This window comes from Enoplosus armatus, chromosome 19, assembly GCF_043641665.1.
Source record: "Enoplosus armatus isolate fEnoArm2 chromosome 19, fEnoArm2.hap1, whole genome shotgun sequence".
NCBI lineage: Eukaryota > Metazoa > Chordata > Actinopteri > Centrarchiformes > Enoplosidae > Enoplosus > Enoplosus armatus.
Window position 1 is genome coordinate 10095891 of NC_092198.1, and position 71596 is coordinate 10167486.

Sequence of the window (71596 nt, forward strand, 5' to 3'; positions counted from 1 at the left end):
AAGCCTCACCCAGACTTAAACTAAATGACATTAGCCAAAGTATGAGAATCTAATTTGACCACTTTAACCTTGAATTTGACTTACGGCCATGAGAATATGTTGGTTTTTCAGACTCGTTTGGTACTGAAGGTGTTAAAATTAGATGTGATGTGTGTCTGAGAAAGTCATTTATATGCGAGTTCCTTTATTTTGTGCATTTATTTATTGTCAAATTCAGGTGCCAGGGTCTGTATGTGTAAAAAGAAAAGAAAGAGAGTGCGTATGTATTGCACTGTTGTGTGTGTGTGTGTGTGTGTGTGTGTGTGTGTGAGAGAGAGACAGAGCTCCTTGCAGTATACCGCAGAGCTAGTCTGTAAAAAAAAAAGGGCCGCTTGGCTGTTCCTATTGAACTTGACCTGCGGGCCAGATCAATGTGTGTGTGTGTGTGTGTGTGTGTGTGTGTGTGTGTGTGTGTGTGTGTATGTGTGTAGGTGCCACGGGCGTGAGCGCGCGCTGCCAGATCAATGTGTCTTCGTGTGCCACGGAATGAGAGAGCACACTGATTACCCAGGGGTGGCGGGAGGGAGGGGAGGCGGAGGAGGAGGAGTGGGTTAGGGGGGTGCAACAGGGAGGTGGGAGGGATGAGAGGATGGAGGAGGAGGATGATGATACAGAGGGGAAGGAGGCTAGGGGAGGGAGGGGGTGATGAGATTGAGCGGAGGACAGAGCTGAGACCAGGATCAGGAGAGAAGCTCAGCTCATTTCATTTTCATTTTCCCTTCATTTCACTGCGAGCCGAGCCGTGCGCCGGAGCATTCCACATGGATGGGGTGCCAAAATGTAGATCCGCAGCCAGATGGCATAGATCAGTCAGGAAATAGCAACACAATCTGAATGGAATAGTATGGTTGGGGGTCAGTGATCCATGCGCTTTTCTTTCCTTCATCCTTTTTTTCCCTCCCCTTTTTCTCTCTTGTCTGTAAAGCACCTGAACATTCATGAACCCCAAACTCACACGGCCAGAGTGATGTGCCTCTAGTTTACACGGTAGCCATAAAACCTCGCCAGCCTCAAGGCCAATGACTATCTCTTTATGTGTGTATCACGTTTGCTGTCTGTGTCCTCGCCCGTGTGTTTTGGCTTGTTTTTTTTTTTTTATATTTTCATCGTTAAGAGTATGAAGGACTGTGGCCTAATCCTCAACACCGCGGGGGCTCCTCTCATCCCTCTCGCTCAGTGTAGTTCTCGTCACTAGCAGTTCTGTTTGCAAACCCCTGCCTGTGTCCAATCAGCACGTAGCCAGTGTAAAGTGTATCTGTGTGTGTGGAAGAGAGAGAGAGAGAGAGAGAGAGAGAGAGAGAGAGAGAGAGAAGGGGTTTTGAGTGGAGGTGGGAGGCGTTCTACCTTCTTTTTGAAGGGCTATATTTCATCTGTGATGTATTTTGTATCTAGAGGCCATGAGAATTGTACCCCACACCCCAAATGTATAAGAATGTAATGGTGTATGCATTTTTTGTGTGACTTTGCACGAAGGAGCATGCGTTTAATTAAAGGTGCTGCATGAATGACAATAGAGAACGTTCAAGTACAACATTGCGGAGGGTGAGACAGTTATTTTCCTGAGCTAGATCTGCGCCAGCTATAGTAGGTGCCACAGTTTTTCAACTAAATTGAGCTTTGACTTCCAAATATGCTGTCCTTCAATGCCATTCCAGCATTGACAAGTAGTGAAAGGTTTATGGCACTTTTACAGTAGAGAAGGATGGAGGACAGGTTGTTGAATTCTTGTTGGGTAGTGAAGTAACTCCATCCTTTATTCTAACAGGGAATCCTGTAAAAATACCTCAAGCTTGGAAGAAAACTATCAGAGAGGATGTGGTAACATTTACATTGTGGTTGTTTAATTCTAATGTGGTACATAGCATCTAGTTAGCTGCTTTGTAGGATGGGTAAAGCTAAAACAGGTTTGTAACAATTTACTGTTTTTCCTCTTATTTGTCTTATTTGAATTGAGGGTGTAGGGATGGAGGGCGTCATATGTTGTACAGATTGTGAAGCCCTCTGTGGCAAGTTTGTGATTTGTGAAATTGGGCTACATAAATAAGTAAAAGAAAGACAAAGACAGAACATTGTACATACAAGTGTATGTGAGTACTCACACTTGTGTAGGTCTGATGTTTATATTTTAATAGAGCCTCACTGGGTGATGTTGCGCTATAAAAAAAAAATGAAGATGAAGTTCACAAAATCGTGATTGCAATCATGTTTTGTGCAGCCCACTTGAAATGGCATCAGTCCTATACGCAAATAAGCAAATGCTGAGGGCTAAATGCTGCCAGGCTAATCAAAAATATGACTTATGACTGGAACACTGACAGAAGACTTTTTTGACTTTATGGAGGATGAAAATGTAACTGTGCATTTGAAAAAACACTGTTATCACTGTGGCTTGTTGCTTACTGCAACTGTAGCTAGTCTTCCACATGTGTGCATGTGAGTGTGTGTATGCGACCTCAGGACACACACACACACACACACACACACACACACACACACACGCACACACACACATGCATGTTCCCCTCCCTCTAACCCCTGTCTGTGCAGGTCTACCTCAGGAGGAAATTGAATTGGAGAGTTGACCCTACCCGACACATTGATTTTTATTGAAACATGAGCCATCAATACTGAAATTGCTTTTGATTCCGTGTGTTTGTTTCCCTGGTGAGCGGTACAACCTGGATTTGTTGTCATTTCAGTCATTTTCTTGTCATAATTTGTGTCGTGGCACACTTATTTGAAAAGAACTCCCACACCTCGTAAATGACTAGAGAAACCATTTCGGTTTATACAAATCAATATCAGATATTTACTAAATAGAATTGGCTTGAGTTCCAGTGATGAAGCCATTATGCTGAAAGGAAAAACAAATGAAATTCGACTTCCATCAAATGACTTAATCGAGATCATATTAATGGGCCATTTGTAACTATGTCATTACTTCATATTAAATATCCAAACAGATTTCAAAGTTTCAAAGTTAATTCTTGAACTTGTAGACAGCAGTTGACCAAAGAATTCAAGGTCTATTTAATAGCTATTCTGGAGTTTTCAATCATATCACATGATCTTCATCAGACGATGTTCAGTGTCATGAGAATTGTAGATGTTTTGATCTCTATTTCTTCTGAGCTTTTATCTTAAAGTGCTCAGGAAAAAAGCTAAAAATGTGAACATCTATGACACAAATCCATCTGCTGATGAAGAACGTGCGATATAACTGAATGCTCGAGAATATTTACTAAATGGACCACAGGGGGTAGACTGTTTTGTCATCAAATTCAAGCAAATGTTCTGACATTGTGTGGATTAAGGTCTAAAATTATGCTTTTTGTGAATGTGGTTCTTAACATTCCACCCAAAGATTTCTTTTGTGATATTTTAATGTGAATTTATACTGTTCCATTACACGTTGAAAATAATTGCTTGTTTGGCTCAACATTAAACCTCTTGTACAAATTGTCAAACACACATCGTTTTTAAACTTGTAACATGTGAAAGTGTGACACGACTGATAGGATTTGACCCACATTGCATGTGTCTATGAGTTGTAAATAGTTCCAACGGTGGTTTTCCTTTTAAAACTTCTCAGAAATTTTAATTTAAATAATTTTTTTAACTATCCAACATTTCCCCAAACAAATATACATTTGTGTATCCAAACTTTGTTTTTTTATTCTTTGTTGTCCCTTGAATCATCCTGTGACCATCCTTGGAAGGGTGCCGACCCCTAGGTTGAGAACCACTGACTTACTACTACTAATACTATCATGAGTCTCAACCTCACTCTGACCCTTTCAGCCTCGATCATGGTTACGACCACAAAGTGCTGTTAATGAGCCGTGTCCATACAAACACATGCAGATACATCGACACAAAAACACACACCATACTGCTTCATAAAATAATTACAGACACACAGCTCAGGTGCTTACCATCACACACACACACACACACACAGACACAGACACACACACACTCGACTGATGAAATCCAGTGCAGAGAGGCTGTGGTGGTGCATATTGATGCCCAGCCAAGAGCTCCCTGCTGGGCTTAGCTTGATCCCGATGTGCCCCTGGATGGCTTTGCAACTCTGGAGACCAACTCTGTGGTTAACCTGCAACATATATCAACACACACACACACGCACGCACGCATGCACGCACACACACACACACACACACTCTCACACACACACACACACACACACACACACACACACACACATACGCACACTCACACACGCATACTCACACACACACACACTTGCCACAGAGCCCTGCAAAGCTTCAGCTCTGATATGTTTTATGAGTCTGAATTTGGCTTTCAGCACACAGCCACAATTCACTGTCACCAGAGAACAAAGCACAGCGACCTGTGTGTGTGTGTGTGTGTGTGTGTATATCCCCACACGTACTGTATGTGAGCAGAGTGTGTGTGAAGCTGTCAGTGCTGCTCGTAGACTCTTTCCCTCTCTAACACATGCTGATAGACACTCATATTTCCTGTGGTAACAAGCGTGAAAATGGCCTCATAAATCCAAAGTGGTTTTACGGAGACCACATCAGCGGCCTAAAGAAGATGTATTATGTAAATAAAACAACACGCCATCAGTAATGCTGGCTTGTTGCCGCCACCAGATCATAATGACTCAGTGGGAGACTTTTAGTGGGAATACGGCAACAGTTCGATTAGGTGTGTTGTCATACATATATGGGTGTGTGTGCGTGTGCAAGCCCCCACGCAGACACACTCCTCTGCTACATAATTTGATATTTCATCATAAGTCTCTATCCCAGCATGGTGTGGCTCTTTGCAGCCTGCCATGGTCCAACGATCTGTCAGCAGAGCACAGGGAAAGGCAGGGCCAATCCACTTCCTTGGTGTCACATACACACACACACCAGTCACACTGTTTATTAAAGGTGAAGGAGCGAGGAAAGGTGTGTGTGTGTGTGTATGTGTGCGAAAGCTTGCATACAAACATAAAATGGACTCACACGCACGGCCGGCTGCTATAGTGGTACTTTGATACAGAAACACAACTGAGACTCACATATTCAGTCATCAACACACACACACACACACGCCCTAACGGCTCGCCTAGCTCCGACCCGTGATGGATTGGCTGCACTCCTGCCGTGACAGACGAGCGATGGATGGAGAGCTGAGAAGATGAAGGGAAGAAAAGGACGGAGGTGGGGGGGAGTGTGTGTGTCTGTGTGTGTGTTTGTGCGAGAGGGCGTGTTGGAGGAGAGAAAAGAGCTGAGTGCAGTGGTCTTGGTGCCAGGGAGGATCTTACACGGGGCCAAGCAGATCATTTCCTCTTCGGCAGCACGTGTCATTTCCTCTAAACAAACAGCCCTTCTGTGGACAGGAGAGAGGCTGGAGGCCTGCCCTGTCAATCTCTCTCCTCGCCTCTCCCTCCGTCCTCCTCCATCTCCTCTATGTGTGTGTGTGTGTGAGTGTGTGAGTGGTATGAGTACCATAAACGAAAGAGTAAGTACAGTTTCAGTACTATCATGTCAACCATGTGTGGACTGTTGGGCCCTCAAACATTTTTTTTATTTGCTCTAAACATGGATTAATGCTGAAATCAATTGATCAATTAATTGATTGATTCATAAACATCAGTTTATGACATCATCAGGGTTATTTTCTTAGACAGATTGAGCTTGAAGATTTAAAATTGTAACAGAAAACCTGTGTTACTAACTACTGTAGTCATAGAGGGTCTAACAAAATACGCTTTAGAGTTGCATTGTGGGAAATGTACGTACTAGTGTTATCGGAGTTCTTCCCATATTGACTAAAAGCCAAGATATCTTAACCTCTACATCTCTGCAGTGCTCCTTTAATTGTTTAACACTCACCGCTTTGGATTGAGGCTGATTAAACTGAATTGATGCAACAGGTGCAGAGGGCTTTGGAAAAAAAAAACATGCTATATTGTCTAGATTAAAGTTAAACCTGGCTCGACGCATTGCAGTGTTGTCCAGAAACACACTGCAAACATTCCCGGTAGATTACTTTGTAACATGAGCAGAGCAACAGTCTTCCTTGTGATCATCAAAGATGGATGGAGGATTAAATGATTAAACATACATTTCCAGAGTTGTAAAATCATTCCGCATAGTATTACAAACCTCTGTACAGAGATTTGGTGTTTGATAAGACCTTTGTGGATCACATTTCATCGTCTCGCTGGTACCTGAAACAACAAGCCCTCATCAATGCAGCTGTTTTCAGTCACCCAGTAATTCATTTATCAAGCAAAAATAGCAAACTGCTTCCATCTTGTAAGTGTGAGGATTTGCTGCTTTTCTTTGTTTTATATGATCATAAATTGGATATATTTTGGGAAAACGTGATGGGGATTTGTCACTATGTTCTGACAAAATAATCGGTTAATTGAAAAATGAATTGACATTTGGGGTGTCCTGGTGGCCTTGCGGTTAAGATGAATACCAACTAACAGCAACGTCCCTGTTTTGATTCCAGCGGGGACCTTTGTTGCATGTCATTCACCTCTTTTTCGCCAACGTTTCCCATCTGTATCCACACTGTCAGTTATCAAATAAATGCAAACATGTCATGTAAAAAAAATCAAAAGGAAAAATAAAGAAAATAATTTTGTTTAAGTTCTATCTAAATACAAATAAATACTGCATGATGTACAGAACCTCTGTGCAAGTGCCTATATACCACCTGTCGTTGCTGCAGTAAATAGCCATGTTAGGCATTGTGTCAGACATGATTTGTGTTTTCCAAACAGGAGTGTGTTGTGTGTGCAAACCACCAATTACATTCGCTCCTAATTACGCACTTAAAGACGTAATTAGGCCTGCCTGTTCCATTGCTACACAAAGAGATATCACAGTAAGGCACTCTGTGGAGGGAGAGGGTTCACACGCAGGCAAGCAAACACACACACACACACACACACACACACACACACACACACACACACACACACACACACACATGTTTTAATTAACATATAAATCGTGCACACTTAACATATATGGAAACCAACTTGGAAACAAATATAATGGCTTGTTATAGGTTTTATGTGCTATGGGTTGAGTTTTTAGAATGGCTGAGAGGGCTCAATGCACTGCAACGTAAGAAAATACATGCAAATGAATAAAACACAAAGAAACACTTCTTCACTACTTTGACAATGTATGTCACATTAGAGAAAAATGCTGCAAATAAATATAACATGAGCAAATTAGGAAATGCAATCACGCAAGTGACCTAAACCTAAAACCCAAAATAATGAGCTGAAAAACACTAAAATGCTCCCCAGAGCTGGGGGGAACTGCAGGGTTGGGTGATATTTATATATTTATATTTAATAATAATTATAATAATGTGGGTTCTTCACTACCAGCGACCCCTTTCACTAAAAGTCATCATTTCATCTATTTCAAATATAAAAATGTTGATTGAAGCTGCTTTGAAGTACAGTGCATTTAGCACTTGGCCACCGTAATTTTGAACAAATTGCATCAGTCAGGATGTCCATGTGCTGTGCTAAAGCCGTGCTTTAATGCTCAGTGTCCCCTTCTTCATCCTCTGTTGCCTCTGTCTAAACTACACTATCTAATAAAAACATCACCGCCTTTAAAAGAATTACCTAAAACGCCAATAAATGTGATCAAAATAAAGATATGACACCCTGGGAAATCTCAGACAGAAGCGCATAAATACACCTAATCGTTACCTCAACAAGCATGCTGGGGCATCCGAGGCACCGAGCTACAAGAGGAATGAGGCACGAGCCTTCGTCTGAACCTTGAGATATGAGCGCTGTGTGTGTGTGTGTGTGTGTGTGTGTGTGAGTGTGTGTGTATTTAGCAGCCCTCACTCTCTAGCTGGCTGCTTAAGAATCCAGTCACATCTCTTGCTAGCAGGCAGGCAGTAAGGCGCTTTCACGCTCACAGGTTTGCTTTGGTTGGGTCTAATACCCCTTTCTCTCTCTGCATGTGTATGTATATGTGTGTGTGTGTGTGTGTGTGTGTGTGTGTGTGCATGCGTGCATGAGCATATGCCTAAATCTGACTGTATGTGTGTCTTACTCCCCACTTCTTTGTTTCTTTACTTTCTGTTTCTGTGCGACAGTTGTGTGTTCATGTTTATACCATGTGAGAGTGTGTTTGTGTGTGTGTGTGTGTGTGTGTGTGTGTGTGTGTGTGTGTTGGCTCTCGGCAGCACTGATAAACCCACTTAGACTCTCCCCTGATCTGTTCGCTCTGGGCTGGCAGCCCCCTGCCTTGGCTGACACACACACACACACACACACATACGCACACAGAGCCCTCTGCTTTAGCTGCTAGCTGATCTGTGACGGCCTGCCACTCAAACGCAGCTCCGTTGAGACACTGCACAAAGGAGAAGAGGAGGCTGGGAGTGGAGGGAGGAAGGGAGGAGGTGGTGGTGGGGTAGAGAGAGAGAGAGAGAGAGAGAGAGAGGGTATCAGTGTCTTTCTTCAGGGTGCCTGCTAGCTCCCGCTCTCTGGCTGTCTCCTTATCTCCCTACTCCTCACTCTCCTCCACCTGACTGGCTTTGGCAGCTGCTCTTCACTCCCCGACTCCCCTCCCCTTTTCTCTCCCTTACCCCCCCCCTCGTCTCTATTTCCTCCTGTCTTTATTTTCCTACCTGAGCGAATGCCAGTTCATCACGCCCTCATTTACTTCTCAAGATGGGAGGACTTAGCAAAAGATGAAAGGGGAGAGGCAAAGAGGAAGACAGAGAGGCAGAGCATGTCATGGAGACAGTCTGCAAAGGCATTTTGCGCAAAAATTGTACTGTATGGAACAGAGGAAAACATGGTTTGTCAAGGAAACATAATGATGTACAGTGAGAGAAACAGAGGGAAGAGGAGATGAAGACAGAGAGGAGGAGCAGAGGAAACCTGTACAGTTTTGTGTATCACTGGAATGCAGCAGCAGCTGGAGACCGTTCGTGCAGCTCCCAGTGTTTGAATTTCTACCGCAACCCAAACATCTACTCCCATACTATAAACAAACTGTCGAAATTATTAAAGGATTGGTGCACACAATTACAAAAAAACATTTTTCTCACTTCTAGTGGTATCCAGCAATTTGGTTTTATTTGTCCGGGTTTTAAGCAGGATGAAATACGTTTTATGATCTGATCCCTCGATCAACAGGGCATCATTTGTCTGCGCCTTCCAAAACTGTTCCAAATCACTGTCGAAAAATAGATCTATTTTATGATGTGTTAAAATAACTACTTTGTTAAGGTTGGGGGGGGGGGGTTCTTTTTCATGGTTGCAATGATAAACACATTGTAAAGAATATAGAAAGATCGTGGTCATCCTTAAAAAAGCAACAATATTGGAAATGGTCTCCCATGTTAAAGTCTGACGTTTTGTCACCTGACTTCCTCCTTTGCTTTCGCCATGATTACTACGGCCACTAGAGGGCTTTGTCACCTGAGCGTAAACATATGTTTTTTTGGGGCACTTGGAGATACGACTGATTTCTGCTTCCACCACAATACAATGGAGGTAAATGGAATCCCATTTGTGGTGCTTACACAAAAATCAACTCTTTGTAGAAACCGTGCAGTGCCGGTACTCTGAGTAATCAGAGTTTTCAAAGGGACTATTTCTTTAGTAGAAAGTAGTTCTCATGACAACTGTGGACTGCGAGGTCTTTGATTCAGTGTAAGCAACACCAAATTCCATTCACTTCCATTGTATTGCGGTGGCGGCAGAATATATTGTCAGATATCTCAAAACAACTGTTTTTCTAATAAATAATGACTACTGTTTTCCATCGCCACACAACAGTCAGACAAAGTTAGTGACTAGCTCGTGAACACAGAGGAGCATTCAGGGGCTAATGAGCCAAATATTTCCCGGAGGAGCTGGTGGAGACCAAAATAGAGCTAAAAGGAGAGTGAATATTGAGCTTACGCGCATCAGGTGGCCAGAAACACAACTCCAAATGAATGCAGATGTTGCTCTGTGTAATGTGTAAATAGGCAACAGTTTGCTTACATGTTTGCTATAACAATGTTTACAGCTTGTTGCGCTGCCCCCAAGTAGCCAAAAAAAAACATTAGTGCAGGTTTTAGGGAATAAAAAAAAGTGGTTCTGAAAAAGCTGGAGTAGGGATTTTCCTCGTCAGCATGTGGCTGGGAAATCAACACTACAGCAGCTTCTGCCGCTGTGTTTCATTAAGGTGAAGATTGTGTGAAAGTGAGAAAACAATGCGTGACAAAACAGTCCTGATAGTGGAAGCTTCTATATGTGCCGGCCCAGAGGGAGAAAGATAAAGGAAAAGACACAGTGGGACAGAGCAGGAAAGCAAAAGACAAATAGAAATTGAGAAAACAGAAAAACAGGGCCGTGAGCCCCAACAAGCCGAATGACAGCAACAAAGTTGGCGACAAGATTGAGGTGGAGTAAAGAGACAAAGGAAGGAGTTTGTGGTGGAAGAGAAAGAGCGTGCTCAGCAATATGGATCCATAGCCCTGGGTTAGAGAAGACAGAGAGAACTCTTCATCAGCACCTCGACTGCTGCCGATATCGCTGAGTCATCATCGCCCCGATACACAGCTGCAGGATTTAAAAAAAGGCCTCCTCTAACATCATCACCTAACATCATCACCTTCATTATCACTCACTGGCCTCGTCATTATCACCACACAAGATAAAAGCCGTCAGGTGCGTCACTCAGTGCGCGAGAAAGCCAAAAATATTCACTTTTAATTCACTTTCTAAACGAATCACACTGTTGGTGGAGTTCATCCCTTTAACTATTCTTCCTGAAGCCTAGTGGGAGACGCCTGGAGCTATTGGGCATCTTTCCCGGTGCCAGCCTCGCACCTGCCCCTGGCAAAAACAAAATAACTATGCAAAACTCTCACTCTCACAGGCTTCCTCTCCTTCCTAGTTTCCTCTTTTTCCTCTTTCAGTTTTTAATTAAACTGAAGCAGAGGGCTGCGAAAACCTGCTACTAATTACACAGCCGCTGCCTCTCTCTCTCTCCCTCTTTCTCTTCTGTTTGCTTGTTTCTCCTCTCCTCTCCATTCACCTCCCTCCCTCCCTCTCTCTCCCCCTCTCCCTCTCTCTCTTCCCTCCTCTCTGAGCTGAGCTGGAGCTCCGCCAACAGCCTGTGGAATCACTTACCAGCAACCACGGCGGGGGAGAGAACGTACACATGTCGGCGTGTACACACACACACACATACACACTGGCACAAATGCGTGCGTGCACAGATGCAGACGAGCCCGTTCCCAAGTCAAAATGTGCAGAATCAAAACACACACTCAGGTCACACTCAAGACATCTTGACACACTCCTGCTTACCCATTTGGTGTCTTTGCTTTCCCGCTGTGTAACTCTGTGTGTGTGTGTGAGTGTGTGTTGCAGGCACGAGGGTGATCAGCTCCCTAATGAGAGAGAACACTAATCATATTTCACACTGACACAAACACAATCACAACATCTGTATCTACTGTGGCCCACCCCACCCCCTTTCCTCCATCTTTCACCTCAATCCCCTGCTTCCCTTTCCATCATACTCTCATCTTTCTATCACTTCCTTTTCTCCTCTGTCCTCTTTCTCTTTTTTTTCCCTTCCTGGAGTGATCAAGCAGACCTTGAATACACTGAGATCGAAAGCCTGAGATTGACACCCCTCTCGCACTGTTCTCCTTTGCTTCATCAAACCATGTATCTCTTCTCTTTTTCTGTCTCTCCTTTCCATCTTAATACAGCACGCTCTTATTTAAGCTGGTGCTTTTGGGGGGGGGGGGGGGGGGCGACACTGTAATTTAACAGCAGGTCGTCCAATCCATCACACAGACAATGTACACACACTGCTGCCATGCATCACCTGCAGGCGAGTGTGTGCATTTGTGGCTGTGGTGTGTTTGAGTAAGGGAGAGCAAAAGAGTAAATCAGTGAGAAGCAAAAAGGGGGAGGCAGATCGGGGGGTGGGATGTGGGGGCACAGAGAGAAAAAAGGGTGAGATAACACAGAGTGTAATACAAAGGCAAGTCTAGAGTCATATCCACAGAGGAAACACACAATAACGGCTCTGAGCAGTGTTGGACACAGGAGGGAGTGATGAAACAGGAGTGGTAGCTTGATGATAGGCGGTGGTGAGATGCAGCTTTTGCTAAAGTAGCTGGACAGCAGTAGTGGGCGGGACACAGAAGCCCCCTCTGCCGCAATCAAGCCTCTGTCACCATCTGGACGCCATTTTAAAACCATCAGCTCTGGCTCCCCATGTAAACAAGGGCACGACCCCAAACATGCTCTCCTCACTAAATGGGCTCTTTCTGGCAGCTGCAGACCCCAAAATGGCTGACTTTGTGGGGTGAGAGTTGGAGCCAGAATGGCTGACTGACTGTATTGCAGGGGGAGGGCGTTCTGTTCGTCATTACTGCAGCATTTCTGACTGTGTACAGAAGATGTTAAGGCTGTCATTTATCCAAAATGTGTTAGCAGTAGTGAGTTTGGCGCTCCAGCACCCCCAGAATGGATGACTTTGAGGAAAAGGGGATGCATGGTGTCTGGTTCAATTGGATTTTACATTTGCTCCAATCTGGAGACAGATAAGGGAAGATGTGATGGATTATCAGGACAACCCAATAAACAGCAGTTTTTTTAAATGCAGAACCAAGTAGCTAATACTTGTATGGATCTAATAATCATGAAAATTTCCTAAATCTAATCTTAGATTTTTATGGAGTGGTTTAATTCTTTACATTGAGGCAGTAACAATATTCAAGGCTGCGACTAACAAATTCTTCCGTTATCATTAGTCAAAAATCATCCTCAAAATGTAAAAAAAAAAAATTGTGAAAAATGCCCATCACAATCACAATTTCTCAAAGCCTAAATTGACGTCTTCAAATTGTTTTGTCTGACCAACAGTTCAAACTCCAGTGATATTTAATTTACAATCATGGAGGACTTGAGGACTAAAACTGTCGCTAATGAATTGTTTCAGCTCCAATAACGGGAAATTACTTTAGTGACATACAGTTATGTTAAGAAGCCAGCAAAAATATGTGTAAAAAATAAAAATTCTTGCTATTACAGGTCCACCCTTTTCTCTAAAATAAGTGTTAGCTATTGGTGCCATTCCACCAACAGGTTAACTTTAATTGGCATTTAGATTAACACAAACAAATAAGCAAACAAGGATCATGAATGGCAGATTATTAAGAATTAGGATGTGCTTACATGGACAGAGATAGAGAGATAGAGTCTATGACAGTGAAAAACAGAGGGAGCTTGTCAGAGGGATGTGTGTATTCCTACGGGGGATTGTGTGTGTGTGTGTGTGTGTGTGTGTGTGTGTGTGTGTGTGTGTGTGTGTGTGTGTGTTGTCCATATGTGTGAGTGTGTCTGTGAACATGTGTGTTTGTGAGCAACACAAAGAGAAACAGTTGAAGATCTGATGCAAAGTTCAGACACGCGCACATGCGTGCAAACACACACACAGATGCATATCGCAGGCAGAAGTATGATAATGACATGGTAATGATATGGTAATGATATGGTAATCTGGCAACATTATTCTGCCCACCAGAGACTAGGAGGGAGAAGAACCTGCCACAAACTGCACACACACACTCTCTTTCACACTCACACACACATGCGCACGCACACACCAGTGCACAGGGATATGGTGAAATCTATGGACTGACATGGCTAAGGAGAGTTGGAACAGTGTGGGGGAAGGAGTGTGTTGTTGTCAAATGTTGGTGGTGAGAGGAAGTATCTTTGGTCGATTACACACACACATTTTAGCAGGAAATTGTAACTGCACCACTTCACAAAACTTGCTGTGCTGCGGAGGAAAATTTCCACAAAAAACATTTCTTAACTCATGGTTCACTTACTAGCTTTCTTTTAGCTTTTCAGCCTAACCACTCCTGATGACAACTGAGCAAACTTCATCTGCTGATGAACTGCCACAAGATAAGCTCAGGAAGAAGACTAGTGAGCGGACTTTGAGTTAAAACATTTTTGTCAATCTACTTTTTCCAAGGTCAAGAATGAGCCTTTATGTTCAAATATATATATATGTGTGTGTGTGTGTGTGTGTGTGTGTGTGTGTGTGTATTTATAAAGATAAAGAAAGTATATATATTGTGGGAGAAGTCTGAAATAAACCTGAAAACTGACCAACAGCATCAAAATAGGGAAGTTGAGCATAAAGCAGTTGACTATTAATAGACCTTTTATTACACAGGCTGTGACTTTTTACATTGAATACAACACTGCCACCCCCTGGATAAACCTCTACACTGCACTATTCATGTTTATCCACATATTTGTCTATCAACAGTCTATTAAAAAACGTGAACATTATACAATATTACTATGTATATGAATAAAACATCACTATAACCTAATATCCATTTATTGTTCAGGTGACCTTACTGTTCTTTATGGAATATTTTCTCAAGATTATAGCTTTGTGGGGATTGTCTCCTTGTCAAATCTACTGGACTACAATAGTTCATTTTGATGTAACCATCTATCTAACAAAAAGTATGGATGATTTAAGTCATCCCTTGTGTACAAACGATTGAGGAGTAAAGTGAAGGGAAAGGAAATACAAAACAAATCATCAGATTGTTCACAAAAACAAACCTGAGCATGAAAGTCCACATACTGTCTTTTTTTCCCCCAGAGCTTTCAATCGCATCTTGTATTTACGATGTCTATACAGTATATTTACTGTTTACTGAGCAAACGCCATTTGCTGAGGAAGACCACAAGGTGCTGTAGAAAAATCTAGTAAGAGGAACTTGATTTTTCAATGTGAAGAAGTAAAGCTGCTTCCAAAGATAAATTGCTGCTAAAAGATTGCTCAACACCATTCCTATTTCCTTACCTCCCTACCTTTCTGACTCTCTTCCTCCCTGGTTGTCAGTGTTTCCCTAGCTGCTCCCCTTTAAGTGGTTGTGATTGACAGGTGGGCTATATCCATGCAATATCACCCAGTGCACGTTCCTATTCCCTCCTGGAGCCTTCATCCACCGGTCAAATTAACCTTCCGTGCCAACGGGAGGGGGCCCTGCGTGGGCCAATCAGCAGGTGATTAGGCCGGGGGTGGGAGGGGTGAGGGGTCACCGCGATGGGGCCATCGCAAGCCTGATTGGTTTCAATCAGCAGCCAGCCGCAAGGACAGCTGGGAGCTGAGCCGCAGTGAGCGCTAATCAACGCGTCCCACAGTGAGGCATGAACAGTCACCACACACACACACACACACACAACACACACATACACACAGGTAGATTGACGCCGCTGTATACACACTGACAACACGGACATCACTGTGTGTACACATTCACACAGAGACAAGACACACACACAAATACACACAGCAAGACATGGGAAGCAGAAATGAGCAGTCAAGACCACAACAGATAAACAGAAAATCCCATAATGGAAAACCAGAGAAAAAAGAGAGAGAGAGACGGAGGGAGAGAGACATGCTCACAGCAACCACAGACCATCACAGTAAATTGAATGACTAATTGCATTGGATTCGTTAATTTGACCACTGGCACATCTGATAGGGGCCCCCGTGACATTGGTTAGCGATGCTCTGTCCTACAAACCACAACAACCACCTCCTCTATGATGTCTCAAATGTGGAACAATTCAGATTCTCTCCGCTATGTCTGATGCTATGCTAAGTCTGGTTCAAATCTCAGTAAAGCATATACAGCATCGACCAATGACTAATCAGAAGAGATGGGAGAAGTCACAAAGAGCATATTATAGCTCATCTTCCGTGCGTTGAAAGCGGAGAAGACACACTGATCTGCTCTGGTTTCTACTTAGGACAGTCGGTGTTAGTCACTTCTTTGGGTGGGACCATTAGGAGGAATGTCAGCAGAGCTACAGGAGGAGGATCTGGGTGTGTTTTATCAACATTATGACAAAGAGACTTGGGTGAAGGCTGAATGAATGTAAAATGATCATGCCACAGCTCCATTTCTTCTCTTTTCTCCTTACAAGGAACACAAAAATCAAACAGGGTCTTCCCCCTAATCACATGTTGAGACAAATATGCAGAAAAGCAGGTTCTTCCTTTATTTTCACAATCGCAAAACAAGGAAGGGAAACATTTTTAATTGGTTGTCCGGCACCGTGAGTCATCAGTTTCCTTTTTACAGAGTGAACAGTCAGTCAGACAAAAGCCTCTTCTGTAGAGCACTAAATATAGACAACAGAATCAGTCACATCTTTTCATTCACTTCTTCCGCCTTCACAAGGTAATGATAGTATGAGACAAGAGAAAATACTCATTTCAGAGAGCTGCTATTAATCTATTCATGAGATTCATGAGACTTGGAGATTTGCTTGACTTCAAGAAAAGTTTATTTTCAAGACTAATAAATATGTTTGCCTGATTACGTTTGTGTGAAATGATTTCAACCTCTAGAAAGTTGCTCTTTATTCTCAACCATAAATATATACAAAAACATAACAGAAAAACAGATGTTTCAAGATGGTAATGCAATTATTATAAAAGAACTGAGTCTTGTCTCAAGTATTTTTGTATCAGTACAAAGAAAAAATTCTCCAAATTAAACCACCAGTAAGTATGGTGATCATACTGTAAGCACCTGAAGAGCTACAATCATTCATTTGAGAGTGTGTTTGTCCTTAAATACTTCTAATATAACATTTAGAGCTGTAATGATTCCACAATTAATCGATTAGTCAATCAGCAAAAAGTTTGAAAATTAATTCTAATTAAGTAATTTTTCAAGCCACAAGAAAATATAAAAACAAAACAATTAATTTAGAAAATAATAAGCTCATTAATGAATGATGGAAATGTTAGTGGCGGCCCTAATAATATTTGAACCTTTACATTTTGTGCTGCAGTTATGAATATTTTAATGGACATTTTTGAACTATTGTGAATCACTTTGGTATTGATCCTGGCAAACTAAAATATCTCTTTAGCTGTCTCTTATTGAAAAGGTGGTTGTTCTGCAGCCTAGTGAGCTGTGGGTTCAAGACTGGAGAGAGAGAGCATGATGACAGACCAGAGCTCATGGATGGGCTTTGATCACTCAGTGGGTCTAATGACAGTGAATTTGACGTCTGTGACTCCACATTTAAAGCAGGGTTTTGGATCCCTTCAGAGCTCAATGAAGATGAGACTCGATTCCCGCTTTCCTCATCTACGATATCACCCATGGAATAATTTCTAATTTCCTGGCGGAATGCGCTCTCTGTGTTTGCTTCCTGCTTAAACAGAATAATGTAACACTTTGTGAAGAACTGACAAAACAGGATGCCGTAGGCTGAGATGAGGATGACGCCCATCTCCACTGCTGGAAGGTACCGGCCAGTGACAGTGACATAAACTGGGCCAAAGATGATCCAGCAGATGAAGTAAATCAGCATACTAAAGGTGATGAACTTTGCATCATTGTAACTGTGAGGCAGATTTCTGCCCTTGAAAGCAACACCAAAGCAGATGAGAGCCAAAACGCCAATATAGCCTAACATGGCTCCAAATGCAGGAAATGACGTCTCATTGCAATGAAACAGACGCTCCTCTCTGTTTTTCAATTTCTCCCATTTGGGCCTTGGAGACTTAAGTGCGAGCCACAGGGCACAGATGAGCACTTGACCTGACAAGCACACTGCAATAATTATGTAAGGCTGGTAGAGCTTCTTCAGGACTCTCCTAACGCTGGGGTCAAACTCAAAGGCCAAGATGATCTTGAAGGACTTGACCATGATGCAGGAGACACACAGGGTGAAGCTCAAGCCAAACAGTACCTGCCGTGCTTGGCACTGCCAGTGTTTGGGTTTACCACCAAATAATATCACACTCACAAATGTGCCCAAGAGAGAGAGGAGGAGGAGGATGCAGATGGGACCCACAGATGCGCGCACAACAGGGGTATTCCAGCGTGCAAGGAAGATGATCCCAACAACAAGAGTAAGCAGTGCCCCTAGAGCAGTAAATGCCAGCAGCGTTTTATGATACTTATCATTCCATGTCAGAAAGACAGGTGTCTTGGAGAGACACTTTGCGCTTCCATTGTTGGAGAAATGGGTCTCAGTATTGCACTGATGACACTTTGTTGAATCTGCAAACAGAGGACAAATGGTCATTATTATCTTCAAGTTAGGTATATAGTTGACAAGATGATAGGCCTCATAGTATTAGCAGAGTTCTCATTGTGTCGTTTCTCATTGTTTTGTTTTTTTATTGCATTATACAGGTCATTGATGTTATTGGTGTTTACTTTAGTCTGATTCTCACCGCTGGTGTTGGAAAAGTAGTCTCTAGGACAGGGGTGGCATTCATAGCAGCAAACAGGCTGGCCCTGACTTGACTGCTTCCTGAAGCCTGGAGTACAGCTTCTTGAGCACCTGGAAATCACCTGTCCCTGAAAAGAGAAAGTATCCTCATCAAGCACTTCTTTGGTAGACTTCATTAATATACAGTACAGCCTTTGAGAAATAGGAAGAACAAGACAATTAAAGCTTTGGTGAAACACTAAACAAGACAAAACAAGAGTCTTTAGCCACGCTAGCAGCTTTGTGAGGCTGTGAGTGCTAACATGCATGCCAACATTTGCCAATTAAAATGTCAACCTCATGGTGGTGCTAGGGTGAAAGTCAGGAGATCATCAAAGTCAGTAAGATTCATTCTTCTGGGGACTATAGATGTCTATACAACAGTTCATGGCAATCCATCCAACAGTTGCTGAGATATTTAAATGTGCACCAATGTGGTAGACCAACTAACAATGCCTTCCATAAAATCACGCTGCTAACATGGACCGTAGAGAATGAGGCTACATAGAATACTAATATAAGAGTGATAAATTCATCAGAAGAAGGCAAATCCTTACTGTGACACTGTGGACATCTTGATATGTTTTTTGTGAGACGAAAGTCAGCTCCTTGTTTTCTATACTGTAACGAGCAACAATGTAGTGAACGTCCACAAAGGTTGGTGAGGACTGCCTCCACAGGATGACATCATATCCTGAGTTGAGGTCACCCCTGTTGTCAAACGAATAGTTTTTCCCATCCATGTGGAACTTTGCTTTCCTTAATGCTCCTCGTAACTGAAAGTGAAAAAGTGTTGAAAACGATGTGAGTTTGTGATTCTCATTTCATTTTCATTTCATGTCATATATCTTAAAGGACCAGTGTGTAGGATTTAGGGGGATACTGGTTCTTTAAATCTGCAATAACTGATTTTTTGGCCCCTTGGGGGCAGCGTAAGCACAAGACTGATATATTATCATCATATAAAGTTTATATTTTGCGAAATTGTGAGCGAACAGTGGTCTATTCATACATCCAGCAAATGAGGAGCAACATTAGCATTCATTTGGAGTCATGTTTCAAAGCCATGTGATGAATGTTATGTAATGTTTTAATCATGCACATATCTGTGTGTGTGTGTGTGTGTGTGTGTGTGTGTGTGTGTGTGTGTGTGTGTGTGTATTCACCTCCAAGGGCTGTAATCTCTGGCTTGTTTTACAATCCCTGTTGACACAGAGATCTGCAACAGCCTGAGCAATAGCTCGAACTGCCAATTCCACACTGTATACAGCATATGGATATATCATCTTCATTAATACCTCGGTGGCTGTGTCATTGGGCATTACAGGCTCATCTCTTTTCACTCGTTGTTGATGTTGATTCTTTAGAAAAGCAGACAGGAATGCGTTGTTCTTGTGGTGATCAGGGTTTACATCAAGATTACTGAGATACTGCTTAAATCTGGTTGGGTTTCCAGATTTAAGCGTGGTCCCAAAGATTGTTCCTACGTCACTCAAAGACCAGTTTCCCAGTACATTAGCAGATTGCGACCAATTATCACTGGCCACCCAAACTTTCCCCCTGCCTCGAGGATCCTTGAGAAGACTTCTGAAGAGATACATCATATGGTAATGTTTGGCAAAGGACACAATGACCTTTACATTTGCATTTTCAGTGATGCTTTTGACTGTTGCTTTGGTGTGGTCCTTGAGTGCGTCGTCACCAAGAACATCTGGAAGAATAGAGGTGAAGGCAAAGCAGATGTTGTGGTCTACTGCATGCTGCTGCAGGCGTTCAATTGCATAGCGACCGTAGTCACCATCAGTAGTCACTACACCGACCCAGGTCCATTGGTGTATTTTTAGAATATTGGTGATGGCAAGTGCTTGGTGATCGTCTTCTGGTACAGTCCTCATAAAGCTTGGAAAGCGGGTTTTATCACTCAGGAGACCAGAGGTTGCACCATAACTTATCTGTGGGAATGTACAAGAATGTTCTGCATTTTAAATTTAGCTCTGAGGTTTATTAATGGCAAATTTATCATTCAAAAAGTATCAGCTTTAAATCAAGAGAAGACTTTAAGCTCAGTCATACCTGAGGGATGTACTCCAGGTTGAGTTGCCTCGTTACCGCTATGGATGTCTCCGAGTAGTAACCACCAATGACAGCCAACACAGGTGGGGAGGGCTGCTCTACACCCTCTGGTAATATATAAAATAATATAATAAACACTAATACATTATATAATATTATATGTTGAATTATTTCTGTAATTCTTTTAAATTTTGATACACCCAAATTATTACTTTTATTACACAAATTATTACATTTGTAGGGGGTACGATCGTTATGTGATAAAATAATAAGAATAATTAAGGCAACAGGAAAATAGTATATTTATAACAGTAAATGATAATTAGTACGTTTGTAAATTTTTACATTACAGTTATTGATGGGTGTCAGGACAGATTTCAAAATCAATGCGTCACATTTCTGGTCCTGAGACTGCTCACCGTTTCTCCTGAAGGACAGGGTGTTTCTCAGGGCAGTGGTAACGTCAGAGCAGGAGTCCAGTATGCAATATCCAAGGGTCAGGTTCCCCAACTCCTGCCTCTTATTTACATCCTCCACCGCCTGCACCATTATCAGAGACTGGACCAGCCGAGCCGTGCTGAACCTGTGAGATGCAATCACACGTTACGTACACATGCACCCAACACACACTTTCACAGCACAGAACACACACCCACACCAAGGTAAAGAAAATTACCTGTTACAGCTCCTTATATCGCTGCCATCTGCTCTAATGGTAACACTAACACTTTCATGTATTGGGAACAATCCTCCAATAATAATGTCACCTGGAGCTGTGGCATTGTCAAAACCTATGGTACTAAAAACTAGGTCAAGTAAAACTGAGGCAAAAACGTAGAAACTAAAGAAATATTTCATCTTCTTTTGTTCTTCTAGTTAGCTCAAATCTGCTTCAAAGTATCTCTGATTTCCAAATATCTCCTCTCAGAGTTTAGTTGTGTGCGTCCCTCCAGTGTGGTTGCAAAAGACAGATCTGTCAACGGACTTCTTGAACTTAAAATGTTACTTATCATTTTCCTCATCGCTGACATGAAGTCACTTGGAAAAATGCATGTGGGATGTAAAAGAATGTTGTCTTTCTTCCTGGTGCTATGATTACGCTATTCCTTTGACAGCCAGAGGAATAGAGGTTAGACACATTAATATCAATATATTAAAAGGCCAGTTGTGTTGTAGTTCAGTCCTGTCCACTTTGTGGAAAGAGAATTTTGGTGAAAATTAAGTATAACCATGTTTGATGGCAGTAGTATTATATAACACCAGAACCTCAACCAACTTAAACTTGGCAAGAAGAAAAGTCAAGGTGTGTCCACAAGAGGTCTAAAAATAAATCTCTAAATAGCTAAAGGAAGTAAAGAAGCCTGCTCTGCCACCCATTTCAACTATTTTGTTTGAGTTATCTTTTACATGTGGTGGGTATAATTAAACCAGGAAGAAATGTGTTGAATAGGCTGCCAGTAAATGTATTTCCCTGTCTCTTTTGGCTTATTGACCTTTTTATGCCACCAAAAAACACAAGTAAAAATCAAATTTCAGAGGGCATTCTTTTACAAAAAAAACCAGCTTAAAATTGCTCCCATGTGTCTATTATGAGTCAGAACTGACATACCTAAACTGAGATGCCTAATATGTTTTTACTCCACTACATTTCTTTGAAAGCTGTACTAGATTAAGATTTAACGTACAAACCATATGATCAATCTGTAAACTTAAATAATAAAATAATAATAATAATAATAATAAAATGCATTAACATTATTGAAGCGATGTGTATTTTTATGGTGTATTGGTATATTAAGTAGTTAAAATGAGTTCCAACTCAACCAGCTAAAACATTAAAATGCTGCTGACACAGTAATGTAATAATGTACATTCTGATCATTTTGATGCATTTTTATAGTGGTATTGCTATTTTTACTGAAGTAAAAGATCCCAATACTTCTTTCAGCACTTATTTTAATACTTAATTTTGTATTTAACTGATACTGCTCTACACGAATCCAGGACTTTTGAAAATGAACGTTTTTTTCATTTGTAGTAGGCTATTACTTAAGTAAAGGGTACTTCTACCAATATTCTTTTGCGCTGTATTTTTCTACATTTTTCTTTGTTTAGTCCCTCCTCATCCCATTCTGATCAGTGGGAAATATTTTAAGTTAGGCCCAACTGGTACAGCGGTAAAAAGTGTTCAGGAGAAACGGAGGGAGGTTCTTACTGCTTTTCTCTGTAGAGGCTCGAGGGTCGATTGGAACCTGAGCACGAGACAGCTGTTTCCTCTGCTGCGGTGACTGCGCATACGCGGAACATAAAGGAGAAGGGAGCGGACACGGAGTTAGTCATATTTCGAATATTTACAGTAGGAAGAAGTGTCCTTCTCGGCAGCATAACAGACAACCTTACAGGTAGGACATCATACGTGCCATATACCTACGTAAGCACCCCGGAAACGCGATTTTCGCTCTTTCCAGATCAGTAAATGAAGTTGTGTAAGCGAATGTAACGTTATACACATAGCCTGTCGCGGAGTTGAGCAAACTTTTGCTCACCTCATTAGCATTAACCTTAGAAAATGTTCCGTGTAACTTGTGTACACTGTAGCTCAAGCGTAGCTAACACAAATCAATGAGCTTTTGTTTAACTTTAAGCTTGGTGAGTAATTAAGTGTCATAACACTAACCGCTTGTCACAGTGTGTTCAGTCAAATTGTGAAAATAACAAACAGCTGTTAGGGAGGAAAGAAGACGTTTCACTTTGTGCTTCGGAGAGAAATGCCTGCAGTCAAACTAACAGTTACATCAGTTGTCTGCTGCGTTGTCATTTGTGTTACTCATTAGTTTTAATGTCAGGGTTAACAGACAAAAGTGCGCGGTCAAATTATACATTACAATTTATAACTGCCCCCGCGTGACTGAGAGAGCGAGATCCATTTATTTCAGGGAAGGTGGGGCGCGAGGGCTCTGGTAATGACTTGTGACGACTGGGATTTGACATAGACTCCAGTACTGACACCACACAGTCACTGGCAGACAGTAGTTTTATCTTTGCTTACGGCCTATCCTGGTTCAGCGTGACAGAAAATGTCGTGATTCCTGGTTCAATCTTAAAATATAATGCATTGTCATAGAATACATTACCCAACAATATATAAAGTAGCTAATAAATTTAGCTCCGCCATCTACAAAATACTGCTCACACAGTAATGCATCTGTAAAAACTATCCAAGGATATAGTATATAATAATATAACAGCAGAGAGGGGCCATTCTGCTGCATAATGAGAATCTCCCACTTGAAACAGTATTTCTTCACTGCACTTTTCCATTTTTTTACTTAAGTAAAAGATCTTCTCCCACCCTTGGAACCAGGAGTCTGTAGGCTTTCACTGTAACCAAAGACAACACCAGCTGATTTTCACAGTTCCTCCTAGCTGGTTTGAAGTATACTAGTCACATCCTCTGATTGAGTCCCTAGTTGCAGGAATGAAAAGTTGTTGCTGCTTCGGTGTTGGGATGAAAAGCTGTAGCCTTTTATTTCTCCCGTGGCACATTGTTGGTTACACGTGATAGGCCAACAAGTCTACTGCGTAGAGCTGAAATGATTAGCTGATTAACCGATTGGTGGGTTGACAGAAAATTTGGATAATTGAGTAATCAGTTAAGTAATTTCTTGAGCAAAAGGGCCAAATATATTCTGGTTACAGCTTCTCAAATGTGTCAGCGTGTTTGGTAATTGAAGCCGTGGGCTCTGGGAAACTGTGACTGACACTTTTCACTATTTTCTGTCATTTTACAGTCTTCATTAATCAGTCAGCCAAAACAATAATTTATATATTAATTAATTTAATTAATAGTTGCAGTCCTACTTTGCGGTGTTGTTCAGGTCTGACGTGTTACAGGTTGTTATTCCAACAAAACACACCACACCCCATGAAGGTTGAAGGTGTGTTAGTGAATGCTGCACATGCCTTATATTGTTTCTCTTGCACAGACAGCATCCGTCTGTGTTTACTCTCGTCTTCATTATGGCACATAACTTAAAAATGGGTCTAAGCTTTAGGTTGTATCGCCTACAATGGTGACAATTTTGTCAAATATTTGCTGGTTCTAGCTTCTTATGTGTAATGATTTGCTCCTTTCCTCTATCTTATATAATTTTAAATGGAATTTGTTAGGATTTTGTACTGTTGGTTGGACAAAACAAGCAATTTGAAGACATCACCTTGGGCTCTGGGATATATTTTCAGGCATTTCATCAACTTAACATTTAATCGACAGAATGAAAATAATTGTTACTTGCAGCCCTACCATTTTTTGTATTACTTTGTGAGCAGCTTCAGCTCATTTCTCAAGATGTACTGTACTTTGATCAATCTCTGCAGACAAACTGCTGGCTCCACTCCAGTGATGTCTTCCCTGTGGTGGGAGCAGTGGCCCCTGCTGGTCGGAAACGGTACCTCTCCCCCAGGTTTCCTGGACAACAGTAGCTGCTTCAGCTCCACGCAGAGCACCGTACTCAACGAAGTCCGCTTTGGAGGAGTGCCAGTTGTGCTACTGCTCGATTTTGCTGTCTTTCTGGTGTGTGTCCGTCTGTCTGTCTGTGAGAAGATTGGAAATCTTGTGACCCCAGTTATCTGTGTTTCTTTCTGTATTGTCCTCATAGGCAAGAGACAATCCCTACCATAGTTCTTTATATTTTCTTTCTTTTACTATAAAAATTACACAAGAACATTTCTCTCATTATGCAATATTAAGCAATACACTACCCTTTTTTTTTACCAACCATTGCTATATTCGTGTCAAAGCATCTATATACGTTTTGCTTTGTATCATGACCTGATTGGCGCTTTTTCTCATGCCACCTACAGGTGTTGCTTATCGTCTTTTCTACTATCAGGAGGAAGTTCTGGGACTATGGGCGTCTGGCATTAGTTGCAGACAACGAAGGGTCAGTTCATGATCTCACACACTTCAAATGTTATTGTTACCATGTCAGGCGAGCAGTACCAGTAACATATTGCCTCAGACATTGGATGTGAAATACTGACCAGAATAGTGAGATGAATCTTTTTGTTTTTGTGTGAATAAGATTTAGTCCCTGACACTGAAGTTTGTGCATTAGGTTCACTGAGTCAACACACCGTCGCTATGGCCACATGTCATCCATTGTTTCCAGCATGGATGACCCTGAGAATGAATTGGTATGTAAAAAGAAACTCTTTCTCAGCATAAAAGAATAGCCTTACCAACCGAGATGAGTTTATGTATATCACATCTTGACAGAATGGCTTTATCAACATTGCTATTTTAAGATATCTATTTTCAGTCATTTTAAACCACACTTAGCTCTAAGATCATTTTTGTGTCACTGTCTTGACATGCTAATGTATTGATGTGGTTATAGTCTCTAGATGCTTTTGGGAGACAGAACTTGAACCATAAAGAACTTACCAAATAGCCATATAATATAAGATATTAATATAACAAAGTATTTTAGTGTAATCAAATTATCCCTCCTTCCGTTCAGGGATTCTGCTCTTGGCTGCCTTACATCGTCAGAATGGAGTGAGTGACTCTGTAGTTTGTTGTCTAATTTTGTTTAATTTTGTTATTGTTTCTCAACTTATGGCTCAACCAAAGCTATATTTATCATGCTGTGTATACAAGCCGAGTGTTGGTCCATTCTAAGTGTGTGTTGTTGTGTTTGTGTTTCAGTGAGGAAAAAATAAAAGCCAGATGTGGCATGGATGCTGTTCACTACCTGTCCTTCCAGCGTCATCTGATCGTCCTGCTGTTGGTCATAACTGTCACCTCCCTCTCAATCATACTGCCAGTCAACCTGACCGGAGACCTGCTGGGTGGGTTTGCACTGTTCTCTGTCTTTCAAGCAAAAAACTATAACAAAAAAACTTTCCAGTGATTACAGTCTGCCATTATAAAAATTACAGTTAGCTTACATATTTTTAAGGCTATTTTAAGAACAGATTATGGGTCAGGTGTGTATTTAGTGTGTGTTTTATGATGGCTTCAATTGTGAATCAAGCAATCAAAAAATCAGGAGCTGCACAGTCCACTTCATAATCAGTGACCTGTCCCTGATGTGGGTGTTTTTTTATCATATGTGATTTTTTTTATTTTTTTTTAATCCAGGGTTAGGCTGCTTGTATTCTGATCTTTTTCTGTTGATGTTCTTGTCCTTTTTACATTTCTACTTACAGTATGTATGTTTTCTTTTAAAAAATGCTGTTCATTTCTTTCAGGTAAAGATCCGTGGAGTTTTGGAAGGACAACTGTTGGGAATCTTCAAAAGGGGTAACTACTGTATAAGAGTATGAAAAAAAGTTTTGGCCATATAAACAAAAGTTTGTATTGCAAACAGCTTTGTGGTTGGTTGTGACAAAATGCTTCTTGGTGTCTCATCATCTTTGCTTCTAGAAACAACCTGTTATGGCTGCATACAGTGTTTGCAGTTCTGTACCTGACCCTGACGGTTGTTCTGCTGCGACATCACACATCACAAATCAAAGGCATGCGCAGAGAGACAGTGAGTCTCTGACTACTAGACTACTAAGATTTGATTTCATTAAAGTTATGAGCATCCACACTTTGTCTGAATGTCTCCCACAAATGCATACCTTTGAACTGTGTCCACATTACTTTTTTTTTTATTCTCTCTATTTATTTTACATGGGATTGCACCCGTCTGTCTATGAGGAGCTGAGCACATAATGAAAGCCTGATAATGGTTTATTATATTAAGAAGATGCTGAGTGTCACTCACCTGTGCTGATACTTGACTTCTCTGTGATTCTGTCTTTCTGTTTGTAGACCAGAAACACTTTGTTTGTGTGTTCAGTCCCTAAGACAGCAACAGAGGAAGCTGTAAAGACCCATTTCATGTGAGTAGACTAAATTGTAAAATTCAGTCGAATTTTGGTCTTTATGCAGTGAGTTATTCCTCAATGTCAGTACTGTTTCTGTGTAGAGAGGCGTACCCCTCCTGTCGAGTGTGTGCTGTGACCCTGGGCTATGACGTGGCCAAGCTCATGCACCTTGATAAGGAAAGGTAAGAAATCAGAAATCATGTGATTATTGTTTTTGGTGCCATTGAGTACATGCCAGCGTGTGCAAGTGAGCCTGCAAGACCTATTTACCAGCTCATGGCCTATAGAGTCGCACAATTCATTGTTGATCATGTATTTTTTTTGGTTCGTGCTACTAATGAATATTCTTCACCTTAACAATGTGTCTAATTTCTATGTGCAGTTGAAATTGGTTTTCTGTATTTACTGTATGGTTCAGTCTCATTCTTACTCTTCAATATTTAAATGGTTTCAGATGTTGTATGCATGTCTGCAGAGGAAATGCTTACTTTAGCTTTATATTTACTAAGTTTGTTTGTTTTCTTCACCCCAGAATGCGAGCAGGAAAAAACCTGCGCTACTATGAGCGTGTCCTAGAGACAATAGGGAAACCTGAGCTGATTAACCCCCGTTTGTGTGGTCACCTCTGTTGCTGCGCCAGCTCTGAGAAGGTGAGATGATCCAGATGATAAGAAAAATACATTTCGTGCAGGGTGTCTGGATGCTTCTAGTTTTTATCTTTTATGTTACAATTTGGGTTAAGAAACATAAACGTAAATACCACATACAGGTTTGCTGCGACTACAAAGCTCAAGATCTTGTGATAAAGTGAAAAAGGCTGTATCAGCTGAATTAATGTGGCAGCAAATGAAGCAAGCATGTGAACTATTGTACACCAAGATTTAAGAAAAGGTGGTTTCAAGTAAAACATATGTAATCTGTGCGACACCTGTGTTTCTTCAGGTTGATGCCATAGAGTACTACAGTACTAAAGAAAAAGACTTGCTGGGAGAAGTGAGGAAGCAGGTAGAGCTGGTGCCACAGCGCCCCCTGGGGATTGCCTTCGTCACCTTGCAGACAGAGGCTATGGCCAAGTTGTGAGTACCAATTTAAAGGTGTCTGTATTTATGTTTGGCATACTGCCAATTTTTCTGCCATGACTAGTTATCTGGCAGCACAGAAGCATCATGTCGGCTGACTGTGCTTGTTTCTCTGTTAGTATGTTTCGGCTCTGGCCTGTTCAGGACAATGATCTCTCGATTTTATTGTCACCACTTGACTTTTTACTAGACAGCTATGGGCAGCTGTTATTGTTGAAAGATAGCTAATGTGTAACCATTTTACTCACTTCAGCATCATGAAAGACTTCAATGCCCTCGAGTGTGGAGGCACAAACTGCTGTTGTGGGAGGGTGACCCAACCTTCATCCAACTGTGAAACTCTGAAAGTGAGCCGGTGGAGGGTCAGCTTTGCACCCCATCCCAAAAATGTGTATTGGTAAGGTCTGAAACACCACCCCGATGCACAGTATGTGTCCCATGCAGATCATATGACTTGGTATTTATATTACTGGGCTGGTCAATAATTCGATATTATCATTAACTGACTTTTAGTGGAAGCATATGGTGTTATTGTTTTACAAAAGTCTGATGGCCGAATGAATGATTCCAATTTAGTTGTAATTACACAAAATGAACAGTGGAACACATTTCATTGCATTGATCTCCAGTTAGATTGTTTTATATGTGATCTTGCAATATGGCAATATTGGTTGCGTGAAAATATTCTTAGTAATATTGTGAACATTGATTTCAACCATATGACCCACAGTTTTGACAATGTATTGCCAAGACCACCCTTCAGTATGTAGCAAATTCAATTATTTGTTCCATCCTTTATTTACTATAAGTTACTGTACTCAACAAAAGCATAGAAAAATACCTTCATATAAAAAACATTTCAATTTAGTTACCTGAGGAAGAGGAAGAGGAATCTGTGTGGAACTGTCGTCTGTTTTTCCTACAGGGACAATCTGTCAGTGGGGGGTTTTCCCTGGTTCTTGCGCTACGTGATGCTCAACTTCTTCCTTTTCTTCCTGCTCACCTTCCTCACGACTCCCACCATCATTATCAATACCATAGACAAGTTCAACGTGACTCGCCCCATCTACTATCTCAATGTAAGACTCACACACGCAGACACACATACACACACAACAATTCTGCTCTCAAAGCTGTAAATCTACAGTTTTTGTTTTTCATCCTAGAGCCCCATCGTCAGTCAGTTCTTCCCCACTCTCCTGCTGTGGTCCTTCTCTGCGCTGCTGCCCACAATAGTCTACTATTCTACACTAGGAGAGGCACACTGGAGCAGGTATTACACACACACACACACACTGGCAGTGCAGTGATTGGTTTCTGTTTGCAGAGGAGAATGTTTTGATCCTGTACCGTCTGTGTCTCAGGTCCAGCGAGCAGCTGAGCATGATGCGTAAGCTGTACTTCTTCCTGCTCTTCATGGTGCTCATCCTCCCCTCACTCGGACTCACCAGGTAATTTGCATTACCATCAATTGGAAGCTTTTCCCAGCATCCAAGTTAATTGTTTATTTGTAGTAATAATTTAGTTGTAGTTTACTGTAGCAATCAGTGTGTGTCAGATACAGTAACAAAAGGGGAACTTCTTCACTTTAAAAAATGAGGAGGTATAAAATACCAAATATAAAAGTGAAAGTTGGCTGAAAGGGATTCTTCCCAGGCTAATAAATGCATTTTGTGGATGCAGGTAGAACCTGGCATAACTTTTTGCTATCTTTTTATGTTTCCCTCCTTTAGTCTTGCAGTGTTTTTCCGCTGGTTGTTTGATAAAGAGTTTCTCTCAGATGGGAAACTGAGGTTTGAGTAAGTAATCCCTCTTTTTTTTTGCGTCTTGCTTTATGGAATTGTAATCAAAAATCAAAAATTGACCAACTAATTAATGTGAATCATTTTCAGACTATTGTATAGTGCTCTCACATTGATAATAAATACAGTATAAAGAGAGAAACATCTAATTTCCAGGCTATGTCAGTTTTGCTGTCAACTCACATCATGCAGGTTCAGCTATATTCAAGTTGCGATATTTGACCCACTGTTGTTGCAGACACTCAAGACTGCATTGTTTTGTACTACTACTAGTTTCATATTTTAAAATATTTGGTTGTAATTTTATTCATGACTGTTTTTCTCAAGTGAAAAGTGTGTTGTGGAAACTGACATGGTTAGAAAAATGTGTGAGAAACACAAAATAAGAAAATGTTCTCACAGGTGCTTTTTTCCCCCTTTCCTTCCTCACACCAGGTGTGTGTTCTTACCTGACCAAGGGGCGTTTTTTGTCAACTATGTGATCACGGCGGCCCTGGTGGGCTCTGGGATGGAGTTGCTGCGGTTGCCAGGGTTATTGCTTTACACCATTCGTATGGCGCTTGCTCGCTCTGCTGCTGAAAGGAAATATGTCAAGCAGGTTTGTAATAGCATTGTCCAGTAAAGGAATGACACCTCAAAGTCATTGGTGTATTCTGCATCTGTATCAGCTACAAGAGTCCTGCTCAATTATAAATGATTATTTAGCAGTGTTATAGTGATAATACGTGTTTATACATTACATACATTTTTTTTAAATAAATGTCTTGATCTTGTTTTGTGTTTTTAAGGGTTCATTGTTAGTGTTAGTGTTTTGTAAATGGCTACCACTTTTAGAATCTGCTTGCTCCGTCAAGGCATGCAGGGAGAGTCTTTGGTCAGGTGTTCCAGACTATGCAGGATATGTAAACAAGTGTAAATATGCCTGTAAACACATGGGAAATGTGTTATAGAAATGTATCAAGTTCTCTAGACAAAGAATGATCCATGTATTTTCTGACCAAGCAGACGTATACTATGCTGTCTTTTCCTGTAGACTTGCTGAAAAGTTTAAGAGGAAGAAGAGAATATTTAGTTTGTAGTTTGCTTTATTTTATCTTTTTCAGCCTCACCTCAACATGTCTTTTCTTTTTTTAACATCTGTTTACAGAACCAGGCCTATGAGTTTGAGTATGGAGCCATGTATGGCTGGAGCCTATGTGTGTTCACTGTCATTATGGCTTACAGCATCATATGTCCTATTATTGTGCCTTTTGGTGAGTTAGGAGAGCTGTACCCAAGCATGCCCTCACACACACTCAACACATTCATGTATGGTATATGAGTAGATCTATTTGACATTCTCAGTGTCCCGTACATACAACCTCTTCCTTGGTGGGGGTTTTTAACAGCTATGTGTTTACAGGTCTCCTGTACATGATGCTGAAGCACCTGGTGGACAAACACAACCTGTACTTTGCCTACCTGCCAGCTCGCCTAGAGCGCCAGGTCCACCTGGCAGCTGTCAATCAAGCTCTGGCCGCGCCCATCATCTGCCTAATATGGCTTTACTTCTATTCTGTCCTCAGAACAGGTTAGAAACAAGTATGAGGTTCTTGTTTTTTTAAATTTGTTTTTATAAAATGTTACACATACATTTGTCACATGGTACAGTTTTGAAACTGAACTCCTGCCTAAAATATTGCATAAGTGTTCATATTTCAAGATAAACTTCTAAAAGGATTAATCAGCATGTTTCTCTCAATGTTCAACTAACTGCAAAATCTGTGATCATATTACATAATAAGTAATATTTCTATGCCACTATGTAAACTATATGTGTGTGTGCATGTGTGGCGTTTCAGGTTTCTGGACCTCCACATCTCTATTCACATTGGTGGTCCTGTGTATCACTGTCTTTATCTGTGTCAGCTACACCTGTTTTGGCCATTTCAAGTACCTCAGTCCACACAACTATGAGGTGAGCATTTGCTTGTGTGCATACGATGTCCCTTCTTTGTCACCCTTCACACTGAGCCCTCATATTGTTTGCATTCTTCTGCAGGTGAAAGAGGAGGATGAGGATACAGCGAAGGGAGTGGAAGAAAACACCACGGTACTATACTTATATACTTATACTAACAAATTCAGACGTATTTAGGACAGGCCTCATCTCAAGTTAACATACCTGAACTTTGCTGTGACTTCTATAACCCTATTTATCATCCTCATGGTTTGTTATTCATTAACAAAATAAAATACCAGGTCAATGTTTTCTCAACAATACGCTAAAGACCTGATTGTTCATGATGAGCTGTTCTTGCAGTGAATTCAATCTCGCAGGCCAAGTTCATATCTGACTAGTTTGCCGTGTACATTTTCAGGAGCTTTATCTTTCCCTAATCTTCAACATTCTTGGTATTGAAGTCATAGATTGGCCATTACATGCAGCATTGCATCACACACATAAAAGGATCAAAGGATGCACAAAATGAATATTGAGAAAAAGAGCCCTTTTGTTTGTTTCCAGGACTCATTTCTTTTTTTATTGTATAATTACAGGTCTACCTTCCCAGAGTGCTTAATCCCAAATCACCTGCCAGCGCCCCTCAGGAGTCTCAGCAGTCCTACGGCTCTACAGAGGGCAGCCCGGCCTACTGCTCCAGCCCAGTGGAGGACAGCAAGTCAGATTGCTGAATCAGTGTATGTCAACACTGAGTCAAAACTTCAACTCCTTCCTTCACAATGTCTTGAGTCAGACACAGCCTGACCCATTGAGAGAACATCTCCAGGTGGTACAAGAGAAGAAGGTGCAATGGCTCCCAAAGACCAACACTGTGCCGTCCAACTTCCTTAGCTTCTGCTTTTGGAAAGCTATGATTTAAAGGTACCAGGGAGGACAGAGTGTTGAATTTAAGTAACTTTCTACAGGAAAGAAGGTAAATAGGAATTGATTTGATATTTGTATCGTTATTTGCACTTGATTAGCATAGCACACACATCAATGAGAGACCTGCTTCTGTTTTAATCTCACCCGTTATAAAGCTTTTGTTGTATTTTTCTGTATCAGACCTCTTGATAAGGACCAATTCACCAAAGAATGTCTTGCCAAAACCTGCAATTTCAAACAAGCCATGATGTTTGTGAAAGAATGCTGGAATTAATTTGTTGCACATGCCAAAGCTAATTATGCAAGTAAGACCCAAGATAATCAAGCCAACATAACGATGCTAGAGGTGGACTAGCAGAGCTTGCTGTTTTTGTCCCGTTTAGATTTCTTCACAGTGCCTTTTCTGATGCCAGAGGACAACACCTGCCAAGGGAATAACTTATTAATGTTATATTAATGTTAATAATGCACTTCTGTATCAAGAGAGGCCTGTCTTGTTTTTACTAACAAGAGCTCAGTGTTTTTACTTTTGTAATTAGACAAGAGGACAAATACTTATATCAGTATTGCATTGTATTGTTTTGTAACTAAAGTTTCATTTTAATGACTATGATGACAACCCTTTTCTTCAAATAGGTCAAAGTTTATTTGTATTTAATGTGCTTTGAAGTTACGTTTTTACAGCTTTTTTGAATGTGCATTTTAACAAGGAACAAAATCCTGAAGGCAAACTTGTAACTGTACAGTGGTTGGTAGTAAGAGTGTTGAAGTTAAACAGGTAAAATGTCTTCAGGTTGCGTAAGTTAAGAAGGACTCAACCTTAGCTTTGTATATGGTAATTAAAATCTTAATGTTTTAACAAGCTTACATGCAGTTTTAAAATACAAAGAAGTGGAACAACTTTACAGTTATGAGCATGTCTTGTCATTAGAGGGCACTGTTGAGCTGCAGTGGGGTAGCTTAACCTCTTAAATATTTATACAGCAGGGGAAAAGGACAAATGCACAGTGTTGCATTGAGGATTTCTAACTTATTCTGACATTGGTATGAGCCAGTTTACTGGCCGACAATTCCAGTGGCTCCACCTCCTCACCTGATCTTTCACTATTGTCTCCCTTTCTGTTCCCTTTCCTTTCACTTCCTCTTCTCCCTGCCCTTTTCCCCTTTCTCACCACGGTACCTGCCTCAGCTGAGAAAGACCTTTATTGTCATTTGAAGGCTTTTAGTGTGCTGTAGTGATTAGCACAGTTGTTAAATATGGGTAATGAAGTGCTAAGCTAATGACATATCAAGGTTATGATGAAAAAGGGGTTTGGACTATTGGATGAGGATACCCTAATAGAGCCTCACAATATAAGGAACAGTAGAAGTGGTTCTTAATAGCTTAACAACAGATGAGTACTTCCTGGCTCAAGCATCTGACACACTTTTCTCTGAGGTTTATTAAGACGTGTACACTTAGACTCACAGGCTTTACACACAGACTATCTACATAAATAAAAGAGCTTTAAAACCCAGATTCACACTTAATTTCACTGTAGCTGCTGCCAATAATGGCATATTTAGTTAGTGGTCACACGAAGTTTAAAGATTGTTTACAAAGAGACTTATTTTAACTTTTTTCATATCGATGTGAATTTTGTAAGATTTGTAAGAGTGCACAAAGGTTATTGACTGTGCTTTACCCCAAATGTTGGACAAAGATTGAGCATTACAAAACAATCTCACTTGTTTACTCTTTCTCAAGTATTATTTCATTGTGTGTGTGTGTGTGTGTGTGTGTGTGTGTGTGTGTGTGTGTGTGTGTGTGCACGCATGCACACATGCAAGTGTGATTAAGCAATAAAGACAGTTCTCAGTGCTAAATGATCTCCAGCATGCTGAAAGTGATAATAAAATCCACAAGATAGCCGGGTTTTTAATGAAAATCGATTAATAACACAAACATACACTGCGTGACTCCCATGCAAAGAGACTTGGAGACAGATTTGAACAGACATACTTCAACGAAGTCACATGAGAAAGCTGTGCAGGGTCAGGATGCGGGGCCACTAATAACTTGCAGATATTCTCATGTGGTGCCAAGGATGAGCTGGGAAAGAGATGAGTGTTTGATATTAGACACCTGATATACTGTCTGTGGGTTGCGTGTATGAAATGTGTGTTTAATGCACTTACTGCTTGAGAGGACTGTCTTCTGTGAGCTCAGTGGAGCAGGAGTAATGTGGATGTTGAGGCTGCAGGAGCCTGGGAAGCAGCTCTGTCCAGCAGCAGCAGCCAGAACTACAGTGTACAGCTTTCCAAAACCACACACCAAACTTTGACCCGATGTTAAACACAACACAAATAGACTGGCTGTGTTTCGGTCCATGTGGTTCTGGGCTTCTAGTAATGGGTGTGTGAAAGTCTGATCTGAAGTTTGATCCAAGTACATGCAAGCTGGGAGCGGTTTGTGGCATCATGTTAAAACAGCTCATTGATGTTTAGTTTTGTGCAAAGGTATAATGCTCTACACCTGAACACCTAATTCCTCAGACACTTAAAGGGAAAGTCCAGTTAAAAAAAGTATGGTGAAAATCAAAGCACCAGAGGCTGAGTTATTCTGACCTTTTAGTCCCTCACATGATCCAAAAATCCAGGATCCTACATTTCCCATAATGCAACGTAATAGCATCTTTTGTTAGACTTTCACTGCCTGGTAAATGCCCAAATCTACAGAGTCTCTGAGAGACCATAGAGAGAAAATAAATATATAGAGGATACATTTTACTACATCGAGCATTAATGTTTCCGTTACTCAACACTAAACAAGGCTGTTCTGTTGTGCGGGCTTTGTGTATATACACTTATCTCATGCCCACAAATTATTGTATTGTATCTAAATGTAAGTAACACTGTCTCTAGTTTGCCTATAATTGCTACCAAATTCCATAGTTTTTTAGAGGAAATGTCTTGGGAATTATTAGAAAATTTACAGACCAGAATATTCAGAAATAACAGACCTATAAAATAAGTGTTTTAAAGGAATATTATTATTTGCTTTCCTGCTGAGAGTTAGGTGAGAATGTTAAAATGGATAGCTTATCTTATTTTAGCGTAGTCCGTTATAATCTTCTTGTCTGCTGCTCGGCAAGAAAGCAAATAAGCATATTTCCCATAATGTCATCTATTCCTCCACAGAGTTGTGACCTATTATGTTAGCAGAACATTTTACAGTTGAAAAATAAGCATTTAAAAATATTAATGAGACACTGTTGCTACATTATCTCAAACACATCTTTAACTTAATAATAACTTTTCTGCACTGGCATATACACTGATACGGATATATCTGCAATAAACTAATATTGTCCGATATATTAGTCTAGCCAATTTATCAGTCTATTTCTAATCTAAACTGTAAGAGAGAAAGTGCGGATACTGAATAGATTTAGCAAATACAGAGAAGTAAATGAGGAGAGTATTAAGGAAAAAGTATATGCTTTGAAATTCGAGGAAAAGATAAAACCTATTGATGATAATTATTGGTTTTCCAGCAGTTTGAAACAGCAGTGATTTATCCTGTAAGGTATTACTAGTTTACACAACACGCCCTTCTCCGGATCAAAATATTTATCCAGTGTTAATCCAAAAACCTCAGTGAGTGTGTTTGTGTTTAGGTGAGCAACCCACTGAACTCAGTGCCCTAAATGCATTCTTGGTATTGTTGTCGTCTGTGCTTTTGTATACCACAGACACTATTATTTAGTTCACTTCACTCCCTCTCTCTAAGTATTCACTTAATTCTGCACTCCCAGGCCACTGAATTTAAGAAAGAGCCTCTGTGGTTGTGTGTATGTGTGTGTGTGTGTGTGTGTGTGTGTGTGTGTGTGTGTGTGTGTGTGTGTGTGTGTGTGTGTGTGTGTGTGTGCGCACACGCGCACACATATGTGTGTGTATCAAATAGGAATTAAACCCATTTAGAGTTCTGAGGTTTTGGGGTCATGTCACCACCAAGATCGATGGATGTGACCTCTGACTGCTCCAATTTGTATATAAACACGGCACTGGCCAATCGCAGCATCGCGTGGGACGGTGCCAACCAATGAGAGTGTCTGGCAGCATCGTGCTCTGTGGCACTCCCATCTTTTGTCCGTCAGGATTAGTGCCGTGGCAACGCTGGTCGCCTGGGAGGTGAGTTTCCCAGAGCAGCGGGTCCAGGACAGAAACGGGCTGCTTCACTCCAAGTATTACTTCCTTCCCGGCCAATTGGGAAACAGAAGTGGAGTGGTGTGTATGTGTGTGTCACTCCAACTCCAAAACTTCCACCTAGACTGCCAACTCTAATGAGGTGCCATCCTGAGCCACAAGCTCAAAGTGTGTTTGTCTGTGTGAGTGAGTGGGTGGGTTGATGAGGGGCTGTCCTTATGCGCTCTCTTCTGTGTAGGGTACTCTGTAGAAAAGTCACCCCACTCTCCCTCCCTTTTCTGTTGGTGGACTACATTAGCCAGAAGGGCGGAGGGCCAGACAGCTGAAATCAACGCTGCTGATGAAGCATGTGACTCCAGACCGAGGCCCTTTTGTTTGGACAATTACAGCCGACACACAGAGCCCTGAAAATGCAGTGTGGCATGGGACGAGGCAAGCATGGGAATGAATGGACATTAGGAATTATTGAAACCTGCCTGTGTTCTTTTCAGAATGCTGTTCTTGAGAGAAACTGCCTGCAGTGGGTTCTTAAAGTTACAACCCTTAATATTTTCATGAAATCAAACCCCATTTTTTAAAGTATTTATAGTCTGCATTTTCTCTGCAATAGCCATTCGATGTGTCAACATTCTGTAATTACCTCCCATACAGAGTTCAAATTATTTTTTAGAGTGGTTATTACGAATACAATTGCAGAAAAAATGGCACCCATAAATAGTATCAAAAATGGGGTTTGATTTCATCTAAATTTGAAGGGGTTATAACTTAAAGTGGTGAGGTTAAGAATGAAGACAAAGATGATAATACAGTCATCCAGCATGAATGAGAACACGGCCCTGCTTTTTGTTGTGTTTTTTGTTTTGTTGTTGTGCATGTAAATTAAGTTCCCACCCTTACATACTTGGATTTCGGGGGCCTTTAAGTTGTATGGCACAATTGAATACGGTGGGATCCAAGACTGTCAAGCAAGGTGAGGGACCAAAATAGGATCACCAAGCACAAGATTAGCTCAACACAGGCAGACTGTCCAAAATCATTTGTTGGAGAGTGTCCAATTATGTTTTTCTAAGTGTAACTTAAGCCAGCTTCACACTGCTTATACTGGCTAAGACTGCTGGATCTGAGCCAAGATAAACCAAACAACCAATGTTCGTTTAGTGTCTTTTAAACAGGATTTGCTCCATACACTGCTCAGAGGAACCAGTGGTTTCAGCTCTACTCAGTCTGCCTGTATAGAGTATAGACCATGTGTTGAGTTTGGGAAGTTACATTACCACTATAAGCAACTGGTAATGAATAATAATATTTATAAAGAACTAGTGAGGAAGGTTTTGGCAGTTTAAGTACATTAAAGTGTCTTAATAAAATGGAGGCTCATGGGGATAGGACAGGATTCACCTTTGAAATCAAGATGCTGGAGCATGTGGAAGATGAAAACTCTTTGGTTGGATCAGATATGAATGAAATTTGTGAATGAAAGCAGCTTTTGACAGCATGGGAAAGAAAAAATGGATGAAATACTGGGAATTTATGAACAAATGTTTGAGCAGAAAGAAAATCACCAGTGGTGAAGACAGAGAAAGCAAACAGAGGTGTCACACTCACAATTACGTTTGGCAATACCTTTCACAAACACCTGACCACTTCTTAAGATATTAAGGCTTAAACTCCTCAACCCTAAAACAGACGCACACACATACACACACTGTGCCTAAATCCTATTCATGAAATTGCAGTAAGCCCAAAGGAAGACAGCCTGCCTAATGCTGAGAGTTCATGTCAGGCGCCAGAACGTTACCTTGAATTATGGTCAGGCGAACACCAACACTCACTCTCATGCTGTTTCCATTTCCTAATACACTGACAAACACACACAATGATTGTGTGTACATAGGAAATGCACCCTAAGATGATTTCCTAGAACTATTCACTCCTATTCCCATGTACCATGCAGTCACGTTAGAGGGATCTAAGCATGCATCCTGCCAGCTGTGCAAAGGGCTTAACTGATTCTGTCTTCCAGACACGTTGGTCGAAAAACTTCCAGACAAAAAGCTGCCAGACTCTTTGGTTCGTCCTCTCCTCTGCATGCTTCCCTCTCAATGGGCTTCATGGGGGAAAGAGAGAGACAGAGCGCTTGAAGGCTGCACACAGAGCCCACACTCACCTCACAAGAGCTTTAGAAATGTGAGTATCTGGCTGTAAGAAAGAAGAAAGTCACTAAATTATTCCACAAACTACAACAAAATGACAGCAACTGTGGTACAGCAGTTTTCCACATACTTCCATTTTAAGAGACTAATATACTGCACTGTATTATATGTTGTGAGAGAGATTTGCCTTATTACAAGACATTAATGATGGCTGCATTCCATTTAGGTGTTCCCTGCTTTTATACATTGATGTATTCCCACTGTCACAGCTTACTGGTTACATTTAAATGGAATGGAGCCATCATTAATGCCGTTGTCTGCCGTAAAAACGGCCATCGTCCTAAGGATCGTTTCTGATATTATGATTTTAGTTGTCACGATAGTGACACATATTATTGACTTTACTGACTGTTTTAGCAAAGTGAAATCCAATCCAATTTATTTATTTTACTTATTTCATAAACACTTCTAAAAACAACAACAGTTGACCAGTGCTGTACAGTTAAAAAAAAGAAACATAAAACAACACAATAAAAACCAAAAGACCAGTTTAAAAGACGGAAGGACATTAACATAGAAATGAATGTTTGTACCTAAGCACCAGTAGTTTAGGGTTTTAGATAAAACAATGAATTTCCCCGAGAGGGATTTGTGTTCTCTGTCTGCTGTTCTGGGGACAGCTTCTTCTTCCTCTTGCAGGCACACACTTGAAAAGATGGGGCATGACGTCACTCAAACCAGACTCGCGCGTGGTCTGCTTTGTATAAACAGCACAAGCGAACACACCCAGAATGAGACGTTAACAATTTTGTTTTGTTTCTGTTTTGACTGTGACATTTAATCACGACACGCAGCACTGAAAAACAGTTATTTGCCAAAGGAAAAAAAAGAGAAAATTAAGAAAAAACGTTGCTATGACAACCAGCGCAACAAGGCTTGTTGTCATTAGCAACCAAACTAGTGTTTGGACCTGAAGGCTTTGGTTAGTTGTTATGTTAGATAGCAAGTCGTTTAAAACAGCAGATAACGTTAATATATACGCCATATAAAGTCGTTTCTTACATAAACAATGGACTCAAATTCGTTATACTATTCTTTGGAACTCGTTGCCGGTAGCGGATGTACTTTAAACGTTGAGCAAAGAGCCGCTCTGCAGGCTTCCTTGGTGATCATGAAGAAAAACTACAAGTTCCATCGAGTGTTGTTTTGGGGCAAAATATTGGGATTAAGGGAGGATTATTTTATCGCTCAGGGCAGAGGAGAGCATGAGCTGCAGGATAAAAAGAATCTCTACAGGTAAAATAGCCTCAACTGTTTCATTGTGGACACTTTATGTCATGTTTATACAAATGTGAAATACTTGTTTGTGTGTCGTTTGGTCTGTTAACACCAGTTTCAACTGCGTGGACTGGTTCCTGCTCCCCCCCGCCACAGACTCTATGATCGAGGAAGTGTCCAAAGCTGCAAAGGGCCGCTTCATAGGAGACCCCTCTCATGTGTATGAGCATCCTGGCATCCGCAGGCAAGAAGAGAGGGATGGAGTTGTCGAGAAGGAGGTAGTGGTGAGTATGAACATAGAGAAAATATTGAGCTGTAAACTGAAACTCAAGACCAAGTGCTTCCAAGTAACATGGACCAAGTGCTATTATAGTGTTCAGTAGTACTGCATCAGAGCAAGATAAATCTTCCTGTAGGTAGTTCATAAATATAAATCTACTGTTATTCAATCAGAAATATTTTAGCACGGTATTATGCAGTGGAACTATCACTAAAAAAAGCAAGGATGGATGTGGGACCAAAGTTAAACATACAGTAAAAAAAAACTGCAGAAGAGACATTGTCCTATTTATTTAGGCTCACAATATGTCAGGTCAGCTAACTCTGCAACAAACAAGTGTTTTCATTCATGAAGAATTTGTGCAAAAAGAGAATTGCAGCTTAAATCTCCAAGCTGAGGTTTTTAGTCAGCAATTTATTTTTTCTGGCCAATACCAACGCTATCTGTGCAGACATTCCAGCTCAGTGATGGAATGCTCTTGGTTTCAGACCAAAGTCAACGAGGAGAGCAGGCTGGCTGTGACGATTCATCAGATCGATGAGGAAGTGTCTGTGGTACCGCGTGGCGCCTTCGTCAAGAGTCCACATGGCCTTGTCCAGATCAACCGCAGCTTTGGTGGTAAATATATATCACTCTGCCACATGGTGTGTGTGTGTGTGTGGCTGGGTCTCATTGTGGAACATCAACACTTGTTGCTACATGTGAATGACCCTGAGGCATTTCATAAAGCATGGTTCAAATGTGGTATTTATTTTTATTGGATGGATATGACAAACAACATTTGAGGAAATATTTCATAACACTCAAAATTATTTGGTTAACTTGCCAACGTGCATTGTTCCTCAGGTCTGTCTCACTCAGAAGCAAGGAAGCTTGACAACTTCCTTCACTTCAGCACACCAAAGAATCCGAAGAGGAAGTCCATCCTGGAAATGAGTGATTTGAACCCAGCAATTGACTTCCTGGATGTACTGAGTGATGATGTTCCTAAAGGTGAGACCACAGAGCTCAGTCTATCCCACACTATAACCAAGTGTCAGCAGTTGTTTCATCACATACAAACAAATACATCTTACAAGATTTGTTGCAAGTATTGAAGTACACACAGACATCATCAGCGTTATTTTAAGAGATTTTGTAAGGAAAACCTCGAAATATCAAACCAGTGCAGAAAAAAGTCATTCTATGATGTGGAACCATTATCACACAGCTAATTTGAGCCCTGTTATTGAGGCCTTTACATGCCTGTGGTACAACATTAGGTTTTTCTGTGTAATGTAGCATGGCTGTGTTCCAACTGCCATGCTACATTACAACTAAATGAGGTGTGATTTTAGCACAAATCATTATGATGATGATTCAACTGACTGAAAGTCAAGAGGGGTTTCTTCCAAGTGGAAACCACTGAATCATTTAACAGTAAAACGGTCGGTTAAGCAAGACTAAACTGATTAAATAAATTCCTAAAACTTCTGATGTCAACTGTTTTCTGGGAATATGTTGGAAGAATTTTCCTTCAATTTGGCCTGTTAATGAGTTTTTGTGCACAGTGGTCTGATAACTAGATGACTACTGTTGGATTAGAAATACCTGGCCTTTTGGATTCAGCGTCCATCTACTGTGAGTCTGGCCTCAAGTCCTGGGATCATTTCCCCATGAAACTGAGTAAGAAAAAAAACAGGACATAAACCAGTTCATGGGAAGAGGACCACCAGAAACTAAACTGATGTCAAATGGGATTGCTCACATCTGTAGGAAATCAATTGAAAACAATATCAAGTGTTTTAACCAGTTTCAGCTCATTTATGATGCATAACTACTGCCAATTACTATCCAGAGTACACAAGTACATTTTTCAATATTAAAAATGTTAGTGCATTATGACAATGAACTTGTGGAGATGGGTTTGCCTTTTTTGTGTATCAGAATATATCATTGCATGGTAATGTAGTTAAAAGCATGAAATGATGATGAGTCTTTCAGGCTTGTGCGTTCAAATTCTGGTGGGAAGCTCAGACATTTGAGCTGCTGAACAGCATTGCATATGTTGGAAAAATCAAACCCAGGAGGCAAACAATAAGCAAATTTGAGTACTGAGAAAAGAATATTGTTAATTTAATCGTTTCTAGCAGGTTTTGATGTTGGTTGCTCAGCTGGATGTACTCCAGGCCAGAGTCAGTGTCGATACAGTGTAGCTCTGGATGTACAAGTGTATGTGTGTGAAAGAAAGATATAATGTTTAGTGCCTGTGAGCAAACATGCAACAGATGTCTGATTTAAGAGGGCTTCCACATGTGTATATGTTTGTGTGTGTTCTTTGAGTTGAAGCGGATGTCTGCAGCGTCATCACTGCAGCAGACATTACACAGCTGTCTCAGTGCCACTCTCGCTGCAGCCGTCTTTACAACACATCGCATGCGTTTGCTGAAAAGGAGAAAGAGTTAACTTATTTTTTTAAACAGGACTCTGGAGAAAATGTGGTATGATGTATCTCCACCAAAAGACAGGTGCTTTCCTCTGAGACCCCGAGTCGGGCTCCCCCTCTTTTCAACAGCAATCCTGCAAACTGTTTCCAGCTCCTGATTTATGGCCTCAGGTTTCTCGTCCTGCAGCAGTACAGTTATAACCTGGACACCACATGTTGCATGTTACACACCAATCTTCTAAGCCGTTTTGGCTTTTAGTTGAATCACACATTGCCAAAACGTGGTGCAACAACTGTCTTATTTATTGGAATCATTTCCCTCATGTAAAAGAATCAAACGGCTGTTATGTTTACTTAGTAGCAGATTGAGCGCTTGTTCTAATCCCTTGGTTTTGGGTTCATCGTCACACCCAAACATATTGAGAAACAGGTTCAACTGTAGATATCAAAAGCACAAAGGGTTGATTTATTGGTGTATCCCCTGGTTGCCTCTCGCATGTGAATAGTATAATCTTCTTAGACTGATTTCCAAAGATTACTGCAGCCTCTATTTCAATTCAGCTCAACAGTGCGGTCAGAGGACATGACGTGGCAGCCTCCTGCATTCAACATCAATTGTTTACAACAAGTCTTCTTTGTTTGTGTGTAGGATCTTGGAGTCTTCAGTTTGAATGTGCTAGCAAAGTGTGCGTGCTTCGCAGCCTGTTGTGGCTTGGCCTGACCATCTATCATGTGCCAATGACACCACAGCATGGACACATCTACATCGGTGATGGGACCAAGAATTTTGACCTTCCCTTCATGCTATAAAGAGACATCTTACCCATTTCAAGCTTCAAATACCTCATGTTTCTCTGTTGTCCACATCAACCCTCTAAACATATTAAATACAACATACTGAAGGACTTTTTGTTTGTCTGATCTTAAAACTAATAAATATAATCAAAGTTGTGCAGTTTGAATCTACAAGCTTTTTTCCATGTAGTTCTCATGCACAAAAGCTGTTCTTATACAGTAAACACATGTTGAGAGCCTTTTATTTGCACATCTTTGTTGTGTTGAGTATACACGGTCAACATACCACCTTTGAAAGTGTAACACTGACCCATTTGATGCTCACATTAAGCTGTCAGAGAGTTCACTTAAACGGCTTTCTGAAAGCCAACAGACAGAATACATGGTTCTGGGTGGGGCTGAGCATGATTCATTAAGAGCGTGACACAGCTTAATAAACAAAAGGGTGAATAAATACAGATGGATGAAGCTTTTAGGCTGTTTCTCAGTGCAGTATGTCAAAAGTCAATCTACTTGGAACTGCATCCTTTCAGAAAAGGGCCCACCCACTCTCGTCCAGTTGCTGTGCTGATTCGTCAGGCTTTCTGTCCTTCAGTGTTTTATGTAAAGGGGCTTGGCCCCGTAACGCACATTGTCCTTGAGTGCTGGGTGGCCAACAGACATGCGCTTCTTACACCACTTCAGTCCAGCTCTATAGATGGGTTTCACCGAGTCAATGGACCAGCGGGTCAGGTATCTGTACAATAAAGAGCATATGTGGAAGAGAAAATTATTGCTAGCTTCAGCTGCACTGGGACTAATGCTGACAAGTGATAGTTAATCCTGAAAAACACACATATATTATTACCTGTTGAGTTGCGGCTTGGGCCTCTTTGGGACATGGCCCTCTGGAAGTTTGGGTTTGTGGTCAGGCAGCAGACCTTGAACACAGAGAAACACAGAAGTCACGTTTATGTGCGTAATTTAACCCTTTAACACCGGGTGTGTTGTAGAAGACACATTTGCAAAAGCGCACTTTGGATTACCATACTTACGTCACGGTTTGCGCTATCGGAAAAATTCCAACGGTTTCTAAAAGCTGAGACGTTTAGGTTTAGGTTTTAAAGGGTTAAAACCTCAGCCTCAAAATGTCCACCTGGACTTTTTTGCTTATTTTGACTGAGAGACGCGAGTGAAATTACCGTAATGACACCATATTGGCTGTAAAGCGCAACATCTCAGCTTTCAGAAACCGTTGGAATTTTTCCGATAGCGTAATTATGGTAATCCAAACACTCAGTGTTAAAGGGTTAAATGTGTCAGAGACTCTGTCATCACAAACAGCCAATCATGAGTAAAGCAGGTCCAAAAAGGTGCAACAGAAAGAATTTGCTGGATTCTACAGATGCCACTACAGATACAGGTGGTTAACACTGACCTGCTCTCTGGGCCATCTGCACACAGATGGCAATCTTGCGATGTTCCTCTGGACAGAGACCTGTGATCCTCCTGGGCAACAACCCTCCATCTGACCTGATGAACTGACTGAGCAACAAGACATCCTGGAGGGGCGTTAAACACAAAACCAGACACTTTAAAACGACTGATCCACTTTCCATAATGTCTGAGATCCTTTGGTCTGTACATGCCTGTGGACATATTTACCGTGTAGTTGTATTTGTGCTGCAGGTTCCATCTGTAGATAGGACACTTAGCTGTGGGGTTTGGAGGCTGTGGTGCTGCTGGAACGTCCAGTATTTGTCCCTCAATCTGACAGAAAATCAACATGACTACAGTTAGTATAATAATAAAAAGCTATGGTAGGCTCCTTGTCAAGTTAACCAAATATTTACATGTGTAGTAAGAGAAAGTGTTTTTCTTATCTCTCCCACTATCCTATCTCACTGTTGGTAATAGAGGTGTGCCAATGCAGGTCAAAGGAGTTGCCCTTGTTGCATCTCCTCACATCTGACAGAGCCTCTCCTTTGGAAAACAAGGTGAAACTTGTGCTTCTATGCTTTGTGTTGCTCTCGTGGTTGCAATGATGTAATCTTAACCCTAACCTGACACCTTTAAAATGTCAATGCTGTGTAAAATTACTCAATAAATATCTTTTGATGTTTTTGTTTTCATGATGCATAATGAAATATATATATATATATATACTACAGAAGATAGACTGCACGCACAATATCATTATCAGTTCCACATGACAGCCTGGTTTTACTTACCACTGTTGTTTTACCCTCATGATTCTCCACCACTGTAAAAAAAAAAACAAATTATGATATTAGGCCTTAATCGTTAATAAAAATAGTAATATTTTTCTTTACTGTCTTCCTAATATTTGAAAGGCTCCAAGTGATACAATTATTGGTGGCAATTAGTTTAACAGCCAGTAAAATCATTTAGCTTGAGTCTCCAACTAGTTAAACTAGTTAAATCACAATTGACAACAAATGGTGTTTACATACAGTGATCTTGACTAAAACTGTGTTTAGGCAAGGTCACAATTAGCACTTTCTTATATCTTTATTGAGTAATTAAATGTCTATATATATATATATCTATATATATATATATTTGTTTACTATGAAATGGAATCAAAACCATATTCTGTGCAAAGCTGTAAAAATATTTAGATACATAAACCACCAGGTTCAGCACGTGCAAAGTCAGGAGGAGGAAGAATAAAACGAAAAATTAAACCAACTCTGGTTAACACACTCTTTTAATGTGTGCATGCGACTCTCGTTGCCCTTGTTCATAGTAACAACTTTTGTTTTCACAACACACAAAATGAGAAGATATCTAGGAGTGCCTCAGAGGACGCAAGGCTTATAGATACTCTTCATATTTATTGTTGCGATGAGGCGAGGTGCATGTTGTACGCAGGTCTTTAAAAGATGAAATAACCGCGCTGGGATGCCTGTAATCACTGTCAGTGTCTTCACGTTGACATGCTACAGTAGCTAGCCTTAGCTCTTCTAACACTGATGGGCTAAACGTTAACGTTTGCGGAGTCTCACCTTGGCGGATGCCTCGGCTCTGAACAGTTATAGCCGGTAGCTGGGGAACATTTATCCTCTGTTGAACCTTCACGTTGGCACTCGTAGCACCTAATTTTGAGCCCGCAAATGAGGTCCACACAGTCCTAAACATACTGCGGGCTGCCATGTTTAATTCCTGACCTTCGCCTCCGTCTCTTCCTGGCTAGTACTCTCGCGAGAACGACAGCAGCGACACCCTTGGTGTAGACCGTTTATTACATCGATGGTGGCCAATAAAGGACGAACTCCAACTGAAAGTAGGTTAGTCAAGTAAAAACAATCTACTTGAATTGCCTCCATGTCCATGTATGACATGTGTTTGAGTTCAATGAACTGCCTTGATAAAATGGTTTCATGGCCAAGAGGAAATTCCTTTTTCCAGAGTCAAGTCCAGATAAATATAATTATAGCTAGGCTTTATGATCCTTTATCAAAGGCTTTGCCTCAAAGGACAACACATTATGAGCCAAGATATAAATCTAATTAATCTACAGTTACCCACAAAACAAATTGCAGCACAATATCAAACAAAATTAAACACAAGGGGGAAAGCAATGAAGATATGGCATGCTGAAAAGTATCTAAACTATATAAGACAAGGGAGAACGCCCAGAGAACAGAGCTAGAGAGATGTTTTAAGCCCTGAGAGAGATCAGTGTAAAGAATGTATTAATCTGCAAGGAAGAACTTAATGTGCCAGTGCAGGGGAAAATAAATCCTGCAGTCCATATGATAAACTGCAGCATGTGCCTTTGGATCCTAGAGATACTTTCATCCTTGTGTTGCTTTTGTTTAGGTGCTCAGAGTTCATACCTCTACTCATACCGCGCTCATGAGATGAAAGTATGAGAGGCACCTAGACGAGCAGTGTAGGAACACGCCAAACTTTTGTTACAGTTAGATTCTTCATGCCCAGATAAAGAGACTAAGAGCAGATCAAGACGTTGATGTTAGATAGTGTTATCATGAGAACACTATGCCATTGTCCAGTTGTCATGTTTTTGTTTGCTGTTTTGCGGGATTTATCTCATGGCTTCATCTGTTTGCCTAAAGAAAGCATTAAGAAAGCCAAAGCAGGTTGCAACAACAGATCTACTTAGAGAAGTACCTTCTTAGGTACAGTAAAATACATTCATGGAAATCTATTCTTGTGCGTATTGGAGCTGTATGACAAACTGAAGCATAGCCATCATGAAACATATCCTCCTTTTCCTCTTGTTTGTTTTGGTACGTTAATATTAAAATAATATATAATATCTTTGTGCAAACAAGTTTCCTTTTTTTCTCAGGGTAGGTCTCAATTTTCCAAACAAAATTACAAAAGTATTAATATGAAACATTTAGTTGGCCATGAGCTTCAATGTGCACGCAACATTCCCTCTATTAATATAGCATTCATGCTAATTTATTGGTGTCTTCTCTGAGAGAGGTCAAAATAAAACAACAAATGACAAATTGATGTTAGAAAGTAGACCTGCTTATGAGGTCCTTTTGGAAGTAAAGATATAGTTTTTGACCACTAGTAGTGCTATGGAGCAAGTGAGTGAGTGTAGCCCTGTTTCGTTTGTATCATGCATGCGCGTAAGGATGCACATGAATGACTGAAAGTACGCAGGCAACGCGATACACATTCCTACCAACGCTTTCACATTATTCCACTGATTGACAGCTGGGGGCTGTAACATGCAAAGAAACGTAGCAATGCACCAACAAAGGCAACAAAGAAGAAGACTTCAAGCTTATGAACTTTTTCATAAAAGTAAGGTGTTTTGGTTAGAAACAATTCATATAAACAGAAACCTTTGTTTGTTTACAAGAAAACTGAGGACTGAAGTTTGCAGAATCTACTATTTTTGGAAATGAATAAAAAGAGATATTGCACTTTGTAGACATCTTAGATGATAATTTTAAGAAAGATATTAGGCAAATTAGTTGGGATGAAGGAAATTATGATTTCGCACATCCACACAAAGTGAAGATTCCAGCAACAATTGCTGTAATGTAGAGAACAACTTTATTTTGACCCACAATAGACTATTAAGGTGCTCTTGGCACAATTTTCGTGTTAGTAGCTGCAGTTGTGCCAGAGCGAAACATTGACTCTTGTGTGTCTCCTCAACATTTGGTTCAGCATACTTAATTGTAAATGCAGCACGGTAAATACAAGTAGGACGCGTCAGGGGCATGTTTGCCATCATGGTTGTTTGCTTTCATGGCCAAAAAATGTTGAACAATGTTTCTCAAATGCCTTCTAAACTGTGGAGCCTAAAAGAGCTGCACACTGAGATGCAAATGGCCTTCTGTGTTCGTCTCGTCTACGGAGCAGAGAGTAGATAGATAGAGATTACCGTCACCCTGCCGCCACAAAGGAAGCATTGTCTCAGTGATCAGGTCCCTTCGTCAAGGACACTTAAGCAGTCACATTCCTTGAGAGAAGCCCAAAAAATGGCATTTAAAGTGTCTGGCCACCTCCTCACAGGCTTTGATATTCAAATGAAACATGGCCCTGTACAAACAGGCGCCTCAGCTGAGGAAGAGGGGGGAGAGTAAATCAGATAGGATTTCCCTCAGATGAAAAGAACTCGTCTGACATTTTCACAGCGAGCGCTGAGGGACACTGAAGCAATGTTGGTTCGATGTCATGGTGGGAAGTTATTGCTGTGTGGAAAAGGTTAGCGTTTTCACCCCCGCTTCCCTGGACAAACTGCTAAAACGCAGCATGGTGCGAGCTGAAGAGCTGAGACTGGAGCGAAGATGAGTGGGCACGGTCACATCACACAAAAACAAATCCAACCCACCCCGCCGCATTCCCCTTTTATTGTCACACTGGTCCGTTTGTTTTGCCTTTAATGTTTTGGTGAAGACTGAAGGGCCCCTGGTGATAGTTTCTGCTGAAGAGCCTAAACACAAAGAGACCTGCAAGAGGGTCGTAACAGCAACACCGTGGGATGAAGTGAGAAGTTGAATTTGGGGTGGTACCTTTAATCAAAATCCCTGAATTACACAATCAGACTGTAGTGGCGTAGCTTTCTAATGCTCCTCTCTGCTGAGTGCTTCCTTAGATGAAGATTTCTCTCAGCGAGAGCCAAAAGTTTTCGACAGAATTTCTCATTCCCATGCGGATGGAATGTGTGGATTTGCTGCCATCCAAATTGATGGGCACGGTCTGGTATGCAATTAAGGCATAGCTGTCACTAAGAGGCTTTCCTGGGTGATTAACTTGTAAGGGCTGTTGCATCCAAGGAAGTCAACTGAACACAATTAGCCTATTTCAAGGGAATGAGTTTGGTTAAAGGCCCCCACTGCTTGTAAAATGAGGTGAGAAGGAAGGAGCTTGCCAAAGCAGACAACTGGAAACAGAGGGTTTCATCGACAAGGGAGTGGAGCTCAAGCTCAGGAGTGACATACAATGCGTGTTTGTTGCTCTGATGTTGGGTAAAGCTGTCTCGCAAGTGACATAAATCTTCATCCATCCAAGTATCAACGACCCCCCCCACCACCTCTTCTGTTTCTCAGCCCTCTCACTCACTACCCTTCCCGCACTTATTTGGGTGTACGTGCTAAATGGCACTGGCTTCTTCAACCAATTCACTGCTCTTTGAAGAGGCTCTTATCCCTGCTTGGCCCTCTGAGAGAGCCAGCTTCTATCCTCTCTCTCTCTCACACACACACACACACACACACACACACACACACACACATACACACACACATACTCAGCATGCCCGGAAACACACAAACACATGCTCCCCTGCATCTGTCTTTCGCATATACACTCTTTATGTATGACGAGCAGCCCTTAGGGGTCAGTACAATTTTCATGCAGGTTGCATTGCCCGTGATACAATAGCTCCTTGGCTGCTGAGTGGTCCTCTTCAAATGTTTGAAAACATTTTGAACTCTCTCTTTGCATTTTCCTTCTCACTGGGATATAGTTTTTGTTTTAGTTTGGAACTGGTGCTGCGCCTCCTGAGGTCCAGTCTCCTTCGGTTGAGTTGTGTTTGTCTGACCTTTTAAAGGGTCACCCCCAGTGGCTAGGAGCAAGGAAGTCAATTAAAGCAGGGTGGGGTGAGGGGACAACTAACAACCAAAAACTCTGACCAGGAGTCCATCTGTTTTAGATGAAAGAATCATGTTTCACCTGTAGGAACAACAACAAAAAATGTAAGCAGTGATTCATGTAAAGGATGTTTTAATTTGATACATGTCTATCTCCTGCTGTGCTGATTTGTGCAGCGCTGCCCAGATCAGTTTTCCACAATGGCTGCCTCTGCTCTTAACTTCCTCCCAGTGCACGTTGCCATGACGCCTGCAGCGGCATTCTCACATAGACCAGATGGTTTCCATCCAACTGCAGTCCCTTTTGCAAAAAGGCTGTCTACAGGTGGTCATGTGACCTATGGGGTGACCATTTACATAAATGGAGCTGCCACTTTTTTTCCCTTCGTTTTCTGGAATTACTAACTTTTCAAACCCTGTTTGATATCCGGCTTACAATATATATGCGTGAATTTATATTCAGACCTGCATTAATTTATTTTTTAGCCACTTGGGAGAAGCGCAACAAGCTGGAAACATAACAGTGACGAAATATCGCTTTATAAAGACGATATGGTAAGATGTTAGCAAACAGTGGCATATCATGTCATGTTTGTGTCCACCTGACGAATGTAAGTCCAACATTCACTCTTCTTTTAGCTCTGTTTTGGTCTCCAGCAACTTCTGAGGGAAATATCTAGGTCTTTAGCTTTGAAATGCTCCACTATGTTCACCAGCTAGATGCTAACTTTGTCTATATATTGTAGGTTTATTAGAGCTTTTTTGCTGAACAAAGCCGCCAGCTGTGACTGAAAACGATATTGATCAGTGCTGTGAGCTGAAAGATGCTAAAAAGCTCCATAGAGCTGAGTGGAACGGCAGATTCGGGTAATAATTATCTGTGCGTTCATTACTATGAGCGACCCCTTTCCCATTACACAGTCATTTGATCCATTGTCAATATAAAAATATCGATGAGAGAAGCTTTAAGTTCTATTTTCCATCATTTCTGCGGGAAAGGCCTGCTAGACACGACAGTTTGACCCAAACCTATAGTTTTGGCTCTACAGCTTTTTCTGCTAGTAAACCATGCTTTATTTGTGAGATGTGTTGCCATGGTGGCCTTGAGTAAACTGTTTACAGCGAAAGAAAACCCAAGATTATTGGCTGATGTTGAGCCTAGCTACTTCTAACCAGGTGTCACTTCATACTTTGGTTATTTTTGTCTACTGGTCTCCATGGAGAATGAGTTTTGTTGACATGTCCATCTCACGTCACTCTGGTCTGGGAAGTCTCATGCTTATCTCAGCGTGGCTTCAATATGAGCCTTTCTTTCCCTCTTTGTACGGGCGAGAAACTCACGTCAAACTCCATTGTGAAATCTGCCAGTTTACTTTAAAGTTGCCTTGCTTATCTACATTACACAACTTAACATACTTATTTCAGCAAAACGTGAACTGGTTCACCTGCTTACAGTCTTTATAAACCACAATACACAATGGAGTTTGTAGCATGTTTTAAAGTTGATATTTTATTGAAATAATGGTGCTTCCAGGACATTTTTATAGTGAAGTCACCAGTGGATATTAACACTTGGGTTGTCAAAAGGTCACAAGTTGTGTGAGGCAACCCTTCCACAACTTCAACATGGTGTTTTCTCTCACAGAAGAGAGAAAGTGAGAACAGCAGATATCTGGCTGCTCTATACCCCTCCATTATGTGAACCACACCTGGCTTGTAAAGAAACCCGGTGTTACACAAGGTCACTTTAGCATTTTCTTCACCCTCATTAGTCTGTCTCCTTTTCTCTGAATCCTACGGTGACCGAAACTGAGTGAATGTATTGAATGGTATAGAATGCGCAGAAAGCAGGCTAAATTGCAGACAGGTGGAGCCCAGCAGGGGGCAGTGGTGATTGTAAGGTGCAGCTTCGCTCGACTGACAGCGACTGCCTCCCACCTGCTGACCCTGCAGCAGCAGCCAGCCAGTCAGTCAGTGAGACCTTGAGGATTAAATAATAAAACACATTCAACTAGATGTTATCAAGGACACTTGACACAGTTTTCACAACTTATAGGTCTAATAGGGCAGATGATCATGTCCCCCAAGTATAAAAGGAACATTATTAGTGAATTAAATGTCTCCAATCTACAACCGGAATAGACAGTTAAAGACCTTTCCTCCAGAGCAATGTGTTTTCAGACCTAAGAAACCCCCTCTTCCACCATGACATGTTATGTGGGCTCGCTGATGGGGTACATGATCTTTGTCCCTTGTTCTATTCCTTTCCCAGGTGGGGGTTATTCATGGAAACAACTTGAGGCTGTCGTTTCTTCTTATTTTTACTACCCTCTTTTTTGTTGTATTTTTAACACCATGTCCAATACATCTTACCCCCTGAATGGGAATGTAAAAACCTTACTTTGTGTGTGTGTGTGTGTGTGTGTGTGTGTCCGGGCAGCCTTGCCACGGTGAGAAGAAGTCGTACAGTGAACGGCAATCAGTCAAGAGTTTCTCCAGTCTTTATGCATCAGGCTTAATTAGGAGACATTTTCTCAACACAAAGAAACATGATGCAACAAAAGAGTGGACGCTGAAAAGAAGCAAACCTGAAGTCCTTCCATCTCCCATTCACTCGTATGTATAAGGACTGAGCAGTCAAGTACAAGGCAAACTCTCCAGTAAAATTCCATCGCAGGCAAACACAGGACTGAGAACAGTCAGAAAGGAAGAGCTACTTTTTCCAAAGAACTGCTTTGTCATCAAGTGGAAGCACACTCACATGTTTAATTATTTCCATTCACACAAAATAATATAACTACATGCTTGTTTTTTTTTTTACCTAAGTAAATATGCGGCACGCTTTATGATCAAATGTTACGAGTTAACAGGTGCCATGTTTCAGTTTTGCAGGAAATTTGCAACCATAAATCAGATTAACTGCCTCACTGGCAGACTGAGTCTTGCTTTACAGTGAAGCCATGTAACTTTTGCAGCCAAAGTGGCAACAAGTGGCAATTACAGGAAAACTGCACATTGAATTTACCCTCATTTCCCCAAATTCTCTTGAGTCAGTTGCTGAAAAGACATCATCATTAAGCAACCTGGCTGAGAGCAAGTGGAACAGGGAAACTCTGAATGGACTGCTAGCTAATCTGCTAGCATGTTTGCTGCCGGTTGACCATGCAGCTATTATTTTCATGTGGGTTTGACAATGTTGTTTTATGAGTTTTTAGTTCAAAAATATTATAATTATATATTTTAGTAGGAACTGATTATTGAAAATGATGTTCGTCTTTGTATTACAATGGTGCTGAGCTGTGTCTTGACATTCTGAACAGAGCAGATGAAGATGAAGTCATTTGTAATGAAGTGATCCGTAAATGTGGTTTCCAAGTTACGTTTGCGTGACGTTTATAATGGATATAATGTCATATTTTGGAGGGTTGCTACTAGTCTTTAGTTTGTTCATAATCCTCGTTTTTACATCGTTTTTACATTTGAAGATCATTTCCAGTGTCTGAGTCACAACTTATCAAAACTAAATACAAGATTAAGAATGAACTTTACAGAGTTTTTACCTTTGCGGCGCGGACAGTACAAATTGGGGAGAGTACAAGCTGACAAAAATGAGCCTACTCACACCTTTGACTGTCACCATTGGTCACATGACCTTCACCTTGCAGGTCATGTCAGTCCGAGAGTCTCCCTAGTGGATCTAAATTTGAGACAAAGCTGGTGTACCTTGGACTGCCTTCAAGTGATGATCATTAGGGGAATTTTGCTTTCTACTGTAGATCACTCATTTCTGACTTTTAGCTGCAACACCCACATCTTCTTAGGTGTTGTAGATGAGCCCTGGATGGAGGCGTTTGGATCGCAAGTTTCGATACTGTCGTCCAGATGTTTCACATTTCTGAAATAAATCTGGTTATTTTACCATATGCTGTATATTTGTTATTAGTATTGGATTGCTCTGTGGATTTTTCTACTGGCACTGGTTCTGCAGACCAAATCATCCTTGACACCTCGGTGTATTGCCACCTTGGATCTTCTGTTGCCGACTTAATTTAATGCTAATCCATTTGAGACATAGCAAAGGTGTCAAAGATGGTTCTGCTACAGACTTGAGTACTTTCACAACTTTTTCAATAGGGCATTTTATGACGGATCATCTGCTATATTGTCTTGTTGGCAATGAAGATGAAAGGTGAAAGCCAAGGTGAAAGCCAAAGCAAGTAAATACATTTTTTTTAACCTTTTAATTTTTTGTGGTAGATGTATTTATTTGGTCTTAAAAAGGTTCAGTGTTAAACATGGCCAACTTAGAAATAATGCATTATTTCCCATTAAGGAAAGACAAGCAAGAAATACTGTCCAAGGGAAAAACTTGGAAAAGAAACAAGTCTTTGTTATGATTAATAAATCCCCTACAGCTCGCAATAATCGCATGATTATAAAATAAATCTTCGGGATCTCACGCAGCACTCAAGATCTGTAAATAGACACAGAGGACTTGCATCAGAGAGCTGAGAGGAAGGTGTCAAATGTGTAAAACATTGTGAAAATCTAATCAGATCTGATTGAATAACACGTTTCACCCGCAACCCACACTGTTGGCTGCTGAGATTCAGAAGAGCAGACTTCCTTTCCCCTGCTGAAATGCTTGTTTAAAAAACCTGTCCAACTGGCAAGAGCCCATTTACAAATGTGGGATGTTTTTTCTTTGTTGTGGAAAGCACAATGATCCCAAGCACCGGGAGCTCACAAGGGACCCTGTGATGGCGGAAAGAAAAAAAAAGGATTAAAGAGGAGAGTGAACAGCGAGGAAACACAGAAACACAGTGAAGTACTGGGAAGAACAAACACAAAGTCCTCTCAGCTGATTTAAGTCTCTTTATGTCTGCTAAACACTCTGTTGTCAGAGTCTCCCCATATGCTTGTACAGGAAAAAAAAAAATAACCACAAAAGCATCAAAGACTTTGGTCCCTCATGTCCCCTATATTTGATCAGTGTGTCATGTGGTCTTTCATGTTTTTGACCCCACATCTGTTTGAGAGATGGGAGATTTCTACCTGGGTTTTTTCCAGCAAGGATAATCAGGTTCATCTTTTCACTATAAGTAATGTAATTCACATGAACATGGACGAAGACTCCTGGCTGTGAGCGTCTTATGACAATATGAGTGATATCACTTCTGGAACTGCTAACATCAGTATGCTAACATTTGCTACTTAGAACTAACCACAAAGTACAGCTGAGGCTGATGGGAATGTCGTTAGTTTTTGCAGATATAATGGGTCGTAAACCAAAGTGTCCGCCAAATGGAAATGTTGACCCCATGGTGGCGCTAGATGAAAAGTCACCAAAATTTTACCAAAAATGGTGATCCATCCAATACCAGCAATACATTTAAACCACAAATGTAAACCCTAATGGTGGCACTGCAGGAAATGTCAGGGGATCACCAGCATCACTAGGCTTCATCATCTGGGGATCATGAATGTTGTACTAAATGACATGGAAATTCATCCTATACTTGTTATTTCAGTCTGAACCAAAGTGATGGACCGACCAACTGAATCAGTGTTTCTGGGTTTGAGCGATAGCCTGCTGGGATCATGTAATCCCAGGCTGACCTCATGTTCTGTGTTCATGAAGTTCTGTGCTCCTTGGCTGCATCTGGATCATGTCAGGGCTTCACTCCCTACACGAACAATGAGAAGTGTTTCCATTTTCAAATAGAGATAGCTCTTTGGAGCGTCTCATCTCCAAAGAGAATTTCATTTTGATAGATGTATAAATCTGTGCTAAAAGCTTATTATATGAAAACATGTTTTATCATAGATACTTTTCAGCTGTAAATAACAGTTTGCCTTTGCTGTACAACTTGTATTAATCCTCCTGGGGCACATGCCATTGGTTTATCTGACTTACACAACAGTGCACATATACGTACAGTACATTTTCCACAACACTGATTGAGGAACTCTTTTTGCATTGAGCACCCCACCTGTTAGAAGTTAAGGAGATCTGTCTGTTGTTTTTGTAAGTGTTCTGTATGATCCAATCACTACTGGAGCTCATCTACAACTGATCCTCAGGAAATCTGCAGATATTTGATCTGAGGAAGATCTCTTTGAAAGTTCAGAGAGAACTTGTGTCTGTGCTCCATGCGGAGCCAAAAATTAAATGAAAGCTGGACAAAAGCCAGGCCACTAATAGCTGTTAGAGACAGTAACTAGACACTTGTATGCACTTTTGTGTGTTCATAAAAGCGTTGATCTCTAAAGTTTACATCCCTGTGGACATCCTTGATAATGGATCTATTTTCTATAGTTTTCTGGTCCATGCCGAAAACATAACGCAAATTTGTGTTTTTACACTTTCATTTTTGTACGGATTAAACAAACATATCACATGTTAATCAGTGACATTTGGAGGTGCTGGCGGGTGGATTTTGTTACTTTTCTGACTAGTTGTTTCCCCCTGTTTCTAGTCTTTATGCTAAGCTAAGCTAACTGTCTGGTGAGTCCAGCAACATATTTACCATACAAACATAAGTGGTATCAATCTTCTCATTTCTCTGCAACACAGCCAATAAGCGTATTTCCCAAAATGTCAAATTATTCCTTTGAAGACTGACAGACAACTATAGAGGGTTTATGACTTACCCCGCTTTTTGAACTTATTGTGTATTCTTGGTCCAGGAGACTTTTTAACCAGCACAGAATAATCATCCACTGCAATTTGACAGTATGATCACTACCTGGACCTCATATATCCCAGTCCAAAAAGCTCCCTCCCTGCAGCAGAAATGTGGCTCTGATTATTGAAGCTGTATGTTGAATGAGTCGCAGGGTAAACCTAGGGAGGCACAGTAATGTGAAACAGATATACTATATCTTTAACACAATAGGCCACACTTACAAGGAAGACATACCTTTGTCATCATCCAGAAAATCATGTTAAACTCTGCGAACATCCAGATAGCAGACAACAGTCTCTGAGGACACAGACAGTATTACCTGCCTGCTGAATGAGATTCTTTTCCCTGAAGTAATATCTGGTTAGCCCGAGGCAACAGAGCATTCACTGACAGGAGGTATAGAGTTTGCATGCCACTGGTAATAGGATAGTCCAACATCATTAAACTCATGCACTGTCAAAATATTTGCAACACAGTTACAAGAAAGGGAAGGCTCTACTGTATCTATGGTGGGCTTTACTGTTTTTAACCACAAATATTTTGGCAGTTTCCCTTTTGCAACGGCACCACATCTTGCATGAAAAGTTGTCTTATTGTTTCAGCAGGTCTCCAGTGGAATAGAAAAGCAGCTTAACTATAGTACATCTGTGGTAAATATGACATTCTCTTCATTTTGCATATGAATAATTGTATCATGTTGCGCTTGTATTTTTTAATTAGAAAACTGTATTTCATATTTTAATTTGCACATCTATATATAACATTCAAATAGATGGAGTTGATTGTGTTTTTTATTGTTTTTGTTTGTACTCACAGACAAACATGACCATGACCTCTTTTATCGTTTTATTTTATGAATCCCTGTGAGGCAGGCATTGTCACGTCGGTCTATAAATTAAAAATACTTTAACTGACCTTAGTTCACCAGAGATTTGTCATCCTAGTGTTAACAAATATGAGCCCAGATGCAAAACATCTGCCTTTGACCACATTCAGTCCCACGATGATATCTGACAGGCTGTATACAGTGTCTTAAAGGATAATTCAGGTTTATTTGACCCAGGTGTATTCCCCATAAATGTGGCTATCGTGGCTCTATGACTTGTACTAACTTTGCACTCACCACCTCGGTTGTAGAGACATGAGGGGAAACAAGCCACCTTCAGCTTCTCAATAAACATGTTTTTTACATTAATCTTTTGTCTCTTTTGTCTCTGAGTTTGACCGAAAGTAAACACAGAAAGTAGCCACCTGGAACAGCCATTGTGGCTAACTGCATAGGGAGTCTACATTCAGGGCAAATTGCACATTGGTTTGTTTACATGTTTATGTGTGAGGCTGTGGATAGCTTTCCATTTAGCGTGTGTTGTGCAAGAGAAGAAGTAGCAAACAAGTGCCTGGAAGTTTCAAAAAATTACAAGAATGAAATGACGAGATATAACCTGCAGTTTTCATCGACTAACTAACACTACTCTGAGATCACATTATTTGAAATTTTTTTTTTATATGGGGTTAATTATCCGACATGATTGTAACTTTTTCTCTCAGCTACATTTTCACGTCATCGTAGGTCCATATTGCATGACTCTCATCTCTTCATGTTTTTACCGTATAAAGCCCTCACGTGTTGTTATGGCTTTTTGTTACCGCACGGAGAGTTGAGCATTTGGTCCAGCCGGTCTCGGTCTTTTCTTCCAGTTGATTTTGGGGAGGTGAAACACAGTCTGCAGGACTACAATGTTGATAAGTGCTGCAAATTCATTTGTTGTAGTTACACAGCTGGGATCACTCCCATCCGTGGACATGTCTATTTTCCATGTCTGGCATCAACAGGTCCCACTCTCTGCAGCAAAAGTCTTCCTTTTGTTGCCTCTGCCTCCGTTCTTGGTGTCTCCTCTTCCTTTTGATATACCTCCTTGTCTGTGCATTCAAGATTCACGTTCATTCTCATAATAATCCACGTGATAAGCCGCCATTGCATTTAGCTTTTCGAGATTCCTTAAAAGACAGTATAACCACAGTGAAGTCAGTCTCGCACATGTAGGGTGATTAGGTCAGCCAGCAAGTTGCCCTGGATGTAGATCCCTATGCAGTTAGCTGTAATGGCCGTTCCAGGCGGCTACTTTCTGTGTTTACTTTCAAACAGACTCAGAGACAATTGTTTGAAAAGATTTGTGTTTATTTGGAAAGCTGTAGGAGGCTTGTTTCCCCCGAATCTCTACAACGGAGGTGGTGAGTGCAAAGTTAGCACTACCCATAAAGCCACGGTAGCCACATTTATGGGAAACACACCAGGTTGAAATCAACCGGAATTTTCCTTTAATATGCTTCCACAAGGTTCTGCAGAGAATCCAAAGGAAAGCTGTCTATCCAGGCGCAAATTCTGTTGAACAAGACACAGACAACCTCTAACCTGACCATATACAGTGTATGAAACTGGTCTCTGAACATTTCTTCGGGATTTCTGCCAGATTGCAATCACATTGACTGCCAATCAAACGAAAGACCCCTGGGGTCTGCCTTTTGAATGGAGTGTTTGTTAGCAATGTTTGTGTTATCTTCAAATACATTTTCTTCAGACACACTGAAACAGAACAGCTTACTTTATCAGTTTGAAGTTTTACAATAGCCAAAATCCCTGTAATATGTTTATATAGCTCATACATCGGCCTATTGGACACTCTACAACCAGTTATCTTTCGTCCCACATGGGGGTATAATGTTCTTACCTCATTCTTGAGATATGGCTGAATCCCAACTGTGCACTGAAGGATAATGAAAATCACAATAACCCATATCCCCACTGACTTATTAAGACATGCACAAGAATGTTTATGTTGTATCCACATTAAATAGGTTTGGGATGCAGTTAAAGTTTGGAGGGACCTCAGGGCCCATGTCCAGGGACTCAGCCTTCAGAACCAGCCTTTAAACAAGAAAATAAAAGTATCTTTGTCATCCTCTACAGGTATAATAAAGACATAAATGGCATTATTAAAGACATGTATCCAGTGCAAGAGCCGTGCTGTGTTCCCAACAGAGAGTCTGTGTTGGTCTGTGATCTTCCTGACAGGGGATCCTGGTGGATCCGCTCCAAGCAGAGTACTCCTCTGTGGACTGGGGCCCTGCTGGAAATTAAATTACCTCTTTTTCATGGTGGTCACATTAAAAAAAAAAGCAGAATAATATTACTTTTTAGATAGCTAAAGATAATGTTGATGAAGAGACACACGCACCCTTTGGCTGTTGCACGCACTAGTTTGCATTACACGCTCACTTAAACATACTGAAAGGATATTTTATCTGTATGGGCTGGATCGGAAAATATACTTTTCACGGATGTTGCTTTAACTTCATGCCTGTTGCACAGCGGTGACTGCATGACCCCCTTAAATTGAAGCCCTCTGTTCTTTTCCCAAAGCACATGTACAGTATAATAAATGTGCAGTCATGCATCAAGTTTGTATTCTGTATATTCATTTGCATTGTCAAAACTGATTTTGGAATTTTTATTTTAAATTGGTGCTTTTTGAGGAACCAAAGTGTTGTTTTGTTTGCGAAGGGAAATATTTTTCATGGTTACCATGTTTCTAGCCACACTAGCAGCACGGCTGTAGGGGATGGCTACTAGATTGATTGTCATGATGACATTTGGTACAGACATTTGTGGTCCCCAGAGGATGAATCCTATTGACTTTGGTGATCGCCTGACTTTTCACCTGATGCGACCATGAGGTTGACATTTGTGGTTCAGAGTGAAATGTCTTGACAACTGATTGATGTGAAATATGCTGCAGATACTCAAAGTCACTGCAGGATGAATTCTAAAGACTTCGATGGTTGACATCTTTGATTTCAGGTGAAATATCTTGTTTAACCGTGGACTGCCTTAGATTCTACAGAGATGTGAACCTGGTAAATATTACCTGCTAATCATCAGCATGTTAGCATGTAGCTCAAAGCACCGCTGTGTGTACACCTGGCATCCTTTTCACTCAACAGTTGCTAGCAGCATTTAAGTCAATAAAATAAATATACAGGTTTAAGAACTGTTATTTCTGCTAGTCAGCTTGCATAGCTGCATCAATCACATTCACACTTGACGTCATTTTTGTGTCAATTTCTCTGTAACCATTTTTCTGGCTCTGGCACAATAAGATGACGTTCTCATTCGTTATCTAAGCTTATAAAGCTCTGATTGGCGGTTGCTTCTCCAACCAGAGAAACAGCAGTCAGTGAGCACATCAATTTATCTATTTGAATTATTGAAGAAATTGGAGATCTGAGCAGCAATTTAGGGGTCTGGAACCAGGCTAGCCTTTGGATAAACATTGAAAAATCCTCAATCAGAACAACAGTCCAGTGACTTGGATTCAATTTTCTTCAGACATCCAACTTCCTCCTAGGAAACTGGCTTGTAAAACAAAACATCAGAGGCTGAAGATTCCAGTCAATAAAAATTTGATCCAACTTAATTATGTAGCATTTGTCTTAAACTGCCTCATACCTTGTCTTAACTTGAAAGAATTCTCTCTAACATCCATTTCTTTAGATTCACTTTTCACACACAGCTCTTGGAAGGCCTCTGCTGTCTGTGTTTAGCAGTCAGGAAGTATTACAAATTGAATGAGCGATATCCTGATCTCCTGGCCAGGAAGCATTAGTACAGTCATTTGCTTTCATTATAGTGGAGTCATTCGGGGATGTCGAAACCACATCAAGGCAACACATCTAGTTACCCCAAAGCTACAAAGAGAGCAAATTTTTATGTTGAGACGTTCAAGCCAGTTAAATTGTGAACACAACCGGATAATGTTTCAGTTGCCCTGTTTACCATTTTTCTGTGATTGTTGGTCACGTTTTCCTGCCTTTCCATTATCCTTACTAATTGTTACATTGCTGGAAACCAAGCTAACGCTGTGTCTGAAAAAGAAGCCGCGAACTGAAAAGAATACCACATAAGTCATGTCTTCAAGCAGAAAAAGAAAAATGTGCTTTCATGTGGTTCCTTGTCTGTGTCAGAAGCAGTGCCATGAAGTGTTTCAGCTGTTTGTTTGTGTTGCTTAGGGGTCCCGAGTCCGCTTTGGCTGAAAACTCTTGACAATGACATATATGAAGAGGATTCTTCAAAGTCACCGCTCTCTTCTGACTTTGTGCTCTGCATGCCTTTCCTTCTTTCTTCCTCTCAAATGTCGATGTACAAATGACAGAGAGGATGGATAACCCTTAAACAGTGGAGCTACTGAGGTATCCAGTTGTCTTCCTGCTCCATCTGTTAATCAACACATCACAACAAATCCAACACGAAGGAACATAACCCACACAGTGACATCCCAGCAACCTCAACAAACAAGATTAATGAAGCAATTTGTTTCCAAACAGGCAAAAAATGTCCTGGCAGTCAGTTAATTTAGTTTTTTTTTGCTACAAGAATGATCTCTAATTAACAGCTTTTATTAAATTGGATAAAGTCAACAGCGTAGCTCATAAATAAAATGAAGAAACCTGCAGGAACATCTCAAATGAAAGTATGATACCCTCTGGAAGAAATAAATGATTTATTTTCAGTCTGAGCAGTAAAGGTCATGAATTCTCCGGTGCAGCACACTATGAAAAGTTTTCTTAACCCATATACTACACAGTTTATTGTAGTTTTCAACAATGTCTGACTGCCTCTCGGCGATTCTGCCCACACTGTATTTATTTCCTGTCAGATGCTCGTCCTAATAATTCTGTCATTCCCTGTGGTCCCACCACCCAGACAGCAGAGACCCCCATCTCTCTTACCTCTGGCCCCCTGCCTCGCCCCTGGAGGCAGTGACAGCCTCTTTCCCCTCCTTACTCACCCCACCATATTCTCCTTCTCCCACTGCTCCACTTTTTCTATTTTCCCATCTCGTTGCTGCACCTTCTTCGTCCACACCCTCTTCTCCCCGTTGACTCGCACATCTGGGAAAGGTTAAGAGTGTAGAAATGATGGCTTTGTGGTCAATTATGTTGAGATGCTTCATAAAGTGAACGCGAGAACTCTATTCTCATCCTTGTTCATAAGAAGATGGAAAATATTACCTCTCAGAAAAACCAGAGTAGCTACAGCTTCACTGATGATCTTATTTCAGGAATCTTGTACTGGAGTCTGGTCAGTTTGTCAAAAAATCCCCACCATTAATCCTCTTAAATGAGAGTATTTGTCAGTTTAAAATGCTCTATGAAGTGTGACCATCAGGTTACACTGTAAAACATCATATAGGAATTTAGTGGATACGGCTATTCTGCTTTCATTAACTTATAGATATATACTTTTTATCAATTTCAAGTTATTTCAACTTAAACTTTGGCTTAAAATAATGAGTTTAATTAATGTAATGCTGAAAGTTAATGAGATATAATGTGTTAATTAGTGATCTTTAGAGGTGCTGGTATGCAGATTTTGTTACCTTTGGACAGAGCCATGCGAGCTGTTTTCCCCTGCTTCAAGTCGTCTTTATGCTAAGCTAAGCTGTCCGTATCCTGGCTGTAGCGTCATATTTAACGTACAAATGTGAGAATGGTATCAATCTTCTCATCCAACTCTTGGCAAGAAAGCAATTAAGCATATTTCCCAAAATGTTTAACTATTCCTATAAGACAAGTTGCCTCAGGTGGAATACAAATACTACAAGAGAGTGTTGCTGCAACTAAACTGGATAACTGATACTGTAAACTGGAGGCTTGAAGTAATTGATTTTAGTTGTAAAGACGGCTTTTTTGTAAAAGGGAATGAGGAATCTAAGGTATTTGAAAACAAGATTATCATCTGTGTGCTGTTGGGTTGAGTCTTAAGGTTGGCATTTTCAGGATGGATGAGGATCAGACGAGGAAAGTTAAGGGTAATAGAGATGGGGCGAGGACCTCCAGGTGAGCCTTACCTGGTTGGAAATGGAGGACCACCTTAGATGAAATGAAGACAAAGTGATACTTAGCAGTCTATCCCGAGGCTGCTGAGCACATCTGGTCAGAGCGCTGTTACAAGGAACCTGTTAAATCCATTATCATCGCAGAGTAGCTTAAATTACAGCCAGAGAACAAGAAAAAACAGCTGTGAGAGTGATAACCTGTGAGAAAACTCCCACTAACGCACACTGACACAGGCCGGCAGGTTTACAGGGTGAGAGATTGACTACCAGTTGTAAAATAAAATCAGGGAGGGTGTGATGCGATGTCAGTCAGAGTGTAATGCAATCCTAATGTCACAAGAGTTGGAAAGTGGGCATTGTTCTTCTGAAGGCACCATTCAATGAAGGAAAAACTTTCTGTGTGAGAATGTGGTCATGGCAGCGAGATCTGCAGAGAGTTTGGTGTATTTTCTGTTATTCAGTGAGACTGCTTACTGAAAACCTGGAGAAAACCTCTGAGCTTGCATTGAGTAAAGGTTCCCTCCTTGGGGACATGCTTTCCAGGAGAAATCATGGGGCCCAACTAGAGGCCAACGCTGAGACCGTACTCTTAAGGGGGCCCTTTGGTATTTGAAGGATGGAGTGATGACAGTGGGACGTTGTTTGTGTATAAAAAGGAAACAAAGTGAAACAGCTCTGAACATGTCAGTCCCTCTGCTTGTCACTTTAGAGAGAAATGTGTGTTGACCCGGCACAACTACAAGCCTGGTAACCCCCAAACAACACTGTTATAGTGTGCTGAGGTTTGTGTGTGCACACATAGTCAATCAACTGCCTCCAGTCTGGGGTTTGCTAGCTTAAGTGTGTTTATTTTCATTTTGCATAGTTAGATTAAACACAGGCAGGATTTGAATTAAAACTATAAGCCTATATGAGTTTAGGTAAGCCAGCTAAGAAACTTTTTATAGAAAGGGATTTCTATCATCTTAATGTACTGATACTGTTCTAAGTGACTTGTTTTGTTAGTGTACTTATTTTTCTGCTTCTTTTTTATTTTCTATATTTGCACTTGCTGTTTTATTGGTTATATCGTCATCATTGTAATTTGATGTTATATAAACACTTAGTTCGACATTGGGAGAAATATGCTTATTTGCTTTCATGCTGAGAGTTAGAGGAGAGGATCGATACCATTCTCAAGTTTGTCTGTTAAATACGAAGCTGGAACCAGGAGATGGCTAGCTTAGCTTAGCATAAAGTGTAAAACCCCCAATTTACCACTTACCATCAGTTTTTGTACGGATTAAACTAATGCAATATAACATGTTAAGCAGTGAGCTTTAAAGGTGCCCATTTGGACAGAGCCAGGCTAGCTGTTTCCACGTGTTTCAAGTCTTTATGCTAAGCTAAGCTAACCGTCTCCTGGCCCCAGATTTGTATTTAATGGACAGACTTGTGAGTGGTGTCGATCCTCTCATCTAACTCAGCAAGAAAGCAAATAAGTGTATTTCCCAAAATGTTGAACTGTTCCTTTAAGTTCATCATTATGAATTGCTAATTAGAGCAATATAACAACAGGAGAAAATCAGCGTGATTATAGATACATATATCTGTAATCAGTGTTAAATAACAACATGGAACATTTGGATGTGTCCCAGTCCAGAAAACACCACCATCTGGGGATCCATGTTGATAAAATCAAATGACCCAGTTCTGCTGTATGTCCCTCTGTGACCGTACAGTATGTATGCACTCTGTAAGCTACTTTTCCTGCAGTGTGCTCTACCACGTTCTGTCCCAGCACACTCATGGTGCCATAAATGCATAAACATTTAGTCCTCTTGGCACCAGTAGGAATCACCCCACAGTCCCATGACTCATCTTTTGACCACACATCCACAGAGTTTATTATGATGATTGTCAGCATAATGGCATGCTTGTCATGGTCAGACAAGGTTAGGACTGTGACCAGGCAGGTTTTTTGGCAGATATACCGTGTCGGGAGGCACAGGGTGCAGAAATGGCACAACACTTGAACAGCACTATTAATGAAAACAACTCGTGGCATCCATCAGCCATTCCAGTCCCGCGTGCTTCACGGGTACACACTGTGCACACACACACACACATAGAAATACTGTACAGAAGCCAACCTCAGTTACAGTGTGTGTTGTGGTGTTGATGGCAGAGTCACCTGTGTGATGGTGGTGCTGGCCAGGTGGGGCAGACAGCTGCTTGACTCTATTTTAGTTTGATATCAAATAGGACGACCTAATATAGGCACGAAGACAGGGTTTGCCAGTGCCACTGAATGTGCTTCTCTGCCTGCATCATATTGAAGAATTAGTTTCTGATATTTATCAACCAAATACAACACATGGAGTTTGTTGTACAGATCTATAGATCTGTAGATATTTTTCACCATTGGTCAAAGAGTTCAAGTGTTGACTATTTCAAATTAACTTCTGGCTAAAGCGCTCATTAACTCACATACTGCGCAAGGACAAAGAAACACACACACACACACACACACACACACACACACACACACACACACACACACACACACACTACAGAGGGTGGTCACAGTGTACTTGTTCAACTCTTCAGTGTTTCATCTCGTACCTGCTGAGTTATCTGCCTGACAGACTGGGTTGAGCTTAGCTGAATGAGGGCTTCCCCCAACATACTCACTGCATCAAAAGGATGGTTTGTGTGTGGGGATGTCATGATCTTAAATGCAGCGCTTTCCAAAATACTTTACAGGATATTTTTCCAAATCAGGTGTTGCTTGTAATGTACCCACTTTTGCTGGCATGGGAACGTGCCCCTCCTCCTCCCTTCAGCAGGGGAGACCGCGAGGGTCGAGCTGCATTTGTTTCGTACTAATCCTCCTTATGAGAGAGAAAGCTCTAATAGCAGGAGCCAGCTTTGATCCCCAACAGACGAAGACAAAAAAACGCTTAAGCTACGTAGATAGGCTCCTTTTTCTTTCACTTCCTTCTTCGTCTCTTGGCTCATCCCTCGCCTCGCTGACCCGAAGATCTGTAATGTCAGAGGATGAGGTCAATGAGGTTGTGCAGGGCAGCGTGCTGAAAATGTGAAAGTCTGATTTCTAAATCTCTAAAGATCTCTAAATTAGTCTTCGGACATTAGTAGTTTGTCATATTTATGAATTTATTATATGGTAAGGTGCACAGGAATATATATACAAAACACATAGATATACACAGACCGGTTTGGACCTGCTGCAGTAGTCAGTCACTTGATGTGTTTGCGTCTTTCGTGTACCAAATGAAGCTTAAAACTAAATAAAAAACAGCTGTGTTGAAACTAGTGTCAACACACACACATCTGTGTGACCGTGAGGTCAGGCGACTTGTTTCATTCAACCACGTTTGCTGTTATAAATATCCAAAAACACAGTTTGAATCCAAGTGTGTAACCACTGATCTTATTTCTCTGTATTCTTGTATGAATTTGTGTCTCCTATGTAGGTTAGGCAGAGTCTGTGTAATCATTTAAGATTAGTTTAAGACATTTAAGTTTGTATTTTGGATCTGCCACAGCGCACAGTAATGATAATTAACACGATCATGTGACCAGTGCCAGATCCTGCTGACAAGAAAACGATCACACGTGTGTGTGTGTGTGTGTGTGTGTGTGTGTGTGTGTGTGTGTGTCCCTTGATGTGTTTGTTTTCCAACTGCAGTGACACGAAGGACCTTTGCAGCGACCCTTGAACTGAAAAGTATACAGATGCAGACATCCTAAACACTCTATTCAAGCTCCAGGTGTCCAACACACACACACATACACGCCACATACACACACACACGCAAACAAAAAGAGAGAGACAAATTTTGCAGTCAACCAGGAAATGATGTACATCCACTGAGGTCTGGAAATACTCACGCTCATTCTTTTTTAACCATTTATTATTCACACAACAACTTCATACACTCTCCAATTTGCAGTCTCACTTTCTTTAACAAACACCAACTCACACACACACACACACACACAGTTTGGAGGTTAAGGAGTACAGCTGGGACCAGACCCCCCTCCTCTGTCACTCTCAGTAATCAATCTGTCAGTATGGTAATTAACCTACAGAGTAAAGTAAGCATGACTACTGAACTGCTCCACTCCATCTAGCATTCCTCTCCTCCTCCCGCTGTCTCTTACTCCTACTCCCCCTCGCTTGGTGGCAGGCGGAGGTCGCTCATTTGCTGATTGTGAGGGCCTGTGATGTCTTTAAGTGTGAGTGTAAAACAAGGCCTCTTGTATTGCACTATTGCACCTAGAAGAGAAGACTGTATACAGTTACACAGAGCCCTATTGAGCTCTGGTCACCTTTACAGCTGGCTTTCTGCAGAATAATTCATAGCTTGTATATTATTTTGGGGGCATCAGTTCTATCCGTTATGATAATGTAATACTCAGTGACATTGCTACAACAACGTCTGACGGAGGCAAGAAGTGAGCAGTCAGACGATCGTACAGGTTTTAAAGGTGCCCTGTGGAGTTTTCTTGTAAACAAACAAAAGTTATGTTTACATTCAGTGTTAATTACCAAAATTCATTGTGGTCTAACAAACATTTCCTTCCTAATAAAACATTTATTAAGTATTTTGAATCCAGCAATGTTTACATGTTAACTAACTTGCAGTCGTCTGCTTCCCTGCCTTTGCTGGTGCACTACAGCACATCTTGGTGTGTTCCACAGAGCCAAAGTTTAAGCCAAACTTATTTATAAGAAGATAAAAACATTAGGTACATGACTGATGGCCAATATCCCGACAGCTGCCATAATCATATTTTTTACACAGGAACAACTATGTGTATATAGTTGAACCCACAAATAATTATCAACCAACCCTGCAATTCCCCTCAGCTCTACAGAACGTTTTAGTGTCTTTCAGCTCATTGTTTTGGTTTTACAGCCGGCAACTTAACTGTTTTGGTTCACTCTCACCGCTGTCATCAGCTTCCTTTTCAGTCACAGCTGAAAAACAAAAAAAAGCTGTCAAAAACGACTGTGCTACAGCTGTCCAGCACGAAACGGCAGACGGACAAAGTTAGCGACTGGCTAGTCAACATATTGAAACATTTAGCAGCTAAAGAGCCAGACATTTCCTTCAAGAGTTGATGGAGACAAAAACGCAGCTGAAAGGAGAGAGAATCTTACATTCATTAGGTGGACACAAACACAACTCCAAATGAACACTTACGTTGTTCTGTATCTACTGGACGTATAGATAAACAATTGTTTGCTATCCCTTCTAAGCCATTTCAACTTTATAAGGTGATAATATGTAAATGTAAAATAATGTAGGAGTACTTTACCTTATCAGTGTCTGACCTGACAATTGAACATTCATTGATATTATTGTGATAGAGAACACATAGTCCAAAGATGTTTCACTTCTTGACCAGGGAATGAGTTACATGATGTTTATTCTGAAAGACAGGATACAAAAGTGAGGGATCAAACCTTGAAGGTTGCAGAATTCTTACAGGATTTATTACAAATCCCCAGACAAGGATGTCAATGCTGGTCAGCGAGCATTTAATAAGAAACACTCTTTCTCAAAAGCTACTGGTGTCCTTGAACGAGGAGTTGGACTCATTTACGCAGAACAGCTGTTCACTCAAAGCTGTGCCCACTTAAAATGAGTGACACGCACACACAAACATGGAGCTGTAGATTGGTGAAAACGAGCATGTATCAGTTAACTTCCTGGACCAATGAAGGTAAGAAAAAGCACACACAGAGACACTTCGCCTGTGGAAAATAGGCAGCAGTCAGAGTTGGAAAAAATGGACTGTCTTCACAGAGTAGTATGATTGTTCTTGGACCTGATGTGAGTGAGTAAAAACTTGACCACATACTAGTGGGTCCACACACCAGCATCAGGAAATGTTAGCAACTGTCTGCACTAAATGAAAGTGATGTTTCAGCGTGTGTTACAAAATCTATTGCCAAATCACTTAATCTATTTCCCAGTAAGATGATTTACCTCATATGCTGTAGAAACCCATTTGACTGTTGTTCTTCTTCTTCCTATTTTTTTTAAGCTAAGCTAACCACATAGATGGTAATGCTGGTTAATCTACTACTTTAGAAGAGACTTAAATATCTATTCAATGGATTGGCATGAAATCTGCTACATACATTCATGGACTCCTGAGAAATAATCCCAATGATTTTGGTGATCCCCTGACTTTTGCTCTAGCGCCACCAGCAGGTTGACATCTATTAGGACAACTATTTTTTTCTTTTTGGTAGACTCAAATCCGGGATGTTGAGATTACATGGTCATCGTCTTAAACCCTTTGGCCACCAGGACGCTCCAGGCTCCAGTCTTGTTTCTCTGAGGTGTGTATAAACAGAACTCTATATGCTCCAGTTTGACCCGTGACACAGGCCTTTTCAGGCCAGCCAGATTGGATCATTGCATGAAAGCACTATAAATATGGTTTAAATGAAATAGAAATAATACCTCTGTGGCTAAAATAAAAGCCCATAGCTCTCACTGAATTCTATTTATGTCAACAGTATTCAGTCTGACACTAACAGCTTTGTCTATATAAAAAACTGTATCCTTGAACAAGAAAGGCCAAAAATTCCCTCTACCTTTCCCTGGTTGACTTCGATCCAAGAAGCAACGGTGGCTCATAGCCGGTGCCACATGGGTACTCGAGAAGAGTGATGACAAGGCTTACTGTAATTGGAAAATG

General features: G+C 41.0%; 4 protein-coding genes across 5 annotated transcripts; 2 read left to right on the plus strand and 2 right to left on the minus strand.

Moving 5' to 3' along the window:
• Positions 1-16130: 16130 nt before the first annotated feature.
• On the minus strand, positions 16131-21393 carry LOC139302235 (G-protein coupled receptor family C group 6 member A-like). Of its 2 annotated transcripts, none has more exons than XM_070925866.1 (7): positions 21132-21393; positions 20875-21038; positions 20456-20562; positions 19549-20334; positions 18940-19158; positions 18345-18471; positions 16131-18168 (listed from the first exon to the last, which is right to left on the minus strand). In XM_070925866.1, exons 1-7 carry the CDS (start codon positions 21311-21313, stop codon positions 16985-16987), a joined length of 2769 nt encoding a protein of 922 aa, XP_070781967.1. In that variant the 5' UTR covers positions 21314-21393; the 3' UTR covers positions 16131-16984. The 2 variants fall into 2 exon arrangements, with proteins under 2 accessions (XP_070781967.1, XP_070781968.1); XM_070925867.1 differs by having other exon boundaries at positions 21223-21262.
• Positions 21394-24857: 3464 nt separating this feature from the next.
• On the plus strand, positions 24858-34852 carry tmem63a (transmembrane protein 63A). The gene is made up of 22 exons (XM_070925466.1): positions 24858-25028; positions 25319-25398; positions 25573-25651; positions 25978-26015; positions 26166-26308; positions 26711-26762; positions 26886-26994; positions 27279-27349; positions 27436-27516; positions 27867-27984; positions 28277-28410; positions 28667-28810; positions 29339-29492; positions 29580-29686; positions 29778-29864; positions 30147-30212; positions 30651-30813; positions 31363-31468; positions 31618-31785; positions 32057-32172; positions 32257-32307; positions 32754-34852. Exons 1-22 carry the CDS (start codon positions 24858-24860, stop codon positions 32886-32888), a joined length of 2373 nt encoding a protein of 790 aa, XP_070781567.1. The 3' UTR covers positions 32889-34852.
• Positions 34853-40491: 5639 nt separating this feature from the next.
• On the plus strand, positions 40492-44215 carry rsph9 (radial spoke head component 9). The gene is made up of 5 exons (XM_070926186.1): positions 40492-40718; positions 40816-40984; positions 41469-41598; positions 41827-41973; positions 44055-44215. The coding sequence occupies exons 1-5, from the start codon at positions 40492-40494 to the stop codon at positions 44213-44215; spliced, it is 834 nt and encodes a 277-aa protein (XP_070782287.1).
• A 211-nt stretch (positions 44216-44426) lies between these two features.
• On the minus strand, positions 44427-47356 carry mrps18a (mitochondrial ribosomal protein S18A). Its single transcript, XM_070925975.1, has 6 exons — positions 47209-47356; positions 46411-46442; positions 45845-45949; positions 45618-45741; positions 45048-45120; positions 44427-44936 (listed from the first exon to the last, which is right to left on the minus strand). Exons 1-6 carry the CDS (start codon positions 47354-47356, stop codon positions 44792-44794), a joined length of 627 nt encoding a protein of 208 aa, XP_070782076.1. The 3' UTR covers positions 44427-44791.
• Positions 47357-71596: the final 24240 nt, after the last annotated feature.

Bases quoted from the DNA above. Each gene is read 5' to 3' on its own strand.
- rsph9 (XM_070926186.1), top strand. From the start codon at position 40,492: ATGGACTCAAATTCGTTATACTATTCTTTGGAACTCGTTGCCGGTAGC. The intron at 40,719-40,815 runs GTAAAATAGCCT...TGTTAACACCAG, and splicing joins GATAAAAAGAATCTCTACAG to TTTCAACTGCGTGGACTGGT. The intron at 40,985-41,468 runs GTGAGTATGAAC...TCTTGGTTTCAG, and splicing joins TTGTCGAGAAGGAGGTAGTG to ACCAAAGTCAACGAGGAGAG.
- tmem63a (XM_070925466.1), top strand. From the start codon at position 24,858: ATGTCTTCCCTGTGGTGGGAGCAGTGGCCCCTGCTGGTCGGAAACGGT. The intron at 25,652-25,977 runs GTATGTAAAAAG...CCTTCCGTTCAG, and splicing joins ATGACCCTGAGAATGAATTG to GGATTCTGCTCTTGGCTGCC. The intron at 30,213-30,650 runs GTAAGTAATCCC...TCCTCACACCAG, and splicing joins GATGGGAAACTGAGGTTTGA to GTGTGTGTTCTTACCTGACC.
- mrps18a (XM_070925975.1), bottom strand. From the start codon at position 47,356: ATGGCAGCCCGCAGTATGTTTAGGACTGTGTGGACCTCATTTGCGGGC. The intron at 45,950-46,410 runs GTAAGTAAAACC...ATTTTCTGTCAG, and splicing joins ATGAGGGTAAAACAACAGTG to ATTGAGGGACAAATACTGGA. The intron at 45,121-45,617 runs GTCAGTGTTAAC...TCTGTGTTCAAG, and splicing joins GCAGATGGCCCAGAGAGCAG to GTCTGCTGCCTGACCACAAA.
- LOC139302235 (XM_070925866.1), bottom strand. From the start codon at position 21,313: ATGAAATATTTCTTTAGTTTCTACGTTTTTGCCTCAGTTTTACTTGAC. The intron at 20,563-20,874 runs GTGAGCAGTCTC...ATATATTACCAG, and splicing joins CCTGTCCTTCAGGAGAAACG to AGGGTGTAGAGCAGCCCTCC. The intron at 18,169-18,344 runs GTGAGAATCAGA...CTCTGTTTGCAG, and splicing joins CTACTTTTCCAACACCAGCG to ATTCAACAAAGTGTCATCAG.